Source organism: Nuphar pumila, chromosome 2, assembly GCF_984573655.1.
Source record: "Nuphar pumila chromosome 2, dmNupPumi1.hap1.1, whole genome shotgun sequence".
Taxonomy (NCBI): Eukaryota; Viridiplantae; Streptophyta; class Magnoliopsida; order Nymphaeales; family Nymphaeaceae; genus Nuphar; species Nuphar pumila.
The window spans coordinates 97,105,587-97,177,675 of record NC_143250.1 but is presented as its reverse complement, the minus strand read 5'-3'; the positions used below and the strand labels follow the sequence as shown (position 1 = coordinate 97,177,675).

At 39.5% G+C, this 72,089-nt stretch overlaps 1 protein-coding gene and 2 pseudogenes across 1 annotated transcript; 2 read left to right on the top strand and 1 right to left on the bottom strand.

Moving 5' to 3' along the window:
* Window positions 1-40,304: 40,304 nt before the first annotated feature.
* On the bottom strand, window positions 40,305-47,025 carry LOC149846292 (phosphoribosylformylglycinamidine cyclo-ligase, chloroplastic-like; annotated as a pseudogene).
* Window positions 47,026-53,438: 6,413 nt separating this feature from the next.
* LOC149846291 (glucan endo-1,3-beta-glucosidase 11 pseudogene) lies at window positions 53,439-58,724 on the top strand (annotated as a pseudogene).
* Window positions 58,725-62,015: 3,291 nt separating this feature from the next.
* LOC149846290 (uncharacterized) lies at window positions 62,016-70,678 on the top strand. Its single transcript, XM_089990791.1, has 6 exons — window positions 62,016-62,308; window positions 62,396-62,572; window positions 62,965-63,023; window positions 63,169-65,178; window positions 69,741-69,900; window positions 70,026-70,678. The coding sequence occupies exons 2-6, from the start codon at window positions 62,452-62,454 to the stop codon at window positions 70,676-70,678; spliced, it is 3,003 nt and encodes a 1,000-aa protein (XP_089846917.1). The 5' UTR covers window positions 62,016-62,308; window positions 62,396-62,451.
* The last annotated feature ends 1,411 nt before the right edge of the window (window positions 70,679-72,089 follow it).

The window sequence follows — 72,089 nt, the reverse complement described above, 5'->3', positions numbered from 1 at the left end:
GTAACCTTGATAAACCGAAACCATTCAGTTTTTGGGAGAGGAGGCATCAGGTTTTATTGTAGCAACTACAGTAAAACCCGACCGGGGCGACAAACCTGATCCGAACCCGAACCCGATCTTGGGTTCCGGGTGGTTCGGGTCTACATCTATCCCAGGGGGACCCGATTCGGGCCTGAAAACCCATTAGAGGGTTTTTGGGTGGATCGGGTATGCACCTAAACTGGGCCTAGAAACCCATTAGAAGGTTTTTTGGGTGGATTGGATCTTCATCCGACCTGGCAGGACCCAATCCAGACCTGGACCCGATGGATCGGATCTACACCCTACCCGATGAGACCCGATCCAGACTCGAACCCATTGAAGGGACTAGGTGGATCAGGTCTACTCCCGACCCTGTCGGACCCGTTGGGGATTTCGGGTGGACTGGGTCTGTGCTTGACCCTACGGGACCCTGTTTCCAATTGAATCAGGTCTTGTCTAGTCCCTATGTCACATAGGTGCGGGTGCGGATGCGGCGACACAACACTTTAAAAAAACTTGAGTGTGGGGGTGTGGGGAGGATATATATATAATTTTTAACAGTTTTAAGTTAACACTACGTGTATTTGTGTGCATTTATGTATTTATATATATATAATATAGATAAAAATGGACTTGATTAGGGTTAAATGAATATACTTTTGGATAGAAATGGACCTCAATGTGGTTGACTTCACCTAACACAAAGGAAGTTATGTCCAAGTGTTCCACCCGCCTAGGTGCGGGTGCGACGCAGGTGCGGTGCCCTACTAGAAGAATCCATGTGACATAGTCTGGACCGATTCGAGCCCTTTCTGAAACTTGTTCAGACATTCTGGAAACCGGTTCTTGGGGTTTTAGAACAAGTTCAGGCATTCTGGAGCCAGTTCATGCATTCTGAGACCGGTTATGAGGTTTCTAGAACTGATTCAGGGTATTTTAGGACTGACTCAATGGTTTTCAAGTCATTTACCGGATGCGGCCATGGATGATTCGAACGACACTTTGGTGGAGGTGGGTGGACGACGTTCTCCTCAACCAATCGATGATGTCAATAAGCCTAGGCCATAATGTCGAGAGGTGAGCAGGACCATTGAACCGCAGAAATGGTGAGAGACAATAATACGTAGGTAGTCCTCATCATACTACTACGGGTCTCCTATTTATAAGATTTGGAGGGAGCTCCAAAATGGGAGGTCCATAATAGGCATACATGAACAGGTTATTAGGCCTCATAATTGTCGTGTAACCCCCAAAACCCAAGATCCTCTCCCATGTATGTCCCTTGATGTGCCCATATCAATATGAGTTCACATGCTATCCTATATCATAAGAATGAATCATACGAGTTATGGAGATTAACACTTCTATATGAGATGTCATATTTCTATGTACTATAGTATGATTCATTTTAAATGTTTAGATGTTAAGAATATCTTTATAAACAGGTTGGTCTCTAACACATTCTATTGGTCCTATTAATATTGTTATTCTACTATTCGCTCTTCAAAATGAGAGACACTTTACACAGAATCAACAATACACAAAACCATAGAAAATCAATTTAGTTTCATAAATGTGATCACATATAACTATAATGTATTGTTATACATCAGAAGGAATCGAATAGACCCACACTCATTATGTGTTAGAAATATAATCTCAGTGCTAGCCCTTTAGTAAGAGTATCCACAGTCATTTCCTTTGTACCAATTGTATCAATACACACTAAATTGATTCTCAATCATTTCTTTAACAACAAAATACTTTAACTCCATGTGTCGACATGAGGTGGAGATCTTGTTTTTAATCATGAAGGACAAGACTCATAATGAAGTTTTTTATCCATATGGCCTGAGACGAAGTCTCGTATATAGCAATAAATTTTGCCTTCATGATGTGAGTTGCACTTGTAGACTACCTTCCTCTTCTCCATGAGATGACACCACCAGTCAATGGGAAGACGTATACAGTAGTAAAGTGTTTACTATTGAGACATCCTCATAAGTCTTCATAAGATTATCCAACGACCTCTAGGTGGTCAACAATTTTTGTAGGTCAATATATAGTCCTTCGTTTATTGCAAATAGTGCATGACCTTCTTCGCAGCCTTCCAGTGTGTAATGCCTAGATTAGACTGATATCTACCAAGTATCTCAATAGCAAATGCGATGTTTGGTCGCGTGCAGGTCTGCACATATTGCCAACTCCCAACTGTCGAAGCATACAAGACGATTATCATCCGAGCCTCTTCATTATCATTTTGAGGACAATTCTTCAGGCTGAATTTATCCTCTTTTACTATAAGTGCCGAACCAGGAGAATAATTATCCATCACATATCTTTTAAAAACTTTAAAGATATAGGATTTTTTAGATAAACTAAGTACACCCTTAGTTCTATCACGACAAATCTCAATTTTAAGAATATAAGCGGCTTCACCCATGTCCTTGATATCAAAATGAGATTTTTTTTTGTTTCATGCAGCAGACCCAAATCATTAGTTGTAAGAAGAATATCAACATATAAAACCAAAATTATGAATTTACACTACAAGAAAAATGTGACGTAGTGACAGATATTAGCAACGACTTTTTTTTGTCACAACTTTACGTCGGATTAGCGAGATAATCTAATTCGTCGCTAAGATTTATAATATTGACGGATGTAGCGACCCAACACCTTCCGTCGCTAAATTCGTTGCTACGTAGCAACGGAGTAGCGACGACACTTTTTTGTCGCAACACACGCGATGATTAGCGACGAATTTGGCGACGGAAGGTTTTCTGTCGTTACTTAGCGACGACGTCAGCGAAAAAAATATTCTGTCGCTAACGGCTCCTGTAAATTTACGATGGTTTGGCGACGAAATAATTTCGTCGCCAAAGTCGTCGCTAATTTTTGCGTAAATCCCTAACTAAAGCCCTTTTCCCTCTTTTCCTGTTTTCTCTCTCCCGCCCTCCGGACGCCGCTCGACGCCTTCCTCCGTCGCCCCGCCGCCCAACGCACTCCCCGGCTCGTCGCCCCTCATTCCGCCCGGCCCGACGCCTTCCTCCGCCGCCTGACGCACTCCCCGGCCTGTCGCCCCTTGTTCCGCCCGAACAATCGCCCCGCCGATCGATGCATCCTTGGCTCGCCGCCCATCGCTCCCTGGTTCGCCGCCCATCGCACCTCGCCTGCCGTAGGTAAAGTGTTCTTTTTTTTTTCAGCAGGGGGGTCGCCCCCCGCCTGCCCCTTCTATTTTTTTCTGGCAGGGGAGTCGCCCCCTGTCGCGTTCTATTTTTTTCGGCAGGGGCTCGCCCCCTTGCCGTGTTCATTCTATTTTTTTCAGCAAGGGGTCGCCCCCTGCCGCGTTCTATTTTTTTTGGTAGGGGGTCGCTCTCTGCCACATTTTGTTTTTTCCGGCAGGGGGTCAACCCTCCTGCCTCGTTTGTTTTTTTCTGGCAGGGGGCGACCCCTGCCACGTTTTGTTTTTCCCGGCAGGGGGTGTGGACCCCCTGCCTCATTGTTTTATTCGAGCAGGGGTCGACCCCTCTGCCTCATTGTTTTATTCGGGCAGGGGGTCGCCCTCTGCTTTTCCGGCAGAGGGTCGCCCCCCTACCAGAAAAGGTTGCCCTCCTGCCACTTTTTTTTTCTGGCAGAGGGGCGACCCCCTGCCTCATTTCTTTTCGGCAGGGGGTCGCCCTCTGCCTCATTTTTTTATTTGGGCAGAGGGTCACCCCCGTGCCCCATTTTTTTTTTCGGCAGGGGATCGCCTCCCTGTCTCATTTTTTTATTCGAGCAGAGGGTCGCCACCGTGCCTCTTTTTTTTCGGCAGAGGGGCGACCCCTGCCTCGTTTGTTTTTTTTGGTAGGGGTCGCTCTCATGCCTTATTTTTTTATTCGGTAGGGGGACGCCTTCCTGCCATTTTTTTATTTGGGTAGGGGGTTGCCCCCCAACCCCCTGCTTTTCTGGCAGGAGGGCGACCTTGCCTCGGTATTTCTTTTCGGCAGGTGGTGACTTCATTTTAACACAGTGTCTCTTGCAGATTTCTCAACGGAACCCGCTTGTGCCCCGCCACCCGTGGTAAGTAAGTGACAGAAACATTGCAAATCGGGTAAATACCCGTGGTGAGTAAGTGATGCAAACGCATCACATGTTATTTAATTTATTGGACATAACACTTTACTGTTCACACACTCAGTTAATTGTTGTTTTCTAGGACTGCTTTGTTGGAGTTTGGAGATCATGTTGAACATGATTTTAATGTATGAGAATAGAAGTGTTCTTATTTTTGGAGTACGGATTCCATGCTAGGCATGATAGTAGTTAGCGGGATATTGAAGTGTGTTTGCTGTAGGTACATGTTTGACATTTGTTTGATATGAATGATTTCGATGTATTGCAAATGTTTGATGTGATTGTATCCATGCTTGCATGTAGTTACTTTCAATTTGATTATAACTTCTATGTGAAATTGTATAATGAAAGCATGCTTCAAATGAATGTATCGTGTCATGAATAGTTTGCATATGAAAATATTAAGTTATCAATGCATGCATCATAATTCTTGTGATTGTATAACATCATATATTGCATGATAAATTTGATATTTTCTTCATCATAGCATTTTGATGGTTTTCTTTTAACTGGTTAGGATACTATTTGTAACATCATATGACAAAATGACTGCAAACCGTGAATGAATGTACCATAGGATAGTTGACAATGAGTTATCACATGAATATATGGATGATGTTGAAAGTTTTATTGAATTTGCAACGACAAGTGTCAGTACAGTGGATTTCACAGGTCAGATTAGGTGTCCCTGCAAGATTTATAAGAATAATCGATTTGTAGAACCTCGTGGAGTTAGACATCACCTATACACGAAGGGTTTTGTGAGTGATTATCAGAATTGGATGTTTCATGAAAAAGAATTTAGAAATAATTTTGATGCACGGGTGAATGTGGTGCACGATAATTCATATATGAATTTGATATTTGATGCCGCAGGAACAAAACTGAGTTCTTCTATGAGTCCTAGTGATGTAAGAACTGCAGTAGATGAAGAATCATCAAACGATGCAGCTAGTAGATTTTATGTTTTACTTAGAGATGCTGATGAGCCACTTTGGAATGGTTGCGAGAGTCACACTATCTTGTATGCAGTTCTTTAACTGATGAATTTGAAGTCCGAGTATAATTTGAGTCAATAATGTTTTGACCGTTTATGCATGATTGTGAAGAGTATGTTGCCCAAAGATGAGAAATTGCCACAAAATTTCTATCGTGCAAAAGTTATGGTCAATGCTCTAAGTATGGGGTATAAAAAGATTGATGTTTGTCCAAATCACTGCATGTTGTATTTCAAGGATCAGGAAAATAACATATCATACCTGTCATGTGGGCATCCTTGGTTCAAGCCAAAGACAAGAGGCAATGGTAGCACGAGATCAAAAGAAGTTTCATACAAGTCGCTCTGCTACTTTCCTATCACTCATAGATTGCAATGATTGTATATATCTTTAAGGACAGCTAAACACATGAGATGGCATGCATATAAAGTTCGACACGATGAAGACAAGATCACACATCCTCTTGATGCTGAAGCTTGGAAGCACTTTGATCATACTCATCAAAACTTCGCAATGGAAGTGAAAAATGTTAGACTCGGTCTATGTACAGATGAATTTAATCCATATGGGGGTAGATCAACTCCATACTTATGCTGGCCAGTATTTGTAACTCCATACAACCTTCCATCAAGCTTGTGTATAAAGCGTTCAAATCTTTTCTTGTCTCTGTTGATCCCTGGTCCGACCTCACCTGGCCAAAATTTTGATGTATATTTAAGGTCATTGATTGATGAACTAAAAGTACTGTGGGATGACGGTGTTACCACGTATGATGCCCATAAAAAACAAAATTTTAATATGAAGGTCGTTGTTCTATGGACAATCAGTGACTTTCCTGCATATGCTATGTTATCTGGTTGGAGCACACATGAGAGGTTGGCATGTTCGTACTGTATGAAGGATACCAAAGCTTTTAGATTGATGCATGAAAGGAAGCCTTGCTGGTTTGAGTGCCATCGTCGATTTCTACCCAGCGACCATCCGTTCTGACGATAAAGGAATGCATTTAGAGCAGGCACAACTGAAATGGAAGGTTCATCCACAAGATTGTCTGGCATAGAGAATTTAAGAAGATTGTGATACTTTCCTGGTATATTAACAGATGCCCGCAGTTCGACACCCTTCCTTGGATTTGGGAAGGATCACAAATGGACAAAGAAATCTATCTTTTGGGAACTACCATATTGGCAGACCCTATTGATACGACATAATTTAGATGTGATGCATGTGGAGAAAAATGTGTTTGATAATGTATTTAATACAGTAATGAATGTTAAAGGAAAAATGAAGGATAATCCGAAGGCCCGTATGGATTTAAAAGTAATATGTAAAAGACCAGAATTGGAACTCAAAGAGTATAATGGCAAAGTACTGAAACCAAAGGCAAAGTACGTGCTTGGACCTGTTCAAATAAAGCAGGTATGTCAATGGTTGAGACAGTTGGGATTTCTAGATGGATATGTCTCTAACATTGCTCGGGCTGTGAAGATTGACGATGGACAGTTATATGGGTTGAAGAGCCATGATTGTCATATCTTTATATAACGATTGATACCCCTAGCATTCCATGATATGTTAAACAAACCTATATGGGGGGTATTGTCTGAGTTGAGTGGATTTTTTAGAACATTGTGCGCATCGGAAGTCGTAGTATCTGATATAAAGAATCTCGAGGACTCTGTCATCACTATTGTTTGTCTGCTAGAAAAGAATTTTCCGCCAGCATTTTTTGATGTTATGGAACATTTGATCATACATTTGCCATATAAACTAAGGGTTGGTGGTCCTGTGCAATATCAGTGGATGTACCCATTTGAAAGGTATATGTTTTTTTATATTTGTCTCTTCAATGACAAATATTTCAAATTTGAAATGTATATTTTTGACAGATGCATGCTTGACCTAAAAAAAAAGGTTTGTAATAAAGCAAGAGTAGAAGACTCTATTTGTGAGGCATACACTTTAGAAGAGATCTCAAATTTCTCATCTATGTACTTTGAACCTCACATTCCAACACGTTACATATGCCTGCCTCGTAACAATGATGGAGAACAATTTACTGTAGCTGACAAGCTGTCGATATTTCAACCACTTGGGCTTGGGCATGCATTTGGTAGTTGCCGATCAAGACTCTTGACAGATCGAGAGCAAGACACAACACATATCTATATTCTTTTTAATTGCTCAGTGATCGACCCATACATCGAGTAAGTATATGTAGACGCAACATAATTATAAATCCTTTTATGTTCTATATGTGCATACATGGTTCGGTAATATAAGTATTTGTGGTTTGCAGATGATTTGATCTGGAGTTGCGAAGAGAAGTTTCACATCGCACTGATGCAGAAGTACAAAAAGAACATGAAACTAAGTTTATGGAGTGGTTGAAACAGTTGGTAAGGACGCTAACATAAATTGTGTACTTGTAAACAATACTAAGTTACTTAATTGGTCGTGATCACAATCATTGTTTATGTTTATGTATAGGTCTGCCATGGTGATGTTCAAGATCAAGGAATATGTGATTTAGAAAATGGTCCAACCAAAGTTGTGCAATGTTACAACGAGTACATCGTAAATGGTTATCGATTCCATACAAAAGATTACAGTATAAACAAATCAATGATGAATAGTGGTGTGTGTGTCAAGGGTAGCAGCTACGGTGAAAATGAACATAATTACTATAGTGTTATAGAGAAAATAATGGAGTTAACTTACTTAGGTATAAATAATAGGGTAACTTTATTCAAATGTCATTGGTTTGATCCAACTGCAACAAGACTCGACAAAGCCTTGGGCATTATGGAGGTGAATCATAAATCAAGGTTTGGAACATATGAATCATTCATATTAACCTCGCAAGCTCAACAAGTTTATTATACTTCATATTCGAGTACAAAAAAGTTAGATAGAAATGAATGGTGGGCAGTTTGCAAGGTGAAGTCCAAACTATACCCTGAGTATGATCAGTTACAATAAGACAAGTCAGCTAAAGACAGTGATTACTATCAATCAGATGATATCTATGACTTCTCTTATGGTCACGATGTTGCGCATGATATGCATGTCATATCTCCATTGGTCGATGAAACATTCATAGATGAATGTGATCCAAATGATATACCAAGTGGATGGGAAAACAATGAAGAAGAAGAAGAAGAAGAATATGAAAGTCAAACAAGTGATGAGGAAGAATTCTCAAGCTAGTGAGCAAAATCTTGTAATACAAACCTCTATTTGAACGTATTGCAATACTCAATGTGAATGATTTGAATTATTTGAATATATTGTAATACTTGATGCGAATGAATGAGTTGTATTGCAATACTTGATGTGAATAATTTGAATTATTTGAATGTATTGTAATACTTGATGCAAATGATTTGAATGTATTGTAATACTTGATGTGAATGATTTGAATGATTTGAATGTATTATAATACTTGATGTGAATGATTTAAATATATTGCAATACTTGATGTGAATGTATTGCAATGGTGTGAATGATTTGCAAGTATTCCAATGATTTGAATTATTTGAATATATTGTAATACTTGATGCGGATTATTTGAATGTATTGTATGACATTTTTTATTTGTTAGAATATGGTTCATGGAGCTTACAATGATCGTTCATCCAGTAGTAGCCAGGCCCAGCCTTCATCTTCACGGGCTCCTGTGATAGGTATATCATTTAACTAATTAGATGCTTGATTAGTTAAAATGCGCATTCTGAAAATTTCTAATATATCTTTTTATAGATAATGTTTCGCCTGTACATGATCCACCTACACCAGTTTATCATACAAGTTAGGAGCCAACACATGATGCAGAGTCTTCTCAGTCTGGCACAAGAAGACTCATTCAAATAGTGTATATCGATAATCGATCATAAGTATTTCGTTTTCACTTATTGCATATCTTATAAATATTTTATATTGATATTTACTATGTACCAATTCATGTGAAGCACGAGGTTTGAGCCACAAAAAGTAGTACGCGAGATTAGAAATTCACTTCTTCAACATCTACCAGGATCGGTCGCTCAATGAAAAGAGTATTCAAAAGAGGTGATAGATAGATTGTGATCCTCATTCATGGTATACAGTTGTTTATCATAGTTAATGTGTTTCATATTTAATTTTTTTTTATAGTCATATCTACTAACTTTCTGAAAATATATATAGGCTTCGAATCGCTTCACGACTACGGTGGAGGAACATGATGCAAGGAAGGTGTGACAGAGGGTGACTGTCAATCGATTTGCAGACATGCTGCACAATATGAAGACTGCAACAAAAAAAGCATCTGGCGGAATAGATGATCCACTACAGTGGAAGGGCCATGGCCCTATTACTATCAGGAGAGATTATTGGGAGGGAATGTGCAACAAGTGGGCAGGGGATGCATTTCAAAATCGCTCTGTGAAGGCTGCACAAAATCGAGCGAAAATACCCAAAGCCCATCTACACACAAGTGGATCTAAGACTTTTGGGAGCCACCTGAAGAAAATGGTAACTCATCAATATATATATTATCAATTTTATAAGTATTGTTGCAAACCTGTTAACTAAATCTTTTATCATTTGACTTCGCAGGAATAAGAAAAAAGAGGCATTGTACCATATAAGGATGTGTTTGTTGAAACACATAAACGGAAGACCACATGAGACTTCATATCAGAAAAGGCAAGAACGACAACAATATGTATTTATTCTATTAATAATCATTGTAATATACAAGTTATCATAAACATTGTAATTCTTAATTATTAATGCATATTGTAAACATTATTTTGTAGGAGGCATATGAGCAACAGATGGTAGAGCGATATGGCGATGACTTTACTCAGCATCCATCATTTGATCCTGCAGCATGGGTGACTGCAGCAGGTGAACCCAAAAAGGGTCGTGTGTTCGGGTTTGGGAGTAATATGAACACCTCACCTGTCATTGCTTCCTCCCAGTCACGGCTCATAGACTTCTTCCGTCGACATAAGCTCCAAGCATCCTATTTTTTCAGGTGATGATGTACGCCAGATCGTTAAGGACACAATGTGTGACTACTTCCATGAAACCATCGTCGATGTTCTCCGAGCTGAGTTCAACAGTTTTTTGTTGAACAGGGAAACTTCGATTGCAGGTGCCTCTCAGGTATGAAAGTTTCATGTGATATATTACATGTCGTTAGATTTCATATAACTTTGATTGCCTTAACTTAGGTGCATTGGATATAATTTATTTCAGTATAATATTTTTACTGCCTTTGAACACATATACAACACGAGCATGATAGAATCACATATACAGCTTTTTACTGCCTTAGAGCATATATGAGCATGGTAGAATCGCATATAGAGTTTTTATGACTGCTTTAGAACACATATAAGCATGATATAATCACATATACAGTTTTTTGCCTGCCTTAGAACACATATGAGCATGATAGAATCACATATAAAGTTTTTTCCTGCCTTAGAGTATATATGAGCATGATAGAATCACATATACAGTTTTTTTGACTGCCTTAGAACACATATGAGCATGATATAATCACATATTCAGTTTTTTGACTGCCTTAGAACACATATGAGCATGACAGAATCACATATACAGCTTTTTCCTGCCTTAGAGCACATATGAGCATGGTAGAATTGCATATAGAGTTTTTCTAGCTGCCTTAGAACACATATGAGCATGATATAATCACATATAAAGTTTTTTTACTGCCTTAGAACACATATGAGCATGATAGAATCACATATAAAGTTTTTTGCCTGCCTTAGAGCACATATGAGCATGATAGAATCACATATAAAGTTTTTTTGACTGTCTTAGAACACATATGAGCATGTTATAATCACATATTCAGTTTTTTGACTGCCTTAGAATACATATGAGCATGATAGAATCACATATACAGCTTTTTGCCTGGCTTAGAGCACATAAGAGCATGGTAGAATCACATATAGAGGTTTTTTGACTGCCTTAGAACACATATTAGCATGATATAATCACATATAGAATTTTTTTACTGCCTTAGAACACATATCATTCATGATAGAATCACATATAGTGTATAATTTATTTCAATATATTTTGTTTATCAATGCTGACCTTTCTTTTCTTGTGTAGGTTGCTGGCGATAATCAACGTAGTGGATCTGAAGAGACAGATCAAGGCAATGAACAAGAAGACACACAAAATCTTGGCGATGATTAGATTAATGTGTTGAATTTGTTCTACTTTCTTTTTGTTTCGAAAATGTAAATATTGAATTGTAAATAATTAAAACTTGCGAATTTTAAAGTGGAACGATTAATTGTTTTATATGTATTTTTATGTGTACTTTGTTTTTTATTCACAGGAAATATAAATTGTCCAGGAAATATAAATTGTAGCACAAGAAAATTTTTCTCGATATTTAATTTTCAAATATTTTTAAAAAAAAATTTCTTGTTTGCGATGGATTAGCGACGGATATATCCGTCGCTATTTATTATTGTTGTTAAAGTTAGCGATGGATTAGCGGTGGCAGTAAATCCATTGCCAAACCGAAGTCACCGTTTAGTAACGACGACCTTGCGACGAAAGTTGTCATTCGTTATTTCGTCGCAACTTAGCGTTGGAACTGGCGACAGATACAGTATATCGCTACTTAGCGACGGAACGGGTGACAGATATATGTCGTCGCTTATTAGCGTCAAAAAATTCGTGATGGAAGATATTCGTCACTAATCTGACGCTAATCCGTCGCTAATCTTGTTAGCGACGGATTAGCGGCAGATTAGCAACAGATTTAGGTCATCGCTAATCCACTGATTTGTTGTAGTGTTACACCCACTAGACTTAAGGTATATACACTGATCAATAATATTTTCAGTGAAACAAAAATTCAAAATTACTTCATTAAACTTTTTATACCACTGATGAGAGGCTTGTTTAAATCCATAAATTGATTTTTTCAATTTGCAAACTAAATTGTTTGGGTCATCTATACTGAAACAAAGAGGTTGTTGCATATATACCTCCTCTTCCAGATCCTCATTTATGAAAGTCGTTTTCATATTCATTTGATGTAGCACTAAATCAAAATGAGTTACGAGAGCTATGATTATTCTCATCCTTAGTTGAGACAGAAAAAAATGTTTCATTAAAATTAATGCCCTCCATCTGAGTGAATCCCTTTACAACAAGCCTAGTCTTATACCTCTTCCCTCGCTCTTTAGAGTTTGTTTTGATCTTAAATACCCATTTACAACCAACATGTTTGACTCTATCAGGTCGAGGTACTAAATCACACACTTGGTTCTTTGCCATAGAGTCAATCTTTTCTTTCATGGCATTGATCCAATGTGACAATTTATCACTATCAATAACTTCTGCAAAGGTTAAGGGATTATCATAAATATCTATGAAATTGTTAGACTCTTGTAAATACACCACATAATCAGGGTGGATAGTAGATATCTTGGTCCTCATGGACCTCCATACATATAGGTGCTACAAGTGGTTCAAATTGAACCTCTACATCCTATTGTTGTATAACCTCATCAATAACTTGTTTTACTTGAGATTGATGTTCATTGACCGAATTTTCCCTAATATCATCCAAAGGGACAATGATCGAAAAACTGAGTCTTTTTCCTTCATAGGTATGGACACTGAATCTTGTAATTCTTCAAATGCAAAACTTTGAGATACATCTATCCCAATAGAACTATTTTCAAGAAATCTCGCTTTATTTATTTTCACTATTTGTGATGTATAAGATAAACAATAAAACCTAAAACCCATTGATCTTTTTGAATAACCAATGAAAAATTCAGCAGTCATCATAAGATCAAAGGCTTATATATGGGTTATACAATTTAGCTTCAGTTGGACATCACCATATGCGCATATATGACAAGGTTTTCTATCAGTCCATAACTCATAAGGAGTCTTTTGGACAACCTTCGTAGAAACCTTATTTAATATGTGCATTGTTGTCCTAAGAGCTTCTCCCCACAAGGTCATGAGAAAGTTTGAGTGATTTAACATCGCTCGAACCATTTTCTTAAACATACGGTTTTTCTTTTCAGCTACACCATTTTGGTAGGCACTACCAGGCATGGTGTATTAGGGCACAATGCTTTCCTCCTTTAGAAACCATGTTAATGAGCCTTCCTTTTGTCTTATCTCAGTAAAACGATCATAATATTCACCACCTCTATCAGACCTAATCACTATTATAACTTCACCGGTCTATTTCTCTACTTCTTTCTTAAAATCCTTAAAAACTCGAAAGACTTTAGATTTCTCAAATAACAAGTACAGATACATATATCGTGAGTAATCATATATAAAAGTGATAAAATGTTTTTCAGCCACGTAACATGAGAAAAATAGCTAGCAAACATCTGTATGCACAATCTCTAATTTTTATTATTGTATTTGACATCTTTCTTATATGTATTGGACTGCTTAACCTGTATATAGTCAACAAATGGTTCTGTATCCGTGAAGTCAAGGGATCTAAAAATCCTTTCTTTCACAAGTCTTTGAACTTTTTCTTTCGAGATGTGTCCTAATCTTCAATGCCAAAGAAAATAGGATTGATCATTCTTTAAACCACGTTTATTGTCAATCAACATATTCTCAATGAAGTGAGATTCTTGAATATGGAGTTTGGTTCTCAAACGATACAAACCATCATATACATATGCAAAACTAACATGAATAAATTTTTTAACAATAATAAGGCTGAAGTTTTCAAAATTAAATGCAAAACCAAACTTATCAAGTTTTAAAATGAAAATAAGGTTCTGATTATAAGATGAAATATAAAATATATCAACAAAATCCAAAATGAATCCAGACTCCAACATAACTATGCAAGTCCCAATGTTTTTCGCATGCGAACACATCTTGTTTCCTGAGAAGATGCTTCTTTCATGCTCTGTTGGTTCCCTTTTATTCAGAAATGCCTGCAAAACATTGGCAATATGCATCATGACACATAATCAATCCACCAACTATGCAATAGAACATGGATTAAATTGCACTAATGAGAAATAAATGACTTGTTACCTATCTTCTCGTGTCATTTCTTATGCTTTTGACAATTCACCTTCTTTTGTCCCTTCTTCTTACAAAAGAAACACTTTATAGAAGAACCTCTAGGTTGGGATTTGGCATTCACCTAAGAGTTAGAACTTTCCCTAAAGGTCTTCTTCTTGCTTTTCTTCTTGAAAGAACCCTTCTTTGCCCCAGGCTTATATTTTTCCTAATAAGAAGTCATATGTGCACAGTGCATCTTCTTACCCTTCAATCTTTTTTCTTTTTCAACACACTTGGTCAATAAGTCATTAAAAGACCACTCATCATTACGTGTGTTGTAGGAGAATTTGAAGGGTTCATATTATATAGGCAACGAGGTCAAAATAAGATGGACTAAGAAGAAATTAAAAATTGATAGCTTCATGTCATTCAGTTGAGGTGCAATGTTCTCTATTTCCAAAATGTATTGTCGGATGTTGTTATCTCTAGAATATTTTATAGATACTAATTTGAACATGAGAGTACTGGTCTCAAACTTATTAGAACTGATGAATTGAGTCTCAATGACTCTCAAAAATTCCTTCACTATCCTGCAGTGAGGAATGGCACCTCAAATATTCTTAGCCACTCGAGATTGCAAAAGCAATAGGCTAAGCCTATTTGAGCGCTCTCACTTCTCAAAGGCAGCCTTCTGATCGGTTGTACTTTGCTATGTAAAAATGAAAGGTTCATCAATTATTAAAGCTAAATCTAGGTCCATGTATTCAAAAGTAATAACAATATTTCTTTCTAATCCGAAAAATTAGATCCGTCTAAAATGACTTCAATTGGTGAATCTAATAGATCATGTAACCAGAGGCAATTCAACATTGTATCTTTAAGTACAATCATACTTTATGGGTTGGTATACACACCTACTATTGCACTCCGTGTGAATTTAGAACACAATGACCTATCTTTGGGTAGAATCATTGTTTCATAAAATCACACACATTTGTAATACTGAATATCACTCTCAACACGGTAAAAAAAACCCTTAATCAACACCACTCAGGTCACTTTGGTGATATCAAGAGTGAGTTGATCAAAATCTTTTTTCGTAAGTATATCTAAAGCATGTCACAACACAAAAATAGTGCATACATTCATAATCTTATGCTTAAATAACCATGGATAACTTAAAACAATATGAAACATACCAAATATCATGCTAAAGTCACCAAAAAGTATGTGATTAATAATAAAGACAAGCATTTTTGAGTTATATCCAAGATTGGAGTCTTAAAACAACTTAAACGGGTTCTTAAAGACCCTGAACCGGTCACTAAAGGCCTTGAATCAGTCACAAAAACCCTGAATTGGTCCCAGGAAGCCCAAACCTGTCTAAAAAACCATTGAGACCTCGTAACAGTCCATGTATGCCCTTTATGGACCATATCCGGAAATAGCATGGCCGACTTGGATTAAATATCCGACCATGTCCAATTTATTTGCAGTTGGTCACCACCAACACATCTTCAAAGAGTTCTATGATTGCAGATCTGCTTACCAAAGGTTTGCCACCCAAGGTCTTTCACGAGCATACTGCTCGAATAAGTGTTTTATCATTTTATGATATGCAGGTTTAGTGAGAGTTTGTATTTGAACGTTCTATGATATAATATAATTTCTTTTAACACTTCAGAATAAAGCTAAAGTTTTGGTTTCATTTTGTACTCATATGTTATAATCTCACTAAAGTTTAAGGAATGACCAGTTGGAAATAGGCATGTTTGATTACATTGCATGCAATTTCTATGCTTCACATTCATACTTGATCCATGTCATTTGATTATGTCGATATACGTGATCATTGATGAGTCAAATTATGTTATTTGTAGTGAAAAACACTTTGGTTCTATATTGACATGATATTGGTAGAGATATCAATTGATAAGACAGTGTTTTTGAGCTCATAAGATTATAATGTGTGATTATAAGGTAATATATGTGGCCCAAGTGAGAGATTGTTAGAAAAAATTATGTGGGCCTATATATATATATATATATATATATATATATATATATATATGCAATCACACGTTATAGGATGTCTGTGGTTCAGACTTAGTTTACGTGGTTTGATCATGTTGTATTAATATGTGAAGAGACATGTTCTATCTGTCTTCAACTCTATAATGGGCTGAATTGGAGATAGACTCTCAATTGGATTTAAATTAAGTTATGATCTTCAAACCTTATATAGTGACCATCTCTTTAGACTTCTCATTAACAACAAGAGAAATAAGTCTCTTTCTCATTAGGTTTAGAGAAAGGAATAAAGCCACATATACAGGTTTTGGAAGATCATACTCATCAATGATCTACCGAAGTACCAATGGATTCAGGTACACTTTCACATTAAGATTATGTTTGTGTTTTGGTTTTCAATGATTTTAACGTGAACATGTATATCAGGCTCGATCTTGCCAAATCTGAATTCCAATATGAAATGTAAATTCAATAACTGCATCCCAAAAAGACCCTTGATGGATTATGGATTACCTTCAAGAGTAGCTCACACCCCTCTCCACTAGTCGCCCATCAGGTCACTTCGGTCAGATTCAGGCTGGATCTTGCCAAATCTGAATTCCAATATGAAATGTAAACATAAAATCTGAATACAAATCAGATCGGTTGAATCAAAGACATGTGGTAATATTGGATCTGAAAAAAATAAATAAAAGAACATTTACATGTAAAAAAATACAATTGAGGTCAGATTTTGATTCCGATCCCAACCCCAAAGTAATTCGATTGGACAGATCCCAACTCGATCCAAATGCACATTAGGATTCTACTTAAATGAACCATATCCGGAAATAGCATGTCAGACTTGGATTAAATATCTGACCATATCCAATCTGTTTGCAGTTGGTCACCACCAACACGTCTTCACAGAGTTCAGCATATAGTAAATGCTGTCACAAATCTCGTTTTCGGTACGAGAAAATCTGAGTATATGTCAGAAAAAACTGAATTTTCTTTAAAATTAAAAAAAAAAACTCTTTCTATTAATGTTGTCATCTTTCAACTAAATGAAATGATTAAAAACCCTTAAAATGGTAGTGAATTTCAAAATAAGCGCTATTTTCAACATATCATGGTTTTTTTTTTATACCATATCGATTTCTGTATCACAATTTCCTATAACATGTATATGTTTTTTTTTTTAAGGCAAGCGGGGGTTAGGCAGACCCCACTAGTTACTATTCAACATACCACTGGGGTTTTGAACCTGCAACGTCCCACCGCAGGGAGACGTGCACTGACAGCTCTTACCAACCATGCGGATCCCCGTTGGGTGTAACATGTATATGTTTATTACCCAGAAAAAATCCAAGTCGGTTTTTTCAAAAAATCTTTTTTCCAACCCGTTTTTTGTCAAAAGTCAAACCATCTTTCAAGACTGAGCTCAACTCACACCAAGCACCGGCCAAGTTGGTTCAGACTATGGTTTGAAAACTGCCTGGAGAAAGAACTCTGACTGGATCGCCCATTTGGAAGTCGATTTCCGGTCAGGGAATCCTAGCCCATTAAGCACAACGGCACCATTTTTTCGACAGAGAAAGCTGAGGTTAGGCAGACCGCTACCAGTTATACAACTGTACCATTTGGGGTTCGAACTTGCAACGTCCCAACACAAGGTGACGTGCACTAACTGCTCCTGCCAGACATGAGGAGCCCAGTTGGTAAGCGCAGCCGTGTCTTATCAAGTGCTTTTCGGTCAAAGCTCGATGGGACTTGGTGCAGCCTGGTAGCACTTGACTGAGCCTAGCAGTAGGAAGCCAAGACTTTGACATGACTCCAAGAGTCCCCCACATCATGAACCCAACTCTAGCAGCACCATCACAAGCTGCACAAATAGACCTTGTTGAACTTGAACCCTTTATAGTGGTTGACCAAGTTAACCAGATTTGGGTCATAGATTAGAGATGTCAACGAGGATGTAACCCAATTTCTGACCCAAATCTGAATCCCAATAGTTGGATTCAGTAGCTAAATCTGGATCTGATTAAAAATTGGATTTGGAATCAGTATTAAATTTTTATTGAAATCTGAATCCAATTAAAACCCTAAACGGACTAAGATCCAAATTTGATTAAGTGTAAATATTGGGTTTTGAACTAGTCAGATCTGGATTTGGTTCTATCTTTTTCTATCTGACTCGGAATCTGAAACTGAATCCCATTAAGTCGGATTCGGTAATGCCTATAAACTAGGCATTAGTCAACTTCACCAATGCTATTATGTAAGATTTACTACTGGTTCATTGGGTTTTTTTAGATAATCTAAGGGAAAACCCCATCATTGATTGCATATTGGCTGGCCTCCAGTTGGTAAAACCCTTGAGGTCTCTATTGTCCACCGAGGTGTAGATAGACTTTGCAGCAAGGGACACAACATGGTGGGTTTCGAATTTGTGATGTCTCACAAATTAATGACAATTCACAAATCTGCCCAACCAGATAGCAGAGCCATGTGGGCATCTTTCTAAGGTCACCGTACCGTTCATACACCCAAGTGTCCACTGTGCTATCTCCATAACAAGGGTAAGCTAGCAATAAAATCAACCCACTCGTCTTATTTCCCTCTCCCCAAGGGACATTAAAAAAATTTAAACTTTGAAGTAACCGTTGGCTAAGAGGGAAGGAAAGAAGGAGAGAGAGAGAGAGGCCTCTCTCCCCCAAGAACATTAAAAAAAAATTATACTTTGAAGTAACCGTTGGCTAAGAGGGAAGGAAGAGAGAGAGACCCTCTACCGCAAGGAACATTCAAAACAATTTAAACTTTGAAGTAACCGTTGGCTAAGAGGGAAGGAAGAGAGAGAGACCCTCTACCGCAAGGAACATTCAAAACAATTTAAACTTTGAAGTAACCGTTGGCTGAGAGGTAAGGAAGAGAGAGAGATGGTGGGAGACAGAGGGTTCTCATGGGCAGACGAGGTAGAGAAGGAGGAGGCAATGCAATCCCAGATTAGACAAGAAGAAGGCCTGAAGAAGAAGAAGCCAAATCCATTTGGGTCAGCCAGACCCAGGGAAGTTGTTCTACAGGAGAGAGGCATCGACTGGAGAAGTGTAGACACCAAAATCCATACCACTGAGAGAATCCCAGGGTACCCCTTTTCTCCATCTTCAAGTCTCTTTCTCTCTGCTTCTAAACTAACCCCTGGCTTTTCCTTTACTTGATAATGAGTGCTTATATAGTCATCAGTACTACTTTATGGTGAATCTTTTTTTATGGAATGGTCACGGAAGAAATGCTAGTGGTTGGTTGAAGGGATTGGAATTAACTAAGATAGTTATATCCCTTTCAAAAAAAAAACTAAGATAGTTATATCAGTGAATATTTAGCATTAGATAGCTTGTTTCATCTAATGGCTCAGGTTAGAATCTAGGAGGCCTTCACCCCCAACTTTTGATTCATCATTACTCAAAAATATTCAGCCAAAGTCTAATCCAACGAGTGACTGTGCAGAGTTTTTGTTGCTGTCACTTGGAACTGTCCCGGTCCAAGTTAATCCTGATAATGTTAATTCAACATGTGCTCCACCTGATAGGAGATGCATTTAGGCACAGCAAAGAATTGCTTTTATTAACCCTTTTCTGCATGCTCTACAAGTTAGTAAGTGTAGCATAAGTCGAGCGTCAGGTGCCAAATACTTCAAAATGATGGGCATGTTGGACATTTTGGGTTAAGGGTCCAACCCACAGTCTGACCCGGTTTGACACCCATTAGTGGGTCAGGTAAGTGGCTATGTAATGGAGATAGTGGGTGGGAGTTACGTGAATGTGGAGAGACCACATTCAGGTAACTGCCTAATCTCCCATTACAAATAAGGGGTTAGGAGCTACGAAGATGATGAGTATTCATAGCCATTATCCTGCCCGAATTCTATTCCGCATTCAGACTCAGCGGAAAGGGTCTTGGGCTCATTGTGGGCGTCGGAGAACGCCGAACTTCCTACATGAACAATGGCGAATTCAGGTACGCTCCCTATCTATGTTGTTTTTTACAGGGTATTCGCTAACAGGGCATTCCTTAGTCACTGCAGTACTTCACCCACTTGTTGGCAACTTTCCCATGTCCTCGCAAAAGGAATTCCCATTGCAGGTGGCCCAAGTCGTGGGGACTATAATGAGATGGATATGGATTTTATACTGGAATGGCTTCTACAATGCATAACACTCTATATGCAACAGGATGTATTTTCTTGAGCCTATTTCCTGCAAAAGCATGAATTCGTAATCGTCTTAGATATGGATGGCAATAAATTTCAGACTAGCATTGTTGATAACTTGAATTGCAAGATCATGCAATTTGGGACTTCAGAAACCATCCTTGCAATTTTCAGGAGCCTGTTTTGCAATCTTTGGATTGTATTGGTTAAGGCTTCCCATTTCTGTATATCAACATGAAAAGGACTTCTCATTCTTGATTTGTTTGCGTAGTTAGTGCATGTTAGTTTATGGATAATGCAACTCTAAGTCAAACTCAAGATGTAAGGCATAATATCCTTTAGACAGAAAGGGTTTCCCACCTGGCCTTGGGCTTGTGGATGGGGAGCTTTCCCCCTATCCCAAGTTTGAATCCCCATGTGGACACCACCTTCCACAAGGTGGAGCAGGAGGCTCCCTGGGGGTCGAGGGAGGCGCCCAGGGAGTTTTACACTGCTGGGACGGTGACCTAGGTACAGCAGGCCAAGACCAGTGCAACCAGGTCTTCAATTCCAGACACAGTTTCTCTGTGTAATAAACAAAGAAAGGCACACTATTCTTTCAGTATAAGAACTGATTAGAGTCACTTCACTGGGCGATTCATTATGCTCATTTTTCTTTAGCTCCAGAATTTCTTGGTCAGCTATAGAGCATTTGAAGAAAAGTAAAACAATTACCTAAAAGCTGAACAGTTTTAAAACTATGGACTTACAAGCGAATCTCTTTAAGTTTGTCGGTTCGCATTATTGCGAATCTTTTGTCGCTATGCTGCATTATTGCAGTACAGCTGTAAAGCAGAACATTATTGCTCTGCATTATTGCAGAGCAATAATTGAGCTGCGAGACCTTAGGGGCTATATATACCCCTTAGTCTGTCATTGAAACGCATCGAGAGAGCTCCGATCGAGTGTCTTCTCCTGCTTTCCAGTCCAGTCACTTCAGTCTTTCCTAAACTTGTAAGTGTGCAACTTTATGAAATAAAAGTTCTGTTTGTTTATTCTGTGCCTCTGTGTATTGTTTTTCGCTTTCGTGTTTCCGTTTCCTTTTTCGTATCAGAGCGAGTAGTACGACCTTACTGTATTGAGAGTTAGGAAAATTCTTCATTGGTTTCCAGAAGCTAAGGCGTAGAGAAGGTGTCTCGCAAAGCCTGTTGCTGTTAGTGTCACCAATGTTTGTTTTCTGAGACTATCCTCTTACTGTAAGGTTGTCCGAGTTGCTCTGTTCCCTTAATGAGCGGTAATTCATCTAGTTCCATACCTGTAAGCCTTTCTGATAACCCTGCCGTTAAGAAAGCCGCGTCTGAAACTAGTCCTATAGATCCACCTTCAGTGGTCTATATCCCTCCAGGTAGTCTGAAGGATACTGGTACTGCTCTTGTATCCCTTGCAAAGCAAGAAAATTCAATTGTTCAGTTGCTAACCCAGGTAATTGCCAATCAAATTGCGTTAGCCTCTTCTATTGCTGAGCTAAAGAAACTTAGTACTCAGACTGAGTCTAAGGAAGACGAGATCTTCAAAGAACTTACTGAAAAGTTCAAAGGACTTTCTGTTTCTGAAAAGAAAGGAAAGTTCAAAGTTTTCAAGGATCCGTATACGATTCTCAGTGACGAAATTAAGAAGATAAAGCCGTGATGGATCGTCGGCCTGCTGCTATTTCAAACGCTCCATCAACATCTTCTACAACTACCGAGTTCGAGGATCAGATCAGGGATTATAGATCTGGTCAAAGACGGTTACACAACCTCCAGCGAGGAGTTAACCGGATTTTACATCGCCGACCGCATCTGGAGATTTTGGAGTCCCAACTCCAACCAGACCAGCAGTTGCAGCGATCGTTGCGGGAACGTGCCAACATGGTACCGGCTGAGGTACTATATAACTCCCGTCAAGATACAACCCAACACAGGGTGTATCAACATTTATCCGAAGAAGTCATTCCCTGCATCGACGGCCAGCAAGTGGACCGTCAGTTTATACAGCCAGACAACTATCAAGAATTGAGGAGAAGCAATTTGCGCTTCATCCACATAGGCCTGGCTCAAGTTCGGCTTCAAATCTTACATCGGATGGACGAGGGTACTCAAGCCCTCATAGTTTTCAGAGATACCAGGTGGCAGAATGATCAAGCTGTCTTTGCCACAATGGAAGTAGATCTCTCAAGAGGCCGTCAAATTACTTTTATTGTGCCTGACACAATAATGACCCTACGAGATTTCTACCATCATTTTCAGATCTCTGTTAGAACAAGGGGTTACCAGAACTGGAGAAATGGTGAGGCCAACCTCATCATTACAAGAGGACTAATCGGAAGATTGTCAAATACTCCGAATATGGCGTTTGCGTATCAAATCAGTCATGTGACTGATTATTTGAACAGTCATGGAGTTACAGCTCTTCCTGGCCGAAGGCTTACAAATCAAAGTTCTCAAAGTTTGGATTGGATTATTTCCGATTCAACAGTAGCACCTCCACCATCTACCCCAAATGAAGCAACAACGTCTAATCTTATAGACGGTCGTATGTCTGTCAGGTTTGGAAATTACACTCAAGAACCTGAAGACGAAGAAACTGAGCACGTATTGGCATTCTTCTCAGAAGAAGAAAGTGATGATGACTTTGAAAGTTATCATAACTACTTAGCTGCCCAGTGTAGTGTTCAAACAAGTGAAGGGCCCAAATGGGATTCTTACGGCGATGAAGAAGATTTCATCAATCCATTCGCCGGCGAGAAGACGTTCGCCCTTGAAGAAGAGATGGATTACCCATCTTTCTCACATCTGAGAAAGGCCGTTGCTTCGGCCACTACTGAAGGTTCATCCATCTACGATCCTGCTATGCAGGATTCCGTTATGAACCAACCCGGATATTCCCCAGCTACAGGTCAGACTCCTCCCATAATTCCTCATTTTGATGGAGCCTCTAGTAGCAAAGTAAAATTCAAAAGGGGATCAAACAGTGAGATGTGGGATTTACCCTCCGCTAAGCAGATTGGCATGTTTCATGATGTTTTCTCCAGATGGGAGTCCATTACAAGAAACCTTGTTGCGGACAAGGGTTTCACGGACGCCCGTGATAAAGCTGATTTTATTGAAAATCTACTTGGAGAAATTGAAAAATTAATCTGGGTTCAGTGGAGAATGAAGTACCAAACAGAGTACGAGCATCTCATTACAACTGCGGATGGCAGAGAAGGGACCAATAACATATTGGCCCAAATGAGATTAGTCTTCACGCTTGAAGATCCGGCACAAGGTACAACCGGAATCCAAGATCAGGCGTACAGAGACTTGGAAAAACTCTACTGTAGCAACATCAAGTTCATTGTCCAATACATGAACGACTATCTGCATCTAGCCGCGAAGACAGGAAGAGTATGGATTTCCGATGAAATATCAGAAAAATTCTGGATGAAAATGCCCGGAGATCTAGGGAGCCGAATCAAGAAAGGTTTTGATGAAAGATATCCTACTGTTAAGATAGGATTGGTTCCTAGGATTTTATATGCTTATCAGTATTTGGAGCAAGAATGCAAGGACGCTGCATTCAAAAGATCATTAAAGAATCTATCATTTTGCTCTCAAATACCTATTCCTGGGTATTACAAGGAGTCCAGAGAAAAGAAAAGGTATGGGTACAGAAAGTCTTCCACTTACAAAGGGAAGCCCCATCCTACACACGCCCGCATTGAAAAGAAGAAACATTTGCTACGTACCAGGAGATGCAAATGTTATTTATGTGGCGAAGAAGGGCATTTTGCAAGAGAATGCCCGAATGAAAAGAGAAACATCAGGAGGACTGCAATTTTTGAAGGTCTAGAGCTTCCTGATGATTACGAAATCGTATCGGTCGACGAAGGAGAAGCTGTCAGTGATGCAATATTTTCCGTCTCGGAAAATGAAGATAATGATGAATCATTAGAGCATCAACTTCAGACGCTAAGTCTGAACATGATCCGACGCCTTGGAGAGGATAAGGTGGACAGCTACAGACCGAGCATACTGCTCAAACCAGAGCAAATGCACTGCAACCACGACTGGCAACACAATAAGGTAGTCGAAAATCCTATATGTTGCTGTTGCAGGATAAAAACCATGAAAAGAGCAAGAATAAATTGCTCTAACTGTGGAATTGTAGCCTGTGGACTCTGCGGTCCACATTATTTCAACCGAAATGTACCAGTTGAACCAATTCAACAGACGCCTGAGGAACCTACAAAGTTCCGCAACATTATTAAGGCGCAGGTAGAGTACATTCAGTGGCTAGAAACTGAAAATCAAAGGCTACAGAAAGAAGTTCAATATCTGAAAGATCAGCTACTTATCCAGGACCTTGAAAAAGATTTCAAAGAATTAGGTCTTCAGGATAAAGGAAAGGAATTGGCTGAAGATTCAGATGAAGTTTTTATTCTTTCAACAGAACAAACCTATGCAGCGGAGTGTGGTGGATCCAAGACAGGCGGTAAGACAGTCCGAAACCGCCTCTACAATCTGAATGTAAGTTTTGAAATCTTGGGCACTCCAATTTTTACTGTCAAGGCAATACTTGACACCGGCGCTACTACATGCTGTATAGATGAAAAATCTATACCATCATCAGCTTTGGAGGACAATACTTTCACTGTCCAGTTTACAGGCGTCAACTCAAAGCAAAGCGCCAATAAGAAGCTGAAATATGGGAAGATGATAATCGGAGACAACAGTTTCCGGATCCCATATACCTATGCATTCCCCATGCAACTTGGTGGGGAAATCCAAATGATAATCGGCTGTAACTTCATCAGAGCCATGCAGGGCGGATTGAGAATAGAAGGTGATATAATTACCTTCTACAGAAATGTTACAACAATACAGACGCAACAAACAGCTCAAATCTCTGCGTTTGTTCAAGAGGTAGATGAAGTTGAATACATACAACTGCAGGAGGCAGTTATGTATAATTCTGGACCAACTCCAGAGAATTTTCAGAAAAAGTTCTCTCCTATTATCCAGAAACTAACGGATGCAGGTTTCATAGGCGAAGATCCGTTAAGACACTGGTCCAAAAACCAGATCACCTGCAAGATAATTCTGAAAAACACCGACTTCCTAATAGAAGACCGGCCATTGAAGCAGGTTACCCCGCAAATGAAGGAGTCATTTGCAAAGCATGTAGCAGCTCTGCTACAGCTAGGAGGTTTGAGCAGTATGCTCGGTCTGTAGTTGTCCACCTTATCCTCTCCAAGGCGTCGGATCATGTTCAGACTTAGCGTCTGAAGTTGATGCTCTAATGATTCATCATTATCTTCATTTTCCGAGACGGAAAATATTGCATCATTGACAGCTTCTCCTTCGTCGACCGATACGATTTCGTAATCATCAGGAAGCTCTAGACCTTCAAAAATTGCAGTCCTCCTGATGTTTCTCTTTTCATTCAGGCATTCTCTTGCAAAATGCCCTTCTTCGCCACATAAATAACATTTGCATCTCCTGGTACGTAGCAAATGTTTCTTCTTTTCAATGCGGGCGTGTGTAGGATGGGGCTTCCCTTTGTAAGTGGAAGACTTTCTGTACCCATACCTTTTCTTTTCTCTAGACTCCTTGTAATACCCAGGAATAGGTATTTGAGAGCAAAATGATAGATTCTTTAATGATCTTTTGAATGCAACGTCCTTGCATTCTTGCTCCAAATACTGATAAGCATATAAAATCCTAGGAACCAATCCTATCTTAACAGTAGGATATCTTTCATCAAAACCTTTCTTGATTCGGCTCCCTAGATCTCCGGGCATTTTCATCCAGAATTTTTCCGATATTTCATCGGAAATCCATACTTTTCCTGTCTTCGCGGCTAGATGCAGATAGTCGTTCATGTATTGGACAATGAACTTGATGTTGCTACAGTAGAGTTTTTCCAAGTCTCTGTACGCCTGATCTTGGATTCCGGTTGTACCTTGTGCCGGATCTTCAAGCGTGAAGACTAATCTCATTTGGGCCAATATGTTATTGGTCCCTTCTCTGCCATCCGCAGTTGTAATGAGATGCTCGTACTCTGTTTGGTACTTCATTCTCCACTGAACCCAGATTAATTTTTCAATTTCTCCAAGTAGATTTTCAATAAAATCAGCTTTATCACGGGCGTCCGTGAAACCCTTGTCCGCAACAAGGTTTCTTGTAATGGACTCCCATCTGGAGAAAACATCATGAAACATGCCAATCTGTTGTGGAATCACGAAGATGGCACCTTGGGTCTGCTTAGCGGAGGGTAAATCCCACATCTCAATGTTTGATCCCCTTTTGAATTTTACTTTGCTACTAGAGGCTCCATCAAAATGAGGAATTATGGGAGGAGTCTGACCTGTAGCTGGGGAATATCCGGGTTGGTTCATAACGGAATCCTGCATAGCAGGATCGTAGATGGATGAACCTTCAGTAGTGGCCGAAGCAACGACCTTTCTCAGATGTGAGAAAGATGGGTAATCCATCTCTTCTTCAAGGGCGAACGTCTTCTCGCCGGCGAATGGATTGATGAAATCTTCTTCATCGCCGTAAGAATCCCATTTGGGCCCTTCACTTGTTTGAACACTACACTGGGCAGCTAAGTAGTTATGATAACTTTCAAAGTCATCATCACTTTCTTCTTCTGAGAAGAATGCCAGTACGTGCTCAGTTTCTTCGTCTTCAGGTTCTTGAGTGTAATTTCCAAACCTGACAGACATACGACCGTCTATAAGATTAGACGTCGTTGCTTCATTTGGGGTAGATGGTGGAGGTGCTACTGTTGAATCGGAAATAATCCAATCCAAACTTTGAGAACTTTGATTTGTAAGCCTTCGGCCAGGAAGAGCTGTAACTCCATGACTGTTCAAATAATCAGTCACATGACTGATTTGATACGCAAACGCCATATTCGGAGTATTTGACAATCTTCCGATTAGTCCTCTTGTAATGATGAGGTTGGCCTCACCATTTCTCCAGTTCTGGTAACCCCTTGTTCTAACAGAGATCTGAAAATGATGGTAGAAATCTCGTAGGGTCATTATTGTGTCAGGCACAATAAAAGTAATTTGACGGCCTCTTGAGAGATCTACTTCCATTGTGGCAAAGACAGCTTGATCATTCTGCCACCTGGTATCTCTGAAAACTATGAGGGCTTGAGTACCCTCGTCCATCCGATGTAAGATTTGAAGCCGAACTTGAGCCAGGCCTATGTGGATGAAGCGCAAATTGCTTCTCCTCAATTCTTGATAGTTGTCTGGCTGTATAAACTGACGGTCCACTTGCTGGCCGTCGATGCAGGAAATGGCTTCTTCGGATAAATGTTGATACACCCTGTGTTGGGTTGTATCTTGACGGGAGTTATATAGTACCTCGGCCAGTACCATGTTGGCACGTTCCCGCAACGATCGCTGCAACTGCTGGTCTGGTTGGAGTTGGGACTCCAAAATCTCCAGATGCGGTCGGCGATGTAAAATCGGGTTAACTCCTCGCTGGAGGTTGTGTAACCGTCTTTGACCAGATCTATAATCCCTGATCTGATCCTCGAACTCGGTAGTTGTAGAAGATGTTGATGGAGCGTTTGAAATAGCAGCAGGCCGACGATCCATCACGGCTTTATCTTCTTAATTTCGTCACTGAGAATCGTATACGGATCCTTGAAAACTTTGAACTTTCCTTTCTTTTCAGAAACAGAAAGTCCTTTGAACTTTTCAGTAAGTTCTTTGATGATCTCGTCTTCCTTAGACTCAGTCTGAGTACTAAGTTTCTTTATCTCAGCAACAGAAGAGGCTAACGCAATTTGATTGGCAATCACCTGGGTTAGCAACTGAACAATTGAATTTCCTTGCTTTGCAAGGGATACGAGAGCAGTACCAGTATCCTTCAGACTACCTGGAGGGATATAGACCACTGAAGGTGGATCTATAGGACTAGTTTCAGACGCGGCTTTCTTAACCTCGAACAACCTTACAGTAAGAGGATAGTCTCAGAAAACAAACACTGGTGACACTAACAGCAACAGGCTTTGCGAGACACCTTCTCTACGCCTTAGCTTCTGGAAACCAATGAAGAATTTTCCTAACTCTCAATACAGTAGGGTCGTACTACTCGCTCTGATACCAAAAAGGCCAAAAAGGAAACGGAAACACGGAAGCGAAAAACAAAAAGGAAACGAAAACACGGAAACGAAAAACAATACACAGAGGCAAAGAGAGTAAACAAACAGACTTTTATTTCATAAGGTTGCACACTTACAAGTTTAGAAAGACTGAAAGGACTGGACTGGAAAGCAGGAGAAGACACTCGATCGGAGCTCTCTCGATGCGTTTCAATGACAGACTAAGGGGTATATATAGCCCCTAAGGTCTCGCAGCTCAATTATTGCTCTGCAATAATGCAGAGCAATAATGTTCTGCTTTACAGCTGTACTGCAATAATGCAGCATAGCGACAAAAGATTCGCAATAATGCGAACCGACAAACTTAAAGAGATTCGCTTTAAAGCGAACCGACAAACTTTAAAGTTTATTCGCAATAATGCGAACAAGACGACAAAAATAAAAAGATTCGCACGCAGGCGAAACACGACAAACCGAAAAAGAAAGATTCGCACGCAGGCGAATTATTACAAAAAGCCAAAAACAGTAGGCCCCAGCAGTTTAAATCATGACTTTTTCATTTCTTGATAGAATTTTTCCTAAAGTCATGGTAATTTCTTTTACTTTTGCCAGTGACTGCTGTATTATTGCTCTGATGTCGCCCCAGTAATTATCTTTTGTTGAACTCATGATACAGGTTTGCAGTTTTATCTCCTGTATTTGAATTATTGTTTTTAGGGCTTCCTCAGCATGTTGATGAGCGATATTTTCTAGGTCGCGTAAAATACCGCTGAGTCTGCTACACTCCTCCATTGATCTTCCTTGATCAGTGCGTCCGAACTTAAAAGGAGGGTGGAGTCTTTCAATGGTGGCCTTGTATTCTGCAACAAGGTCACTACCTGAGCGCCCAGCAGATGGGCCTCCTTCTTCATTTGTTGAGATGGGGATGTTTTGGATCTCCATTCCTGCGAAAAATCATAAAATTTGTTAATAATTGCTAATTTTTCATTGGAATAACACCCCTTTTCTTTGATGATTACTGTAATCATCCTTGATAACGTGTCGGCTAACACGTTTTCTTTGCCTTCAATGTGCTCAAAAATTATGTTGATGCCTAATCCTGTGATGAAGTCCACAAATGCAATCCATCGCACCCTTGATGGTTTGTTCACATTTGTTTTGTTGAAAAAACTTATTATTGCCTGGCAATCTGTTCTGATCAGAAGTTCCTTCTGTTCCAAATAGTACAGCTTTAAACTTTCTAAGCTGTTCATCACCGCATGAATTTCTGCATCAATCGATGATTTCGGGGGACTGAACTTGCCGCTTGCATAAGCGCAAGGTTTTTCCATTGTTTTAGGGTCATATTTGCGAGGCTTCCATTTTATGACCCCTCCCCAGCCTTCCATACACCCATCAACTTCTAAAACCAAATAAGCATCTGGTGGTGGTATGGATAAAGGTGGCAGGTTTTGAACCTGCTTCTTGATCCTTCGAACAAGATCCCAGTCTTGTTCATTCATTCTTCTTTCGCCTGTAGGGCTTGTTTTGCCGTACAGGGGATTCAATAACTTACCTAGGTTGGGAATAAAATTCCGTGCATAATTTAATATGCCCAACCATGAACGCATACCAGCTTTGGTGGTAAGTTCCTCATCAGTTTTCTCAAGGATTTTCTTGATGATATTGGGCTGTAGAAAGATATCACCTTCCCCGATTATGGCGCCTAGGAACTCCATTTTCTTTTGTCCAATCGTCATTTTGGTTGGACTTAGAATCAAACCGTGCTGCTGGCATTTCTCCAGAAGGATTCTGAGGTGTTTTGCGTGGGCATCTTCAGACTGTGAAAACACCAAAATATCATCAATATAAACAGCAATAAAATCCTCAGTGCCTTTGAAGCAATTGTCCATCTTCCTCTGGAAGACGGCTGGAGCGTTCTTCAAACCAAATGGCATTACCAGCCATTCGTATAATCCCTGTGGCACCCAAAAAGCAGTTAATGGAATTGATGATGGATCCATCATCACTTGGTGAAAACCACTTTTCAAGTCAAATTTTGAATAAATTTTGCTGCCTGCGACTTTCTTTATGATGGAGTTGATTCCAGGCAGCGAATACTGATCTTTCTCAGTATTGTCATTCAGGCGCTTGTAGTTGAACACCATGCGCTCCTTTCCCTTTTTGACAACGCCTGTCTTCGGGTCTTGAGTAGTTCCCGAATGCACGATGATGGCCGTTGTTCTGTGTTGACTTTGGGAAGGCCTGATGACTCCTAACTGTAGCAGAGCTGCTACATGCTTTGCAAATGACTCCTTCATTTGCGGGGTAACCTGCTTCAATGGCCGGTCTTCTATTAGGAAGTCGGCGTTTTTCAGAATTATCTTGCAGGTGATCTGGTTTTTGGACCAGTGTCTTAACGGATCTTCGCCTATGAAACCTGCATCCGTTAGTTTCTGGATAATAGGAGAGAACTTTTTCTGAAAATTCTCTGGAGTTGGTCCAGAATTATACATAACTGCCTCCTGCAGTTGTATGTATTCAACTTCAGGTTCTTGAGTGTAATTTCCAAACCTGACAGACATACGACCGTCTATAAGATTAGACGTCGTTGCTTCATTTGGGGTAGATGGTGGAGGTGCTACTGTTGAATCGGAAATAATCCAATCCAAACTTTGAGAACTTTGATTTGTAAGCCTTCGGCCAGGAAGAGCTGTAACTCCATGACTGTTCAAATAATCAGTCACATGACTGATTTGATACGCAAACGCCATATTCGTAGTATTTGACAATCTTCTGATTAGTCCTCTTGTAATGATGAGGTTGGCCTCACCATTTCTCCAGTTCTGGTAACCCCTTGTTCTAACAGAGATCTGAAAATGATGGTAGAAATCTCGTAGGGTCATTATTGTGTCAGGCACAATAAAAGTAATTTGACAGCCTCTTGAGAGATCTACTTCCATTGTGGCAAAGACAGCTTGATTATTCTGCCACCTGGTATCTCTGAAAACTATGAGGGCTTGAGTACCCTCGTCCATCCGATGTAAGATTTGAAGCCGAACTTGAGCCAGGCCTATATGGATGAAGCGCAAATTGCTTCTCCTCAATTCTTGATAGTTGTCTGGCTGTATAAACTGACGGTCCACTTGCTGGCCGTCGATGCAGGAAATGGCTTCTTCGGATAAATGTTGATACACCCTGTGTTGGGTTGTATCTTGACGGGAGTTATATAGTACCTCGGCCAGTACCATGTTGGCACGTTCCCGCAACGATCGCTGCAACTGCTGGTCTGGTTGGAGTTGGGACTCCAAAATCTCTAGATGCGGTCGGCGATGTAAAATCCGGTTAACTCCTCGCTGGAGGCTGTGTAACCGTCTTTGACCAGATCTATAATCCCTGATCTGATCCTCGAACTCGGTAGTTGTAGAAGATGTTGATGGAGCGTTTGAAATAGCAGCAGGCCGACGATCCATCACGGCTTTATCTTCTTAATTTCGTCACTGAGAATCGTATACGGATCCTTGAAAACTTTGAACTTTCCTTTCTTTTCAGAAACAGAAAGTCCTTTGAACTTTTCAGTAAGTTCTTTGATGATCTCGTCTTCCTTAGACTCAGTCTGAGTACTAAGTTTCTTTAGCTCAGCAACAGAAGAGGCTAACGCAATTTGATTGGCAATCACCTGGGTTAGCAACTGAACAATTGAATTTCCTTGCTTTGCAAGGGATACGAGAGCAGTACCAGTATCCTTCAGACTACCTGGAGGGATATAGACCACTGAAGGTGGATCTATAGGACTAGTTTCAGACGCGGCTTTCTTAACGGCAGGGTTATCGGAAAGGCTTACAGGTATGGAACTAGATGAATTACCGCTCATTAAGGGAACAGAGCAACTCGGACAACCTTACAGTAAGAGGATAGTCTCAGAAAACAAACACTGGTGACACTAACAGCAACAGGCTTTGCGAGACACCTTCTCTACGCCTTAGCTTCTGGAAACCAATGAAGAATTTTCCTAACTCTCAATACAGTAGGGTCGTACTACTCGCTCTGATACCAAAAAGGCCAAAAAGGAAACGGAAACACGGAAGCGAAAAACAAAAAGGAAACGAAAACACGGAAACGAAAAACAATACACAGAGGCACAGAGAGTAAACAAACAGACTTTTATTTCATAAGGTTGCACACTTACAAGTTTAGAAAGACTGAAAGGACTGGACTGGAAAGCAGGAGAAGACACTCGATCGGAGCTCTCTCGATGCGTTTCAATGACAGACTAAGGGGTATATATAGCCCCTAAGGTCTCGCAGCTCAATTATTGCTCTGCAATAATGCAGAGCAATAATGTTCTGCTTTACAGCTGTACTGCAATAATGCAGCATAGCGACAAAAGATTCGCAATAATGCGAACCGACAAACTTAAAGAGATTCGCTTTAAAGCGAACCGACAAACTTTAAAGTTTATTCGCAATAATGCGAACAAGACGACAAAAATAAAAAGATTCGCACGCAGGCGAAACACGACAAACCGAAAAAGAAAGATTCGCACGCAGGCGAATTATTACAAAAAGCCAAAAACAGTAGGCCCCAGCAGTTTAAATCATGACTTTTTCATTTCTTGATAGAATTTTTCCTAAAGTCATGGTAATTTCTTTTACTTTTGCCAGTGACTGCTGTATTATTGCTCTGATGTCGCCCCAGTAATTATCTTTTGTTGAACTCATGATACAGGTTTGCAGTTTTATCTCCTGTATTTGAATTATTGTTTTTAGGGCTTCCTCAGCATGTTGATGAGCGATATTTTCTAGGTCGCGTAAAATACCGCTGAGTCTGCTACACTCCTCCATTGATCTTCCTTGATCAGTGCGTCCGAACTTAAAAGGAGGGTGGAGTCTTTCAATGGTGGCCTTGTATTCTGCAACAAGGTCACTACCTGAGCGCCCAGCAGATGGGCCTCCTTCTTCATTTGTTGAGATGGGGATGTTTTGGATCTCCTGAAATGAAATGGGGATCTTCGAAACACGAGCTTTGATTAACAAGAGCAAGTGTCAAGAATGACACTAAAGCATAACCCTTAAAAAGGGTATAACTGGAAATAAAATAAAAATAAAAATGTATTCTTTATTGATATGAAAAACCAATTGCTTAAGAAGGGAGTCCATTACAAGAAACCTTGTTGCGGACAAGGGTTTCACGGACGCCCGTGATAAAGCTGATTTTATTGAAAATCTACTTGGAGAAATTGAAAAATTAATCTGGGTTCAGTGGAGAATGAAGTACCAAACAGAGTACGAGCATCTCATTACAACTGCGGATGGCAGAGAAGGGACCAATAACATAATAGCACAAATGAGATTAGTCTTCACGCTTGAAGATCCGGCACAAGGTACAACCGGAATCCAAGATCAGGCGTACAGAGACTTGGAAAAACTCTCCTGTAGCAACATCAAGTTCATTGTCCAATACATGAACGACTATCTGCATCTAGCCGCGAAGACAGGAAGAGTATGGATTTCCGATGAAATATCGGAAAAATTCTGGATGAAAATGCCCGGAGATCTAGGGAGCCGAATCAAGAAAGGTTTTGATGAAAGATATCCTACTGTTAAGATAGGATTGGTTCCTAGGATTTTATATGCTTATCAGTATTTGGAGCAAGAATGCAAGGACGCTGCATTCAAAAGATCATTAAAGAATCTATCATTTTGCTCTCAAATACCTATTTCTGGGTATTACAAGGAGTCCAGAGAAAAGAAAAGGTATGGGTACAGAAAGTCTTCCACTTACAAAGGGAAGCCCCATCCTACACACGCCCGCATTGAAAAGAAGAAACATTTGCTACGTACCAGGAGATGCAAATGTTATTTATGTGGCGAAGAAGGGCATTTTGCAAGAGAATGCCCGAATGAAAAGAGAAACATCAGGAGGACTGCAATTTTTGAAGGTCTAGAGCTTCCTGATGATTACGAAATCGTATCGGTCGACGAAGGAGAAGCTGTCAGTGATGCAATATTTTCCGTCTCGGAAAATGAAGATAATGATGAATCATTAGAGCATCAACTTCAGACGCTAAGTCTGAACATGATCCGACGCCTTGGAGAGGATAAGGTGGACAGCTACAGACCGAGCATACTGCTCAAACCAGAGCAAATGCACTGCAACCACGACTGGCAACACAATAAGGTAGTCGAAAATCCTATATGTTGCTGTTGCAGGATAAAAACCATGAAAAGAGCAAGAATAAATTGCTCTAACTGTGGAATTGTAGCCTGTGGACTCTGCGGTCCACATTATTTCAACCGAAATGTACCAGTTGAACCAATTCAACAGACGCCTGAGGAACCTACAAAGTTCCGCAACATTATTAAGGCGCAGGTAGAGTACATTCAGTGGCTAGAAACTGAAAATCAAAGGCTACAGAAAGAAGTTCAATATCTGAAAGATCAGCTACTTATCCAGGACCTTGAAAAAGATTTCAAAGAATTAGGTCTTCAGGATAAAGGAAAGGAATTGGCTGAAGATTCAGATGAAGTTTTTGTTCTTTCAACAGAACAAACCTATGCAGCGGAGTGTGGTGGATCCAAGACAGGCGGTAAGACAGTCCGAAACCGCCTCTACAATCTGAATGTAAGTTTTGAAATCTTGGGCACTCCAATTTTTACTGTCAAGGCAATACTTGACACCGGCGCTACTACATGCTGTATAGATGAAAAATCTATACCATCATCAGCTTTGGAGGACAATACTTTCACTGTCCAGTTTACAGGCGTCAACTCAAAGCAAAGCGCCAATAAGAAGCTGAAATATGGGAAGATGATAATCGGAGACAACAGTTTCCGGATCCCATATACCTATGCATTCCCCATGCAACTTGGTGGGGAAATCCAAATGATAATCGGCTGTAACTTCATCAGAGCCATGCAGGGCGGATTGAGAATAGAAGGTGATATAATTACCTTCTACTGAAATGTTACAACAATACAGACGCAACAAACAGCTCAAATCTCTGCGTTTGTTCAAGAGGTAGATGAAGTTGAATACATACAACTGCAGGAGGCAGTTATGTATAATTCTGGACCAACTCCAGAGAATTTTCAGAAAAAGTTCTCTCCTATTATCCAGAAACTAACGGATGCAGGTTTCATAGGCGAAGATCCGTTAAGACACTGGTCCAAAAACCAGATCACCTGCAAGATAATTCTGAAAAACGCCGACTTCCTAATAGAAGACCGGCCATTGAAGCAGGTTACCCCGCAAATGAAGGAGTCATTTGCAAAGCATGTAGCAGCTCTGCTACAGCTAGGAGTCATCAGGCCTTCCCAAAGTCAACACAGAACAACGGCCATCATCGTGCATTCGGGAACTACTCAAGACCCGAAGACAGGCGTTGTCAAAAAGGGAAAGGAGCGCATGGTGTTCAACTACAAGCGCCTGAATGACAATACTGAGAAAGATCAGTATTCGCTGCCTGGAATCAACTCCATCATAAAGAAAGTCGCAGGCAGCAAAATTTATTCAAAATTTGACTTGAAAAGTGGTTTTCACCAAGTGATGATGGATCCATCATCAATTCCATTAACTGCTTTTTGGGTGCCACAGGGATTATACGAATGGCTGGTAATGCCATTTGGTTTGAAGAACGCTCCAGCCGTCTTCCAGAGGAAGATGGACAATTGCTTCAAAGGCACTGAGGATTTTATTGCTGTTTATATTGATGATATTTTGGTGTTTTCACAGTCTGAAGATGCCCACGCAAAACACCTCAGAATCCTTCTGGAGAAATGCCAGCAGCACGGTTTGATTCTAAGTCCAACCAAAATGACGATTGGACAAAAGAAAATGGAGTTCCTAGGCGCCATAATCGGGGAAGGTGATATCTTTCTACAGCCCAATATCATCAAGAAAATCCTTGAGAAAACTGATGAGGAACTTACCACCAAAGCTGGTATGCGTTCATGGTTGGGCATATTAAATTATGCACGGAATTTTATTCCCAACCTAGGTAAGTTATTGGCTCCCCTGTACGGCAAAACAAGCCCTACAGGCGAAAGAAGAATGAATGAACAAGACTGGGATCTTGTTCGAAGGATCAAGAAGCAGGTTCAAAACCTGCCACCTTTATCCATACCACCACCAGATGCTTATTTGGTTTTAGAAGTTGATGGGTGTATGGAAGGCTGGGGAGGGGTCATAAAATGGAAGCCTCGCAAATATGACCCTAAAACAATGGAAAAACCTTGCGCTTATGCAAGCGGCAAGTTCAGTCCCCCGAAATCATCGATTGATACAGAAATTCATGCGGTGATGAACAGCTTAGAAAGTTTAAAGCTGTACTATTTGGAACAGAAGGAACTTCTGATCAGAACAGATTGCCAGGCAATAATAAGTTTCTTCAACAAAACAAATGTGAACAAACCATCAAGGGTGCGATGGATTGCATTTGTGGACTTCATCACAGGATTAGGCATCAACATAATTTTTGAGCACATTGAAGGCAAAGCATGAGCTTTTAATTAAACCAAACATTTGCAGAGAGAGAGAGAGAGAGAGAGATCATAGCAAGTATTGTAGTTGATGATTATATTTGGACAGGAAGAGATAAAACTTTCATTGATTTTGACTACCAAAAGGAAAAATCTCAAGTTTTAATTTCAAGATTGACATGGTAATTTGCTGCATGTTGCTTCTCTGCAAAAATAACAATTAGTAATGGCATTGGCAGGAAAGAGAATAGGCTAAAGCAAAGCAAAGCCGCATACTCAATTGCCAAGAAAGATATTCCTGTTCAAAGGCGCAGAGTACCCAAAGGGCACCAACCAGCAATCTATGAAAGTGGTTTCAGTTGCAATCAGAGTGCATTGACAACTCCAGCAGATAATGTATATCTGCCTACACGTTACTGCATTACACACACACCACGAACAATCCAATGTCTGCAAGTTGATGCAAGGAAGATGGAACAGATTCAAAGGCCTTACTGCAGAACAGTGGATTTAGGGTGGCAGAGTTCTCAGTTTACAATTCATGAAAGACAGCATCCTCAGAAGTTTGATAGAATGTTGGAAATGTTGGAAAACAATTCGTGTCACGAACATGGGGAGATAAATTATATTGAAGAACACGAGTATCAACTAAGAAATTATGTTCAACAAACTAGGGGCCACCCGAGGGAAATGAACAAAAAGACTGTTCCCAATCACATAAATAGAGAAAGGGTCTATTTCATGAGTAATCATAAGAGGAGGGAGGTGGGACCAGCCTCTGAAATGCACCAGGATAGCCAGAGGAGGAGAAGAAGGTGATACTTTCCTCAGATAAAATGAAATAGCAACCCATCCAAATTAAGATTTTTCATGGAGTGCCAGACTGAAATCTAAGTAACCCAGTAGAGAAGGCATACTTTGCTAACATGTTTTTGAATCTCAGTTGCAGTAAAAGTTGTTTCTTTGAGTTGAACTCAATTGAACCCTGACCTGTCGATGTGCTTTTGTCATTGACCCACTGCATAGATTTAAAAAATTCCTTGCTGTAATTATTGTTGATCTTCATTCTAGATGTGAAAAGCAAGCTCACATTCACATGCGACTTGAGAGCAAAGAATGCATTGCCTCGATAGCTTTACATATGTTTTTCTCTGACCGTTGCTGTTTTGGAGTATTTATTAGTAGAATTATTGTTCACCTTTGTGGTAAACATGATATTTTCCACAATTGTGCTTATGTGTTTAATAGCAAAAAAGTGCCTTACGAAACCAATCATACATGAGTGCAGACGTGAGCGGTTGTGCAAATAAGCACAAGAGGATGCACAAAAACAGTTCACAAAGCTTTTGAAGCACGGATTCTCATCCAATTAACCATGTGATGCACACAAAAACCATTGAAATTTGAACTAGTCTATATGTTTGGTTGAGGGCAAAAGGAAATCTAATTATTGAAGTGTGCAATGTAGGAGAATTACAGGTTCCCCTTTTGTTTCCATTGCAAAACGGTGTACTTTCCATGACCAACCGCTTGAAAAATGCACCGGAGAAAAGGTAGAACACTAATGGCACGTTTGGAAGCAAGAAAAATTCTCATAAGAAAAAAATAGTTTGCCTATGAGAAGTTTTGATATGATAACTTTTCCAAAAAACATTTTCGCTTGTTCGTGTAGCGTGAAAATAGTAGAGTAAATTTTTTTTCCATGACCGTTGTCGACACCAACACTTCCCTTGACGTCTCCACCGATGGCAACCTCCGCCTCCTGAGCAGCTCCAGCACTGTTGCTTCCTCTCTTCCTCAACCCAGCACCAGTCAAGACCCACCCGCCCACCTGCCACCCCATGCTTTCTACCACCGCCGGCAGGCAGTCACCAGTGGCCAGCCAGAGAGAGAGCCGAAAGTAATTCAACATTACCACTCATGAAGATCAACAAAATGTTGAACCCATGAACTGAACAAGAACAAAAGCCAAAACAAATAAAGAAAGCACAAGAGAGAGAGAGAGAGAGAGAGAGAGAGAGAGAGAGAGAGATGGGATGGGATGGGAAGGCTAAGCTGAGGATGGTTTATCAATGATATTCACCGCACTTCCCGTCCATTTTCTCCACCCAACTCACTGCCGGACCACCAACAACTAGGCTACGGTTGGATTCCAACGTTCCTTAGGTTTGATACACGGTTTCATCTTAGGCAGAGCCCTAATGCAAAAAAAAATTGATAGGAAAAATTCCTCCACCTGGGGGGTGGGGTGGAGGAATTTTTTCTATCAAAAATCACACTTTTTAGAAAAACTTTTCAAATTCTCTGTTTGGAACAGTTGAAAAAGATGTACTATTTTCTTTCCTACTTTCACTTTTCCTACTATTTTCTCACTTCCAAAAGTACCCTAATCCAACGGGCCACATTTGGAAGTGAAAAAACTTCTTGAAAAATTCTCACTCAGTAATTCTTATGAAAAGCATGGGACGTGCAGCTAGAAAGAGTCCACATTGTCAGTTCATCTGTAAGACATACTTTTGAACAGTTTGTTCCAGAAACGAACCAAAACATCCTATGACCTATGATGCATGCGCTTCATATGATGATCATAACCATCCACGTTTTAACCAGTTGTCCATATGATCCTAGCCGTCCAGAAGCAATGGGTTGGACGGCCAATGTGCAGCATCACATGTCACAAGATATGATGGCTTCTCCACAAGCAATGCGGTTCACACAAGTTCCAGCATTATGCAGAGAAAAACTACTACCCGCCTCAATATACAGTGAACCGTCTAAACAATCTACAAGCAATCATTTTTCTTCCATAAAGTACGAACGACTATATTAGATCCCTTATTATCCAATACACTCGACCCATTCTCCATGTAAACTTCTTGAGACTTGTTTTTGTTTAAACAGAAAAACAAGTAATTTTAAAAATAAAATCACATTTTTTTCTTTCTTTTCTTCTTTATTTCCACAGAGAAAGCTGGGGTTAGGCAGACCCCAATCAGTTATACAACCATACCATTTGGGGTTGGAACTTGCAACGTCCCAACACAAAGTGACGTGCACTAACTGCTCCTGCCAGACAAGCGGAGCCCCCGTTGGTTAAAGTAAAATCACTTTTGGCGAAGTGCAAGCAGGCCACTGCTCTACATCAAGCAACTGTTTGCATATGTGCACGTCGGAGCACACGCACACACAAATGCGCGAACACACACACACACACAGACAGGTGTAAGGTGCAATTCTCATATGAAGCAACGTTCCTTTCATGTAAATAAATGTAAAACTCTGTTCTGCTCATATTATAGAATGACACAACAGCCGCAACCTTTACCACAAACTCTTAGTTTATGTCGTCAACTGATCATGATTTCATTTATAGGTCACCCTTTCACCTTTTGTAACCTTACCAATAAGGCGGGGCACACACGGACCATGTTCATCATCAAGAATTCTGCTGGATGCCTCTGGGCTGACAACAAGTACCATTCCAATACCCATATTGAAGGTTCTACGCATTTCCTCCTCTTCAATTCTTCCTTTCTGAAAAAATCAAATTTCAAGGCTCAAGCAATGTTGAAGACCAAAGCATAATATGAAACAACACAAACAAAGAGGAAGCACTGACACTTAATGAGGTAAAACTTATGGAATTTTTCGAGTCAGAGAAAACTTGAACCTATAGCTCAGACGCTTCTCGCATGGCGGAGACTGATATTGAAATTCAACGACAAAAAATGGCAATAGAGAAACAAAACTTTAACGGAATAATGCCAACAGTTTACATTTCAGAACTGCAAACTATATGTAAAACACCTGCAGCTTTTTCTACTGAAATGATGGAGCCAACACATCAGAAAAAGTAAAAAGAGAAAAAGGGGAGAGCCTTCAATCTAGTAGACTTGGCAATGTCTTATACAAATTCCATCAAGATACAGGCTAAACATCAGATTTTAATGTGGAGCAAACCTACTCAACCTATGTGAGAAATAGGTCAGTACTTAAATAATAGACATCAGATTTTAATGTGGAGCAGTGGCCTGAGAAAATGATCTGGAACCAGGGTAACTCTCCTAACGCCATCTTGATCACATGGCTGGTTGGCCAATCTCCATAGAAAAGCCTCTTGAGACAAAACCTACAGAGGCAGGGACATCAATTTCCATGTATGTGTTTTCCATGTGGCACTAGCTTGAAGACCAATCTCTGCTGGCTGGGATGGTTGACATAGTCGCAAAAATGATTGGAGGGAAACGAAGACATCCATGAACAGGAATCCACTACATCATTTAGTTAATCACATGAAAACCAAGAAGTGAGGAATATTTGTGCATTTAATATAGTATATTAAATATACTAAACATTGGAAAACCTGTTTGACCTTGTGCCTAGTTTAATTTATCTTCCACTAACGGCATACTTCATTCATGGACTGGAAAGCCCATTCACTGAATGGAGAATGTTATTTTGTGAATTACAAGAAATGCAAAACCACATTTCACAAAAATAACATGTAGACATTTAGTGAAATTCTTGGACACCATGTGCCAAAACAAAAATGAAACAATTCTTGTTTCTCCCAACCAAAGAGCCCCAGACCATTTTAAAACATTCTAAGTTGAAAAATATGGGAATCCTCAATTATTTATAGAGTATTAAGTCGGAATAACTCCATTAATGCATTTTGGATGGTGACTCATCATTACTTAATCCTTCTTGTCTAACTTAAAAAAAAAAGATTATAATAAATCCACTAACCCCTTCAGGCTTGAGTGCATTCTAGTTCAAATATCACTATTCCTAATTAAACTCAGAAGGTCCAACTTTATGGAAGTAGAATTCATGGGGGGCCAAGTTTATATACGCATAAAAAAGATAAATGTATAGAAAAGACAGGACACTACAGTGAGCTGATTTCCTACTTCAATGTCTACAAAAGATATCCATAACCTTGGTATCTATAACAATAAAAAATGGATCCGATTTCAGCAAATTACCTCTTGAATCCATTTGAAAATAGCTGGTACCTCCCAAGAATCAGTGTAAATAATTGCCCCTAGGCCTTCTGAAAAGATTCGAGGTATATTATCCGTAAATCCTCCTCCAGTGATGTGTGCTAATTCTTTTTACTCCTCCTTTACTGACAATATCGAGTACCTAAGACAAAAAAAAGGTGATACATTTCTAACTGCTATAATTTCAATCACTACTGCTGTCATAAATGATAACATGATCCCAAGAGTACCTGCTTGACATAGATGACAGTCGGAGCTATTAAAGCCTCTCCCAAAGTAACTGACTTCCCATTATTATTTGGTAGCGGGTCCTTCAACGAAGCACCACTTTGAGCCAGAACCCTGGAAAACTCATGGCAAAACTACTGATTAAATAGTATAACTGAAAAGCCATACATCCAGAACAAAAGGTGACCACAACTATTACACCTGCATGTTTTCTCAAATGCAGATTCAACCAAAATATGACAATTAAATTTTCAATAAATTTTGATTTACCTTCTGACAAGAGAAAACCCATTAGAATGGACCCCGCTAGAAGGAAGGCCAATGAGAACATCTCCCTCAACAATATCTTTTCCATCAATGACTGAATCCTTTTTAACAATGCCAACAGCAAAGCCAACCAAATCGTACTCTCCATTTGCATAAAAACCAAACATTTCTGCTGTCTGCATGTGAAATTAATAATCATAAGAATCACAAAACACATGCAAGCTGGAATCTTAGACTAACAATCAAATGGTTGTTCACATAATTCGCTTCTTCAAAAGGAACCACTTATCAAAGGGGGGAAATGAAAAAAAAAACTAACAGCTTAGATGGAAAAGAATATGAAAGTGATCAAAAGGATTGCATTTTACATATGGCCACAAATACCCAAAAAGAAGCAAGACTTGAGTGAGAAGCATTTGAAAATTATTAAAAGAAAAAATGAGCATTTTGTAGTTGCATGAATACCTCCCCACCAAGGAGAGCACAGTCGCTTTGTTGACAACCATTAACGATTCCTTTGATCACCTAAATAAAGAACTAATAATTGTTAACAACTACGCATTAACTAGGATATACCATATGCAGCAAGAAAAATGATAGCATACCCTTTCAGCAACATCAACATCGAGATGACTTGTACCATAGTAATCAAGGAAGAACAACGGCTTCTCCCGGAAGTAACAATGTCATTGACACTCATAGCCACCTGATGAATTACACTATCAAGTCAACGAGGATGAATCAAAATCAAGAATGCAAAGTCTGAAACAGAGCAGTACCAGGTCAATGCCTATAATCTCATGGATGCCGGTTTCAAATGTCAGCTTCAACTGGGTTCCAACACCATCAGCACCAGCTACAATGTAGGAATCACCTGCTCAATGAGAAGACCAACATTCTTAGAAAAATTATAAAAAGTAAAATCTCCTCATATACTCACCCAGAAATGTAAGCGCAGCTGGCTAGGAGGATCAGCTTAAGGCGTACAAGTTGAATAATTCAAGAATGGCCCATTTAAGAAAAGCTTTAATCTTCAATATAACCATGCAACGGTAATGCTCTCAGACTAATTTCCCCACTAAATTTCACCTTAACAATCGACACAAGAAACAGAGAAAACCCACCCGACCACCACCGGAAACCACACACAAAAACAAAAAAGAACACTTTGCAATATCGCCCAACAATCCCAATTCCCGTTTTCCTCATTTCTCAATAATCCCACTTAACAAAAGCTTTCACCTTCGAAAAGATCATAAAGTCACTATCCAAGAGAGAGAAAGAGGGGTACCCCAGGGGAAGAGACCGCCGAAGCCATCTATGCCGGGGGCCATCTTGGCGATCCTACATCACCGCCAAGGAGGAGGTGTAAACATCCCCAAATTTTTTAAAATTTTAAAATTTTAAAAATTTCTTCTTTTTCCTTAGCACCCACCACCTTTTGAGCCATTTAGAAGGAAAAATTATTCTTCTTTGATGAAGATCCGAAATTCAATTTTGTTTTTTTTATACTTGATCCAACCTCGGATCCAGATCTAACATCCAAATTCAATTCTGAGTCTGGATCCTCTGTTTTGAATCTAAATTTAAAAATTCAAAACCAATTTTTCGTATGGCTCAGGCATTTTCATTCAGATCCAATATTCATTTGGATCCATTCCTCTCATTTTCTCTCGGTTTGAGATCCAAACTCGATATTTCGATCGAAACCCATTTTTAAAATTCAAATTTTAAATCAATTCTTCTATTTCAAAAACTCTCCTTTGCAAAATCCTCAAATTCTAAATTCAATATTTTGTAAAATCTTTCAAAATTTCATCTGGATCTCATTTCCTAAAGCATTTGCATTTTAGATTTTATTTCTAAAAATAAAGAAAAAGAGAGAAAAAAAAGCAAAATTTCAAAAAAAAAAAACTTTAGGTCAAATAAAAGAAGGTTTTTGAAAATTCTCACAAATAAAGCCCTCTTTTAAAATTTTCAAAATTTAGTAGGGGCATTTCTGAAATTTTTGAAAACCTCCCTCTCCTTTATAAGCTCAAGTAAAGGAGAGGAGAGGGGGGGGGAGGCGCGATCGATCATTTTTCAAAAAGAGGGGAAAATCAGATTCTCCCTCTTTCCCTCTTCTTCCCTTCCCCTTTCCCTCCTTTTCCTCTAATGTTTCTCCTTTCTTCCTTTTCCCCTCTTTCCCTCTCTTTCTCCCTCCTTCCTCTTCTCCTTCACCTTCCTCGGATTCCCTTCCTCACCGGTGGAGATTCAAAATTTAAAATATTCCTAAATTCAAAATATTTTCAAAACATTTTAAGATGTTTTCCAAGTTGAATTTAATTATTTTGAATTTCGAAATTTATTTTCAATTTCAAAATCTTGAATTTCAATTCAATTTCAATCTCAAATTCTAATTTCAATTTCAAAATCCAATTTCAAAGTTTACTTTTAAATTCCAAAATTTCAATTTCTAAATTCCAATTTTAATTTTAATTTCAATTTCAATTTCTAATTTCAATTCTAAGTTTCAATTTCCAAATTCACTCCCAATTTCAAAGTTAGATTTCAATTTCAAAATCTAAACACAATTTTCAAATTTCAAATTTCAAATTTCAAATTCCAAATTCAAATTTCAATTTCAATATCAATTCTAATTTCAAATCCAAAATCAATTCTTATTTCAATTTCCATTTCAAATTTTATTTGAAATAAATTGTATTTGAAATAAATTTCTAAAGTTACTTCAAAACACTTTTCAAAGTGTATTTTCAAATTCAATTTCGAAATTTATTTGAAATTATAATTTTGAAGCATTTTCTAAATATTTTTAAAATAAAAATAATTTTAAAGCATGCATCACATTTCAAACCATCATTTTCAAAGTTCATAACACAAGCATGATTCAATGTGCATTTAGGATTCTAAAATAATTTCTTAGTCAAATTTAGGCAAAGCAAAAGGCATTGATTTGATCCTTGGTTCGATTACCCTTGGTAAAGGGGACAGGAACGGTTGAACTTCGTACCGATGATCGAGTCCCTATTCCCCATTTTTTTAAAAAATGAAGGCGAGTTAATTTTCATTTTCATAAAGAGAAATGTTTGAAATGCGAAAGGATCCCGCTCAAGGAAAAATTTTGCACGATAACAGGAGGGGGATGACCGTGAAACCCTAGCCCTTCTCCAACGAATAAGCCCCGACAGGGAAAACCTGCTCCTCGCCGTCAGCCTCCCTCCTCTTCCCGACGATGGCTTGCCCCCTTGGGCTCCGCTGAAGAGGTCGGTCGACGCTCCGATGGCTCTGCTGCTCATGGCCGAAAAATGAGTGAGTGGGGACGACGACGATGACGATGACCTTCAGGTCTAATGTTAAGACTTGATTCAAAAATAGGTATGATAATATTCTACCTGAACCCTAACCCAACCCCAGCTCGTTGCACCTCTCGTGCTAAGTGCTAACAAATTATGGAGAGAATAGTTAGCTCTATGTTCGTCACTCGGGGCTTTGTTGGTCTAGTAGTAGTATTTAGTAGGCGTGTCAATGGGTTGGGTTTACCCAGACCCAACCCGGGTCAAACCCTATAGGGTCATAAGACCTAGTTAAGACATGGGTCCGGACTAGAAGTTTCAATTAATACATGGATCCGGGTATAGTTTGTGAAAATTTATACCAGACCCGGGTCGACCTGAGTTCTTATTAAGACCCATAATTTTTTAATGTAAAAATGCTAAAAAAATATTATTTTACTGGGTATGTTTCAGGTTTGGTTCACGTAGTTTTTATCGAATCTGGTATGGTTTCTCTTATAATGGACCTGATTAGACTCGGGTTCAGGTCTATCTCCTGAATTGTGGTCCAACAAGGTATTTAGGAGAATCGCAGAATACTGATCCATGATATGAGAATATATTCATTAAAAAGTTAATATCGTGATCATTTCAAATACTGTGATATATTAATCAAACTGGTCACCAAAAAAACTCAAAAGTCTCGTGGTTCTTAAAAAATAACATGATATTCCTTACCATGTGACTAAACATGAGAATGGATATATCAACATATGAGAAGAAAAGAGACATTGATTTAAACGACTTGGTTCAGATACATGTGCAATTAAATCCAATTCAATCGGATATAGTTAGTGATATTGGATTCAGGACCAGGTTTCAAGTCAGATTACCTAATCTGAGCCTGTTTCGGTCCTTATATATATAATGTACAGCGACGGCTTGACTGGATTTTGACGTTTGATATTGAAAACCCCAGCTAGGGTAAACCCGTGTATGCAGTCAATCAGGGTGTACCCGTAACCACCCAAATAACAAAGTGTTACGTTCCTTGAGGCCAAGCATCTTCAACATCTAACTAGCTCACAAACAGGGGGCGGAGCAGTTAGTGCCGGTCAACATGTATGGGAAGTTTGAATTCCACTGGCATATAGGTGGTTGGATTACTGTTGTGGATATTACAAGACCATTAACTAGGTCGAGGGAACTGAGATCTTGCAAAGGATGAAGCGTCGCCGACATCCACTCGTCTCCCTGCCTCCTCGTCATTGTTGTCTCCTTTCTCCTCTCACTTCTAGCCTAAGAAGTCCTATCACTCCCTCCTGAAGCATTTTTCATGGTGACGTTCCCTTCTCTCACTTCCAGCCTATGACACCCTATCACTCCTTGAGCATTTTCGTGGTGACGTTCCCTCCTCCTCTCGCTTCCCGCCTAAGCCATTCTATCACTCCATCCCGGAGCATCTTTGTGGTGACACTCTTCGTAGGGTGGAGGGTACTTCCGTCATCATTCTGAACTGATCTTAATAGGCGGACAATGTTGCACCTTTCTGGTTGCTTATGTTCCATCGAGAAGCTCTCGATCTCCCTGTTGTCAGATTTCTTCCTTGAGCTGGTCGGACTCCTGCATCGGTATTGTGTGAGCCTACATATGATAAGTCACACGTTATATACTGTCTATCATTTAGGTTATTTTTATGTGATCTAATTCGGTTGAGCCATGTGATATCTTATATAGTATTGTGTTATTATGTGAAGAGACTCTTATGTTCTTTTTTGTTAATTTTTAATTTTATGATGGACTGAATTGAAAATAAACTCATAAGTGGTTATAATTAGGTTATGGTTCCAAAACTTTATATAGTGGCCTTCTCTTCAGGCTCCTCATCGTCATCATCAAGCGAAATCAGTCTCTCTCTCATAAAGTTTAGAGAAAGGCAAAGGCTACGTATACAGGTTTTGGAAGATCATACATGTCAAAGATATGCTGGAGCACCTGGATTCATGTACTCTTTCTCATTAAGATTTGGTTTCAGTCTTGCTTTCAATGATTTAGCGTCCTTTTAGTTTTTTGGTAGATTTAACATTCAATAATTGGTATCAAAGCAACTTGTTCCCGATGAATCGGTGAGATGTTCAATTTCAATATATATATATATATTATTGATGGAGACAATATATCATGATCGGTTTTGGGGCACAAGCGAAGGAGAGCCAATCCATTTTTTTTCTTTTCTTACGCCATTCAATTTTGCCCGAATGCAAGGAGGGCTGATCGGTCCTTCCCTTAGGCTTTTGTAGACGTGCGGGAGGGCCGATTAGCCCTCCCTCTTTTGTTTGCCAGATCATTGTCGACAGGCGAGGGGGGGGGGGGCTCTTCCCCTTTTCAGAAGACCGAAAGGGAAGGGCTGAAAGACCCTTCCCTTTTCAACGAGTAGGATGGGAAGGACCGACAAGCCCTTCCCCTTTGGGTCGACCAGACGGGAAAGGGTCGATCAACCCTTACTCCATCAAAAGAACGGGAGAAAGACACCATCCAGACCCACCGTTCAGATGACAGAAAGGGCTTTATCCTTTTCTTGGTCTACCAGACGGGATCGAGACCGTTCTCGAGGTATTCTTGGATTATCGCAAAAGAGTTATATCAAAAGGATTCTAGATAGATATGACATGAAGGATTGTAAAACATGTGATACTTCTATTGCTAAATGAGACAAGTTTAGTCTCGCTCAATGCCCCAAACACCAATATGAAATTAAGGATATGAAAAAGATTCTCTATACATCTGTTGTGAAGAGCCTTATGTTTGTTCAAGTGTGTATGTGTCCGAATTTAGCGTACATTATTGGGATGTTAAGTAGATATCTTAGTAACAAAGATATGAATCATTGGAAAGAAGTTAAACGAGTTATGCAGTATTTACGAAGAACAAAAGGTTACATGTTCACGTACAGGAACTCAAATTAGTTAGAGATCATTGGGTATTCTGATTCTGACTTTGTTGGATGCCATGACAGTCGCGGATCCACGTCAGATTATATTTTTCTATTGATCGTGGGAAGCTATTTCTTGGAGGAGTGCCAAGCAGACACTCCATGCTTTTTTCACTATGACAACAAAGTTTGTAGCCTTTTATGAGGCATCCTATTATGGAATATGATTGCATAATTTTGTCATAGGGCTGCGAATTTTGGATAGTGTTGAGAGACAATTAAAGTTATTTTATGATAATAATTTGACAATGCTATATTCCAACAACAACAGGAGCTCATCGAAGCCAAAACATATTGACATCAAGTTACTTGTTAAAGAAAGAGTGCAAAATGATAAGATATCTATAGAACATATTGACACAAACTCCATGATTGTGGATCCGCTTACCAAAGGTTTGCCACCAAAGGTCTTTCACATGCATACTGCTCGAATGAGTGTTTTATCATTTAATGATATGCTGATTTAGTGGAAGTTTGCATTTAGATGTTCTATGATATAATAAAGTTTCATTTTATCACATCAAAATAAAGTTAAAGTTTTGGTTTCATTTTATACTCATATGTTGTGATATCACTAAAGTTTAAGGACTAGTTGGAAATAGGCATGTTTGATCACATTACATGTAATTTTTATGCTTCACATTCATACTTGATCTATGTCATTTGGTTATGTCAATATACGTGATCATTGATGGGTCCAATTAAGTTATTTATAATGAAAACTCCTTTGAATCTATGTTGACGTGATCAATGAACCGGATTGGTAGAGATATCAATTGATAAGATAGTGTTTTTTAGCTCATAAGGTTATAATGTGTGATTATAAGGTTACATATGTGGCCCAAGTGGGAGATTATTGAGAAAAATTGCATAAGCCTACATATGATAAGTCACACATTATATGTTTTCTATCGTTTATGCCCTTTTTATGTAATCTAATTCGGTTGGGCCATGTGATATCTTATATGGTATGGTGTTATTACGTGAAGAGACCTCTTATGCCCTTTTCTATCAATTTTCAATTCTATGATGGGCTGAATTAAAAATAAACCCTAGGTAGTTACAATTAGGTTATGGTCCCCAAACCTTATATAGTGGTATTCTCTTCAGGCTCCCCATCATCATCAAGAGAAATCAGTCTTTCTCTCATAAGGTTTAGAGAAAGGCAAGGGCCACATATATAGGTTCTAGAAGATCATACATGTCAAAGCGTCATTTGATGAAAAAAAAATAATCGTTGATCCTCACCAGATCAACGACAAAAATGGGTCCACTAATAGTGGATATTATTATGGCCATTTCTCTTTCTCTCACACAATATACATATATATATATATATATATATATATATATATATATATATATATATATATATATATTCTTTCAAGAACTTGAAAGCCCGACCCTTTAGAGCTGGGCCACAGGCCACCTACCCACCCGACCCATTAGAGCCGGGCCACAGGCCACCTACCTGCCCAACCCATTGTCTAGACCTACAAAAGAGTACACCCACCTTCGTCCTTGCATAGACATGCATTTGAGCATTGAACTCATGACATCCCTTCAACTTGTGAGATCACCAATCAGTCTAGGGTTGGGGAATCAAGAAGAGCAACTCGCTGTTTGGCTCTGCTCTGTTCTTGAGAAGCTCTGCAAGCACAACTACGAGTCAGCTTGTTTAGGTAAATGCTAAAAAATGACAAGCTCGACTAGGCCTATATGGGCTTGTTTTACATATAATTTATCTATATATTATAATATTATATACATATTATATAAGTTTTATATAAGTATTATGCATATATATATATATATATATATATATATATATATTAACAAACTTTAAAAAACACTTAAAAGTCATTTTTTTCATAAAAGAGTAAGCACATAACAAGCTCGACTCGTGACAAGCTCATGAGCTGAGCCTGAGCAAGAGTGTACCCTTAAAGAGGCGAGCCCAAACAACCAAGCTTGACTTGTTCGGGTCGTTTAGGGCTTGTTTGGCGTTTCGTTCTCAATGTGGGACCACCAAACAATAGATGCGGTGGATGCACAAAACGTGCATTTGCCACATCTTTGGAACAATGTTTCATCGTTCTATCACCCCTCCTGTTATGCCGAGAACAGAATGGGGAGGACATACATTAAAAAAAATCAGTGTAGGGGTCTCCTAACCTTCTCATTCTTCTCTCTCTCTCTTCCTCTGTGCAGTGGGTGCCAACAAGGTCGGAGGTGAGCTCTCTCTATAACTCTCCCTTTTCTTCTTTCCTTCTCTTCATTCCTCTCTCCTTTTCTCTTTTCTTCCTTTTTCTCTTCTTTGTTCCTTTTGTTTTCCTTCTTCTTCTTTTTTACGTTTTTTTTATTAGGGCTTTGATTTTTCTTTGGTCTTTTTTTTCTTTGATTAGAGATATGTTTTTTCTTTAATTAGGGTTCTTGATTTTCTTTTATTAGGGGTTTTCTTTTGATTTTTATTGATTAGGTTTTTTTCTTTGATTGTCATTGATTAGAGTGTTTTTATTTTATTTTATTTTTGTTGGGGCTTTAATTTTTTCTTTGATTAGGACTTTGATTTTTTTCTATGATCTTCTTAGTGTTTTTTTTAATAATTATAATTTTTTCTTTGATTTTTCTTTGATATTCTTTGAATAGGGCTTTGATTTTTCTTTGATCTTCTTAGTTTTTTTAAATATTTAGGGTATTTCACTTTGATTTTTATTGATTAGGGGGTTTTCTTTGATTGTCATTGATTTTGGTTTTTTTTCTTTGATTAGGGATTCGATTATTTCTTTGGTTTATTATTTATTTATTTATATTTTAGGATTTTATGATTTATTTATGGTTTTTGAATTTTTGTATATAAAAAAATATAAAATTTTATTTTTTTTCTCAAATTACCAAAATTTAAACATTTTTTTGTACTTGGATCTAGTTTTTGATCCATATTTGAGGCTAGAATCCATAACTTTTTGATAAATGTTCGTAATTAGATCCAATACGACTTTGATTAAAGCATTTATATATTAATAAAATATCAATTCTTATTTTTCTCAAATTTTAAATATTTTTTAGTTTTTAGATCTAATCTGAAATCCATATCCGAAGTTAAAATCCATAATAAACATGTTAAAATACACGCATGTTTGGGCGAAGTCGTACAATCCAAAATGAAGTTATCTGACGCATTATCCATATGTGTTCAAGTTGTTTGCGTAACATAAAAACCAAATATTAGTCGCAAGAAACACAACTTCATGTCCAATTGCAGCTAATGTTGGATGTATTTCAGTTGTTACAGAACATGGGTTCTGTCTATTATGTTCGATTGTTCTGTCCAATATTGGATAAGCCACCAAACATACCCTTACCAACCCTGACAATCACACCCATCGACCCCTCATCGGCAACCCCTGCAAAGCTGCATGTTTCCTTACATGCATGTCAGAAGCCGAAGCATTGTCTTCGTCTTGGTATGTTTCCCGACGTCGGGGTAATCACTAATCAGGCTGCAAACAACAACCAATTTGCGAGCCAAATGAGCAGAGTTCAAGCTGAGTTTTTTACAACAACAACTACGCCTTCATCCCAAAACAATTGGGGTCGGCGATATGAACCAAAAAAGAAAATCATTCTAGGTCATCCACATGAATCCTTCTCCTCCAATCATTTTTATCCAATGCAATGTCCTCGGTGAGGTTCAAAGTATTCATATCCTTTCCTATCACCTTCATCCATGTCTTCCTAGGCCTACCCTGACCTCTTTTAACTAATATATTTTCCCATTTCTCCATCCTTCTAACTGGAGCATCATTAGGCCTTCGCCGAATATGTCCAAACCACCGTAAACGATGCTCTCTCATCTTATTTTCAATGGGTGCAACACCTACCTTCTTAAGTATCTCCTCGTTCCGAATCTTATTTTCAAGCTGAGTTTTTTAAATAAATAAATTATTAACATATTCTTATTACATATAATGCTAATAATTGAACCAAAAGCCTCTCCGCTACATGCATGTAACTAGCTTAGGACAAAATTAAGTTGTTTCAGCTTGATTTGAGGGCTAGCCAAACTTGAACAACTAATTTTTTAAACGAGCCCAGCCGAGCCAGCCTAAGCTGGGCTCGTGTGCACCCCTACGCGTAACTCAATCAACTTGGGTACTTTAACATAATAAGTGCACTTTTTTTCTCTTAATGAGCTTATGCAAGCTAAGTCGAGCCTAACAGAGCACCCATTGTTTACGCTTTTACCCAATATGCTAAACGAGTTTTCGTGGATTGTCATATTAAGTCTACTTTATGATCCCGAATGGACTCTCATGCAATCTCATGAGAATTTGAAAGTATTAATATTTTTTATCTTTTTATTGGAAAAAATAAGTTCATTAAAAATAAAAAAAATATATCTAAAACAAATAAGAGTGCATAAAAAGATTTCACCCATTTTTAATAAAAATAGCTGATAAAAATGTAAACACACTATTTACGATTTTAGCAAAAAAAATGCGATATTTTGGCATTTAAAACAGCTACCTAGGATCCATTCAAAGAATAGTAATGAACTCTAGTGAGTAAAAATAACTTGGGAGTTGCCCACAAAGGCTCCACTCATCTGGTAGGGGTGACTTGTGAATGTCACCAAGTTGTGAGGATGTCACAAGTTCAAAACCCGCGGGTGGCATCCCTTGCCGCAATGTCCAAGTTGAGTGTACTTTCCAATGGGCAGGGAGAACCTCAAGGGTCTTACCAACAGAAGGCCAGCCAATGTGAGAGGGTCAGTGATGAGGGGCTTTTCTCTTAGATTATCCAAAAAATATAATAATAACTTGGGAGTTTCCTGATTCTAGTCATCATTTATGAAAGACCCAGAAAAATCAAACAAGTTTATTGCTAATAGTCTTAACTTTCTCTATCATTGAGAACTGGCAAAAATTGATACTGCCACAAAGAGCTCATTCAGAGTTGAGACCACAAGGTTGGTTTGGGTTGGGGAAAGCTGACAGAATTGTATAGAGGAATCTTTCACTACCTAAAAGAGGCCCATAGTGTTTCGTGTTGTGGGGCCGATTAGTTTTGCTGCATGTGTAAATAAGTCCAATCAATGTGGACCTTCTTAGCTGGATCCAGGACCCCTTATTTCCTTGTACTAAAAAGTAAAAGAGGACGCCAGTTGATTTGGTACCACTGGATCTGGATAGTGAACTCAGGACAAATTCGTGTCACAAATATAGCTGAGATTTTGGAAATCTAGCAAAATTTTCAAAAGTTTTTTACATGTTTGGACAATCCCGATATTATCATGAATTGTTCAAAAATTGTGCATTTCTTGACATTATTGAAATTATATATATATATATTTTCAAAACTTTACATGTTTTTTATCATTTTTCTTAAACTGGCAAGATTTCAGTAAAAACAAATGATGGAAATGATAGCTGTAAAGAGACCTATCTTTCAGTAATTTCTAAATATTCTAGGTACTGTCATGCAAATGATCAGCATTTACTTCAAGGAAGTTGGGAGTACCGTAGTACAAGCTTCTGAGACTGAATGGCTTTCTTGGCATCATTTTAATTGAATCGGCCAAACTTCCAACCAGCAATTCCTACTTGCAACTTTAATTTTTTTGGGCATCATACTGTTGAAATGCCCTCTCACATCCAATAATCTCTCTCTCTCTCTCTCTACACCTCAAGTTAATTTTTGCTGACAGTGATTGGTTCCATATGAACATTTTAATTGCTGTCACCTGTCTGTTCTTGTGCACCTTCTTTCATTTTTATGTTCAACATTGTCCTCAGTGTGGCTGTTACTAGAACACCCTTCCTCCTGGTTTCATTTATTGATACTTTAGTGCCCATCCATTTCAAGCTTGAAGGATGAACAATGCATACATTTTTGAAGGATCACCAATGTGCCATCTACCCATGGATGTACATTGGTTGATCTTGGATATGCTTAGATCTAGTTGATAATTATGTAATATTTTATGAATAATTAAAAAAAAAAACATTGCACTTAATCACGAGCTCATTGGTGTCAAATTCTCATCCCCTTCTTTGTCTGCTAGAATGTACACCCAGCTTTGTCCACGGGAAATGAACGCCCTTGGGTTTTGAACTCATGACATCTCTTCAGCTTGATGAAGTTTGCAAGTGGCCCTTAAAGATGAGGGGAGCCCTTGCAGGCAGATAATTAGGCAGCCAAGAAACCCTTTTTTCACTTTCTTCTTCTTTTCTGAATTAAAGTGGTTTTTTAATTGTCTAGGTCAGGATATAGTCAGGATTGCATTAATCAAGACAGTTGAGAATTAATTCCTTGTATGGTTGAGCAGGTCCCGTAATAACCACATGATCCATTTCAACCTGCCACATCTCTAGCTCTAGCCATAGCGACAAAAGTTTTTATGGGCAATTTAGAAATTGAAAAAATTTCATAAATCTTGCATTTTTTTGGCAAAATCTTGGCAATAAAAAAATAATTAAAAAATATAAAAATTATTTTTTATAAGAAAATATTAATATAATTTATTTAAAAATAAAAATATTCAATTTTTTCATGATAAACAGCCGTTTAAAACATAAATATCATGTTTAAATCGCAGTATTTATGTTTTTTCATAAATCTCGTGATATTTTGAAAATCTCATGAGAAATTGCCGTTTTAAACTTTCAAGCAATTTTTTGTGATATTATCGCGAGATTTTTCATAAATCTCGCGATATTTGTCACACTGACTCTAGCCACAATAGGTTCAGTTTGCACCACTAATTATTTCTACCAATGTACATCTCATCTTAGTGTCATTTGCATAATTGCATTATACTGGACTAATGGACAGCATATGTGCCCCAACAAGCCACATCAATCTACTGCTAATGTCGATTGGTCCAATAGGCAGTGGACCAAAAGATGCATCCTATTATTGCAATTTATGGAGCTTGAGTAATCTTTCATTTTATGATGTAAAACTTTGTGGGCTTACCTGATATAAGGAATTCAAAAGACATGAAGGATTTGAGAAGAATTATCTTTGTTTGGAAGAAATTTCATAATTGAAAGTTTCAAAAGCAACCATAATCCTTCTCAAACTGGATTTGGCAATTATAAATCTCCATGTGAAGGAATTGATTGTTGTGGATTTCTTTTTATTTTTCATGATTCTATTAATTTATTTATTTTTTCTAAACAAACTAAAATGTAAGAATTGAAAACCTTGATTCTTTGTAACTATTGTGATTCGTTCCTGTTCCTGTTCCTTCCCAAATTCCTGCTTTCCAAACAGGCCCTAATCTCTTTAATGAAAAAGCAAAAGAGTCTTTGGCTGTATTTCATTTTTTAAGAAATAAAAATGGCAAGCATATATGTAGGAGCACATGCATGTGAGTGCAACAAACAGTTGGCTTATTTCTTCTTTTAAAAAGGTCCTCTTATTAGGGTGTCATGTCAACGATGTGACAACTAATGACTGACTGTATTGTATGTAAAGGTTTCAACACATTGAGCAGTATTGAAAACACCATAAGCCAAGTTCTCACCACCACCTGTGCAGCAGTCAATGTAAAGCTAGCAGTCTTTTTCTTCACGTTTTCCCTGAAGCCACACTTTTTAAGACATCTCGCAACCGATCGGGTTTGGTTCGGATTCAGGTGGAACCAAAGTTGGACTAGATTTTCCAGTATGGTATTGGGTCTGGACTTGAGTTTAATCAGGTCTACTATAGAAAAAAAAAACATACCTGAACCCGATAAGAACTCCGAGAACCAAACCCGATAAAACCATATTTTTATCATTTTTTCATTGAAAAAGTGTGAGCCTTAATCGGAACTCGAGTCAAGTCCAGGTTTGGTATAAAATTTCACAAACTATACCTAGGTTTAGGGGTGTCAATGGGTTGGGTTTACCTGAACCCGACTTGGACCAAACTCTATAGTGTTCGAGTATGGTGACAAATAAGAAGACCCAATTAAGACTCGATTTCGGACCCGAGGGTCCAATTAATACATAGACCAGGGTATAGTTTGTGAAATTTTATACTAGACCCGAGCCCGACCCGAGTTTCGATTAAGACCCATAATTTTTTAATATAAAAATGCTAAAAAAATATTATTTTACTAGGTTTGGTTCATGTAGTTCTTATCGGGTTCGGGTATAGTTTCTCTTATAGTAGACCCAATTAGACTTGGGTCTGGAGCCGATACTACACCCAAGAAATTGGTCCAAGTCTAGTTTCACCTGGGTCTGAACCAAACTTGACTCATTGACATTCCTACCCGGGTTTATGTATTAATTGGACCTTCGCATCCAGAGTTGGATCTTGTAATTTATTATCAATCCTGGACCCTATAGGGTTTGGTTTTGGTCGGGTATGGGTAAATCAAGCCTGTTGACACCCCTAATCTCAAATGGTATCTCTTGTTGGTTTGAGTGTTACATTGATCAATTTAGGGATGACAGTGGACTGGTGAAACAGGGCTGCATCCAGCCCCGCCTCACCCTATTTGGATTGGAGATGGAGGATATTAAACGGGTCCTCAATCCTTCTATAGGCATGGCAATGGACCGAGGAGAAACGGGGATGGAGGTTAAAATTCAATCCCGTGCGACAATGGAGGGTAGGATTTTGAGATGGGGGCGGGGGTGGGGGTGGAGACCTTGTCCCCTGCCCCGCCCCGCTACACTGCCATCCCTAGATCAATTTGCTTGATCCACAATTGATGAACCCACATGGCTAAGTGAGTTGGTTTAGGGTATGTTTGATGGCTTGTCCAAGGTTGGACGAAATAAACAAAAAGAACAGAACAGAGCATTGGTTCTGTTCGTTCTGTAACAACTGTTCTAAGTCCAACGTTTGTTTGAACTGTACTCAAATGCTATGTTTCAATTGTCCGTTGTTTGATGATGATGTACCCCCAGGTCGGATTGCTCGGTTTGGTTCTTTGCGTGCAGGTGTCGTTTTTCTGGCGAGCGCATCACCGACGGTGGGCATCAACTACGGGCAGGTGGCAAACAACCTCCCGTCGCCAGACCGAGTGGCGGGGCTGCTCCAATCCATCAACATTACGAAGGTGAAGCTCTACGACTCCGACCTGAGAGTCCTCCGTGCCTTCCATGGCACCTGCGTCGAGTTCGTTGTCGCAATCCCGAACGAGTGCGTCGGAAAGATGGCAGATCCGGCGACGACCCTCGCCTGGGTCAAGGAGAACATCCAGCAGTACGTTCCGACGAGCCGGATCAGTTACATAACCATCGGGAATGAGGTGCTCATCGGAAATGACTCGTCGTTGGCCGGGTGCCTCGTTCCGCTGATGCAGAACGTTTATGCCGCTCTGCAAACCCTAGGGATGCAGGATAAGGTGGAGGTGACAACGACGCACTCACTCGCCATCCTGGAATCGTCCTACCCGTCGTCGAGCGGCCGATTCTGGCGAGATCTCGCCGGACCGGTTCGGTCTCTGCTAGGGTTCCACGGGCGGACCGGATCGCCGTTCCTGATCAACGCCTACCCGTTCTTCGCCTACATGTCGGACCCAAAACACATCTCCCTCGACTACGTCCTTTTTTTAGAGAACGCTGGAATCTTGGACCCCGACACCAGGCTTCACTACGATAACATGTTGTTCACCCAAATCGACGCCGTGTACGCCACACTAGAGGCGGAGGGGAAGCGGAATTTGAGGGTAAAGGTGTCGGAGACGGGGTGGCCGTCGAAGGGGGACTTGCAGGAGACCGGCGCTTCGCTGGAGAATGCCCGAACGTACAACGGGAACCTGATGAGGATCGTGGCGGAGCAAAGGGGGACGCCGAAGCGGCCGGACGTGGGGCTGGAGGTGTACGTGTTTGCCCTGTTCAACGAGAACTTGAAGCCCGGGCCGACATCGGAGAAAAACTACGGGCTCTTCAAGTTTGACGGGACGCCAGTGTATGCTATCGAGTTTGACTCCGCCAGGCTCGGCTCGCCGTCGGGCGATGAAAGCTGAGGCGTAGATGGCGAAGGAGAACTCGGGATTCGATAGGAACCAAGAGCTTGCGGGCCCACCCATTGAGAAATTTTCGTACAAATAAAATTTTCGTATATATATATATATATATATATATATATATATTAGCACATTTATGATACAAATAAAAAAGCTTTACCAAATTGGTTTTGTTTGGATACATACTACCAACTGCTACTTCCGAGAAGGTGTGGTGTCCCGGGCCAATAGGGAGTAGGTTGTCAGATTAAGAGTATTTCGGTCATTTACAGTGGCCGTACTGCCATGAGCCGATCTTCCCCTTTACTGTACTGTGGCAGGCCCTCCGCTGCGCAGAGTTAAAGACAAAAAAGTCCTTAAAAATGACCCATCTTCATGATGCCGCTGTTGGGGACCGACTTAGGCTTAGCTCGATAAAACTCAGCTCGGGCTCGGTTCATTCCGTAAATGAGCCGAGCTTAAATTAAGCTTCGAGGATCAGCCGAGCTCGGTCTTCACACTTCTACGAGATCCCTCAATGTCTTCCCTCCCCCGTCTCTCTCTCTTTTTGCTTGTTGAGGCTTGACTTAGCTCGGTGTTCAGGCTTGCTCGAGCTAAGCTCGAGCCAAATTTGGACATCATTTTACTTGGGTGAGCTGAGCTTAAACATGCCAAACTCAGCTCGTGTGCATCCTTACTCGTGACTCGATTCTATTCAACTCGTCACAAATTCATTCATGATTGATTCGTATAATTGATGAGCAGCTCGTTTAGCTTAAATGAGTCAAGCTTTGCTCAACTCAATAGTTTACAGATAATATATATATATATATATATATATATATATATATATATATATATATATATATATATATATATATATATATATGGATGATATATATTTTATATAATATAAAAAAGAATATATAAAAAAAGGATGGATGAAAAACATATACATAAAATATGAATTATTAAGTTTAATTTATAAAAATATATATTTTTAAGTATAATATATTAAAACATACTCGTGTTCAGCTCATTTCATTCAGGGACGAGATGAGCTCGGCTAAACACCAACACAAGCCGGGCTACGAGCTCAATCTACTATTAAACGAGCCCAGCGAACATGCCTTGGGTTCGTTCGGCTCGTTTACCAGTCCTACACCCTGCACACGCTAGCCAGTCACCGCGAGAACCTCGTTTTCGTAATTTAATTAAACTACAAGGCCTTCTTTTGTCAATTGAGAAATTTCACCACCGATTGAGGGGGGTTAAGCTCGTGATCGACCTCTTGATTCAGGGGCATATACGTAATTAATTATTTGTCCTTTTTCCGTTCGTAATTTGAAAAGGTTCCCCCTCCCCCGGAGAGAGAGAGAGAGACGTTAGCACGCACCCGTGCATTTTTCTTGTGCATCGATATGTAAAATTACTGAAACAACCCTCTGACCATAGTCAAGTACAAAAGAGTGCCTTTCGCTAGTGGAGTTAAAAAGACCTCTACCGAAAAGACGAAAATACCCTCATCTGCACCGTGTCACTACTCGGCGATTTTGAATCTTCCAGTTCAAACAAAAGAGACGTTGGTTCTCATTATTTCCAGAAATACGAAAATCACCCTGAATGTAGATGGGAGGGCCAACCCTAATATGACCGGTATCTAGTGCTGGTAAACCAGCAGAACAAACCAAAAAGGACATGTTCGGGCTCAGCTTGTTTACTAGTGGAGCATCTTCGTGACTCGACTCATGTTCGTATACATAGAATATACATATTTTTTTTATATATTATATTTAAAATATATATTATACTTAATAGTTCAGATTTATGTATATATTCATGCATCTTTATCTTTGTATATATATATATATATATTTTGTATTTTTAAATATATTATACTATATAAATAAAATCTATACCAACTATCTTCAGCTGAGCTCAACACCGTAAGGGCTCAACTCATTTAAGCTAAACGAGCTGCTCATGACCCATCTCGCCAACCAGCTATAGAAAATCGATCATGAACATGTTTGTCATGAGCCAAACAGAGCTGAGACACGAACTGCTCGGATTGTTTACCAGCCCTATCGGGTGTCGTATAGGATTCTTTATATGAATTCAATTGTAGATCAGTTGACAACTCTTGATAGGGCCTTGGTGGACCAACACTAGAATATGTTAAGAGGATTTAAAACTAGAATAGAAAGGCTAGGTTGAAGAATTGAAGAAAAGTGTTATGAAAGGTTGGAGTTTCTGATTGTAAAGCTGGTGCTTGATTTCCTTCAACCTCATAAATCAGGCGATCTGAGATAGTAGCATCTTAGCCTGTCTTTCTTTCTTCATCGGGCCAAAGATGACACATGCCCTGGTCACTCACCAACCCCAATGGTAACCATTTTCGTCTTTGACCTGAATGAGTCGGTGCATTGCAGTCATTTCAGATCACGAGAAAAAGAAAATAATTATTTTAATTTTTCGATCTGATTCTGCCGAGATACGGTGCTCCACTGCACTGCATTCATTGCCAAAAACTACCCTTTTTATCAAATGACCACTCTCTCTCTCTTGAAGGAGGTTAACTCTGTGAGTCAATTTAATTTCTCTTCGTTTATTTTCTTGGTATTTTAGGATCTTGAGGAATCTCATTCTGAAGCTGGAATCGTGATTTTCTGTGTTTTTTTTTTCTAGTTCTTGAGATTGAGGAAGTGAGGAATTTTTGCTGGGAATTGAGGGACGAAAATACCCTAGATTCGTTGATGTTGGTGGTGTTGTTTTCTGGGAAGATTTGCGTTGTGGAGCTGGGGAAATCGTTGAAGGTTGTAACGTGAATGGTTTTTTTTTTTTTTTTTTTTGGGGGGGGGGGGGGGGGGGGTGCGGGGGGGGCTAGGGTTCGAAATCTGGGTTTGTTTGGAGTTTTTTTATTTGTATTTAGGGATGAAAGACGAAATCTGGTGGAATGCTGGTGATGCTTAGAATTCCTGGTTGTGGGGAAATGTAGTTGGTCTGATTTTTTGTTGTTTAAGAGATTAGAATGATGTATCTTTTCCTGATTTAGTTCTCGTTCTCGATTTCGTTTAGGACCGAGATTTTATGACTTTTCAGACAATGGAAGGTTTCTACCGATTGACATCTTCAGCTCAGGAGATTCTGGTTTTCATTTCGGAAGATTCTTATGTGGGTCTCTGAATTCATAGGGGAGCTTGTGGTTAATGGGGGGGAATTAGTTAGAGGGGGAGGCGTTGTATTGATTTGTTAGACAGGAAACGCTGAGATAATCTAAACTCATTTTGCCACATTTGGATGGTAGGCAGCAAGTTTTGTAGGGGAAGAATCTTGCAGTCTTTATTGTTGATCGGTGAATTTCCGCGTTTAGTTGCTGGTTCCTTTCGAATTGAGAACTTTAGATGAACGTGTTTGCGGGAAGGTGAATGTGGGGGGAGGGGGCGCGGGGAGATTCTCTGTATTCAATTATCGTTGATATGTCAGTGTTTTAGACACCTGAAATCTTAGTTTCTTCACGGAATGAGGAGCCCGAGCTTAGTCTGCGGAGATTGGTCAATGCCGCCGCCATTGAGAGAGTGCGAATAAGTCTAAAGTTTGCAACTGTGAGTTTGATAGGATAGTTTTTCATGCGTTTCATAGAATCGTTTCACTGCCACTGATGCTACTGTGACTTTCGCATGTTTTTGTAGTTCATTTGGTTTTAGTTTGGAGGTAGGGAAAAGAGTTGCCAGTGATTAGAGGAAAAATGGGAGGCGAGAAGCGAGGTTCAAAAGGAGGGGGTCACCCTGGTGGTTTCTTTCAGCTGTTTGATCGAAATAGTAGGTCGAAGTGGAAGAAGTTGTTCTCGAACAAGTCACCTGTAGCAGGTAAGGATCCGGTTTTCATCTTGTTGCAAATTGGTATCTCCACTGATGGATCATTAATACGGTTTTTCTGTCTTTATTTTCGCTTTGTTTTTCGAAACGGTTGCCAGAAGCCTCACTAATCACTCAACCCATGCTTGCTTTGATCCAAACTTTGTTGCTTGGAACCAAAATTGGTAAATTATTATGGTTCAATTAATAATCTATCTTTTATTTGACATGCCAGTTCAGATGGATCCATAATTACCCATCTGCGTGAAATTCTTGGAGTTTATAGCTTTCCTGCTTTTCCACTTCCTGATAAACCAGGATGCCTGCATTCATTATCGTATATTCATTGATTGTTTCATGCCTTTTTTTCAACATTTTCTTATTGTTCACTCTTTCTATTGCAGTAGAATCAGAACAGGCTGAGCTTGATGGGGAGAAATTACATACCACCAACTTTCACATGGTCGGTAACTGTTTCTTTCTTCCATTATTGGTGTATTTTCTGTCTGTAATCTCATGTTTTTTGTCTATGTGCATTGGGGTTTTCATTCTGTTATCTTTTTTGTTCTGCCATATTATAAGGTAACCACTTTTCTTCTTGATCTTAGATGGATGATGATAAGAGAAGTGAATCTAGTTGCATTTCATCATTATCAATGGATGATGAGGGGGTGGGAGTAAAGGCTCCTAATGTGGTTGCCAGACTTATGGGTTTAGATTCGTTGCCTTCTTTTGATGTGCCTGAGTGCAATTCAACCCCATTTCATGAGTCTGGGCTTACTCATGGTCCTAAGAAGAGCCTAGAATTCGGATCTCAATACCAGAACTTGCCCTCTGTCAGACAGTCATCTGATATGACTTTGGCTAGCAAAATCTTGGAGCCAAGGCCACAAAAAATGCAGAAAATGTCCTTACTTGACAGAAGGCCAATTGAGAGGTTTCAAACCGAGACATTACCAGCAAAACCTGTTAAATCTTATTCAAATATCCAACATAGACTATTATCACCTATAAAGGGTTCTGGATTTGTTTCAGCCAAGAGTGCAGCCCATGTGATGGAGACAGCTGTGAAGATTCTTGAGCCAGGATTGCAGCCAGCTGCTAGGAACAAATCCACAATTATTGGGGCTTCATCGATTCCCTTGAAAGATAGAAGTCAATCAGAAGATATAGCATTTAGCTATAGAATTTCTAAGCCCCTGGAGATACCAAAGAAATTTAGTGAGCCTAATGCAGTCACGTTTCTGAAAGGGCAAGCCATGAACAAGAGCTGGAACGGCTCTGAAGATAGTTGCAGTTCCAGGGCAGCCTCTGAAGGAAGGTTGTCAAAAAAATTACCTTCCTTCTCATTGTCTCAGAATACTGCAGAAAGTAACCAGAGGCTACCTTTCTCTTCCGCTAAACAAGAAAAACAAGTAGCAATACCATGTGATTTCCCAGATTCTGAGGATACCAAGCCTTCATTTACTACTAATCAAGGAAAGTCCATCTCGCTTGCCGTTCAAGCAAAGGTTAATGTGCAGAGGAGGGAAAATTTGTCTTGTTCATCTTCGGTACGACCAAACAGCACTCGCAGTAGTAGTTTGTTGGTACAAGATGAACAGGATGAACCAGCAATCAGTCGACAGCGCAAAAGCCAGTTAAATCTCCAAAAGAATAAGCAGAAACAAGCTACTTCTAGTGCTACGAATGTGCTTAGGCAGAATAACCAGAAGCAGAACAGGTTGCCCTCAAAACCTTCAGCTTTAAGCCAACACACAAGAAAAGATGTGGTTGGGGGTACTTCTTCTGGACAGAAGCTTGCAAATCACGAGGGTATGAGAAAGGGGCTTGCAAATCAAGAGGGCATGATTTCTGGCAGGAATGCTTGCAGCCAACCGAAGAAAGGGGCTTGCTCTAGAAATTCAGAGAAGGGCATGGATAAAAGTGATCTTGAAAAGAAATGTCTCTCAAGAACTGAAAACTTTCCTCGAAAGAAAAGATTAATAGAAGGGGTTTTTTCCTCTCATAGAAATGGGTTTGTAGATACCATTTTTATTGATGGATATAGAACTCCTCAAGAAACCAATGCAATCACTAATAGCTGCTTAAATGAAGTAGAGGATAATAAACAAAGGCTTTGGAATGGTGAACAGGCTGTTTCAAGCAGCAGCAAGAGTATGGATGTTGTTTCCTTTACATTCACTTCACCATTGATGCCCCTGTCTGGAACCCGTTCAACTGACCTGGCATCAGATAAGCAAAACATGAAGAAGGGATGCTTTATTGATTCTTGTGGTGAAAAGATCTTGTCAAGCACAAAAAGTTCAAGGATGTCTACCCCAGGTTCCACGAAGTTGGAGGGAGATACTTTGAGTGCTCTTTTGGAGAAGAAGTTGAGAGAATTGACATCTGGGATTCAAATGGCGAGTTCTCTTAAAGCCACCAATTCAGAGAATTCAAATACCGTGTCCATACTCCAAGATTTTCTAGCTACTCTTAATTCTGGTGTTCCCATATTGAAGGAACATGATGATGAGTGTTTATCCATGCCTCAGAAAAGTGATGTAAATTACAGATTTGTTCCTGACAGCTCCTCTTCAAGCACTTCGATGGTCAATACAGATCTCAAGTTTCAGGTAGATGCTCTCTCCCATGTTTATATTCATTTTTTTTCCCATCCAAAGGACATGTACTTCACATAATTAAGCATTGGATTGGCTAACTATTTGTTAAGTGGATTTTTTAGATATTCTGCTGAACCTTTTATCATGAGGCCTGTTCTTCAGTCATGGATGGTTCCCATTTAGTTCTAGCTGGATCCTAACTTACTTTGATTGAATGGAGCTTGGGATTGAACCCTCCTACTATTATCATCCTCTTCCTCATCATCATTAAGAGCACTCTTTTTTTCTTGACTTTTATTTGGTTGGGAAATAGGCTAGTGGGAAGCTGTAAAGTAGGGGTGGCAATTTCTGACACGACCTGCCAACCCGACCCGCCAACCCGCCTCTTAGGCGGGTTCGGGTTGGGCTTAAGCCAACCCGTTTAATAAACGGGTCGACCCGCATAACCCGTTTATTAAACAGGTCGGGTTCGGGTTGGGGGTATGCCAACCCGGCTGACCCGTTTAATAAACGGGTTAGGCGGGTGGGTCAACCCGTCAACCCGACCCGCCAACCTGACTACCTGCCAACCCGATCCGTCAACCCGCCAACCCGACCTGCCAACCTGACCCGCGAACCTGAAAACCCGTTTACCCGACCCAACCCATTTATTAAATGGGTTGGCAGGTCGTGTCGGGTTACCCGTTTATTAAACGGGTCGGGTTCGTGTTTGCCACAGCTGACCCGTTTAATAAACGGGTCGGGTTCGGGTTGAGGTATGCTGACACGCCAACCCGACCCGATTGCCACCCCTACTGTAAAGTACATCTTTCAGGCTTCAGTTAAAGTACTGTACATACGACAACATCTATAAACTCAAAAAGAAGACCCTGATCTTGCCAAGGTTAGGATATGGATGTGCTATATATGAGGTTTTCAAAGATGCTAAAGCATAAGAAATTGCTTCATATGTAAGTCACTACATAAAAACAATTAACTGAAAATGTATAGTGTACAAAGAATTAGTTCAGAAAAATATCAATAATGATTTAAGATGGATTCAGCATGATCTGATATTGGTTGTCTGAGGCAACTTTGATCATGTGTACGCCTATGTCGTAAAGTGTCTTCAGCTTGACCATCTTTGTAATTGTGTCATCAGGAAGATGTGAAGGCAAATAAGTGTGCTTTTATGACATAGGGAGCTTGTTTTGTATTTCTAAGACCATTGCTACACAGTTCTCTGCTTTGAATCACAAACCTCAGCCCCATAGCATAGGATCTGGATGGGTTGTCTCTTGCATATTGCTTCTCAAGATCTGGTGGGCTGACAGATGCTTCTCAGGATCTGGTCGTAAAGTGTCTTCAGCTTGACCATCTTTGTAATTGTGTCATCAGGAAGATGTGAAGGCAAATAAGTGTGCTTTTATGACATAGGGAGCTTGTTTTGTATTTCTAAGACCATTGCTGCACGGTTCTCTGTTTGAATCACAAACCTCAGCCCCATAGCATAGGGTCTGGATGGGTTGTCTCTTGCATATTGCTTCTCAGTTCTCAAGATCTGGTGGGCTGACAGATGCTTCTCAGGATCTGGTCGTAAAATGTCTTCAGCTTGACCATCTTTGTAATTGTGTCATCAGGAAGATGTGAAGGCAAATAAGTGTGCTTTTATGACATAGGGAGCTTGTTTTGTATTTCTAAGACCATTGCTACACGGTTCTTTGCTTTGAATCACAAACCTCAGCCCCATAGCATAGGATCTGGATGGGTTGTCTCTTGCATATTGCTTCTCAAGATCTGGTGGGCTGACAGATGCTTGACACAGAAGGCCAGATGCACAGCAATGTGTGTGCTTGGGTTCTTGTTGGCTATTGTTTTTGTGAAAATGTTAGAACACCAAAATTTAAGCTCTGATTGATGGATTTGATATTCATCCTAAGAGCTATCTAAACTGCACATGTTAACATGCATATGTGATTTCCTATACTAAAAAAAATATCATAATATTTGCAAAGATGTAGTATCCTACTTCATTGTTATGATTCTATTGAACCAATTCCTAAAGTAGGTCATTTCTCAACTTCCCAACTCTCTCTCTCTCTCTCTCTCTCTCTCTGTTACTGACCATGTGTGGCTGGTTACCATGGTTAGCAGAGGAAAAAGGCTCTCAGCCAGCTTGATACCACAGTAATCTTATCACATGCTTGGAGCATGTTTCTTCTCATAAGAGTTGGTGTAACAAAGAACCACCTTGAACCAATAGTTCAGGAAATCCCAGTATTGTTATTAATATGAAATAAGATTGGGGTACTATCATATGTTCAAGCCACTTGGACCCACTAGCTGTCCAGATCTGACTTTGATCTAGTTGGTAGTTAACTGTTTAAGTTCTTCAAGCTCTCTTTTTTTTGCTTTGTCAGTGTGCATTCAATTTATAATTATGTTGATACCTTTTCATGGCATCTTTTGTTGATTGTGGTTTGAATGATTCTCTATTGGGCTAGGACTCACCTTGGCACATAAAGAAGTCCCTTTTGGACTCTTATTTGGAATCTTATATGAGATGAGAAATATGAACCATATGAGGTTCTTTGATAGACAAGGTTTCTAGCTTGAGAATTTATAATTATGTTGATACATTGTCATAGCATCTTTTGTTGATTGTGGTTTGAATGAGTCTCTATTGGACTAGGACTCACCTTGGCACATAAAGAAGTCTCTTTTGAACTCTTATTTAGAATCTCATATGAGATGAGAAATATGAACCATATGAGGTTCCTTGATGGATAAGGTTTCTACCTTGAGAATTATAAATAGAAAGTGCGCTCTCTTTTGGAAAGATGAAGAGGTACTTCTTGGCTTGAGAGAGAGAGAAAAAAGGGTATATCTCTTTTGGTGTTGAAAGATGGTGGTTTTGTTCTTTTGGGCGGTTCTCCGATGCTTGGGGTTTTTCTTGGATTTTGAGAGAAGTGTGAGAGAATGTGACAACTTCTTTTTGGTGAGTGAGATGAAGTTTTTAGTTGCACGCATCGATCATCTTGATGGGTCGAACGACATGTGCAGTTGTTTCCGTTTGTGGTTTTATTTATTCTCTCTTGTATCGATGATTGATTATATTAATAAAGGCTCTCGGTACTTTCTTCGTAGACGTAGGCGGTTTTGCCGAATCACGTAAAACCCTCGTCTTGTTGTTATTTGCTTATTTGCTCGTTTTATTGTGATTGTTTGTGTTCCTTAATCGCATCAATATCAGATCTGACATCTGGGCACTGGCTCCAAAATCACATATTTACGTTTTCAAGTTTTTCCAATCAAGTCCTAAACATCTGGCACCTGTGATGACTTGGAGAATTGATTGGAAGTGGGCTTCCATCAAATTTTTGTTATCCTAAAAAAATGAAAGTGTTTCTTGACTGAAACTTGAAAAAATGTGTGATTCTGCAAAGAATGATAATTATAAGATCCCATGAACATCAAAGAATTAATTTGAATTGCTAGCATTCTTTACTTTTCTATAATCGTCATCTCAGTGGTGTCAGCATGTCCTTCACTCATCTTTTGTGAATATCCTTGAATGGTGCAGAATGACACCTGTTTTGTGTCTCTTTTTTGGTTGAGTTGTAGAATACAAATGGAATTTCTTGTGCAGCTCAGCGTGGTTTATTTTATATTGTCTTATCATTGTGTTCACATAAAACAACAGTAAAAAGAAAAGAAAAGAAAAAGCATCCATGTATATCCATAGAAGTAATATCTGAAGATTTTTTTGTTTAATTTAAGCAATGAGATCACATTTTGGTAATTGCTGCTGCATAAGGTCTATTATTTCATTTTTACTGGTCACATTCATGTGTACAAGGATACAACTGGTACATAGATCATACAGAGAATGTAGTGCCATTTTTAGTGGACGTTCTTTTGAACATGTGCCTCTTTGACAATTACTCTATATTTCTTATGTGCACAGTTCACCTGTTATTGTTATTCTGTGACTTCACATTCATGTGTACAAGGATACAACTGGTACATAGATCATACAGAGAATGTAGTGCCATTTTTAGTGGACGTTCTTTTGAACATGTGCCTCTTTGACAATTACTCTATATTTCTTATGTGCACATATTCACCTGTTATTGTTCATGTTCTTTTTCTATGTTCATTCTGCAGCACATGATGTAATTGTTGATGAAGCAGATTTTAAGATGATCAGTTACATGTTTGACAGTACCTGAGTATTCAAAGAGATTGCTAACATGCAGTTGATTCTCTGCATCTATTCCCGTGAAAATGTTCTCTGACCTACATGTCACCATTTGCATCTGTGAACTTCAGCTAGGCCTCTAGTATCTGTTGTCAATGCATGCATTTGTTGAACGTCAATTGGCATGATCTAGCTCGTGGGTCATGCCGCTCTCATCGGTTGCCTTTGGATGAGTATCTTTTCTGTATATAATGTCAGCACATACTCTTCACAGTAGCATCTTTACTTCAAGATCTAGAACTAGTGATGTGGTTCTTAACCCGTCTGTTTAGTACAAGTACAGTTATCAAGCGTGGTATTTACTGGTTTCTGATAACGCTGTTACCCATTCTAGGTAAAGGAAACAGCCAGGCAACAAAATTTTGGAACTCAAAGTGGCCATTGGGACTTGATAAAAATGGATGCTGTAGAGGATAACGAGCGCCTCAGCCCTGTTTCAATACTTGATGCTGCCTTCTCAAATGACAGTTGCAACTCTGTGGATAGTTCAGAAGGTATTTATGGTAATGAGAAGGATAATTAGTCTTTTGCTTGCGTGGCTATCCGTTTTACTTCATTTGTCACTATTTCTTGGGAATGCAATTTTCTCTTATGTTTCTTGTTCCGCTATCACCTTTAGGTGGACAGATTGATCAGTCATACCAAGCTTCTACCAGGGGCCCATCAGTGGGTTCTGACAAGGAACTCTTGGATTCTGCTACCTCTGTATGTACAGCGACAATGGGGCCTGGTTCTTCTGTGGTTGGGCAACTAGAAGGGCTTGTCGGCACCAATGAACAAGAACTGGAATATGTAAGGGAAATCATAGCAAACACCAAGTTGACATTTGAGGATATAGCAGTTGGTCCACCCTGTGGGATTGTTGATCCTCTTCTGTTCAACAGATTAGAGGGTAACAGTACCATCTCTGGAAATACTGAAGATCAAAAGCAAATCAAAAGTGAGGGGCGACTGCGGTTCGACTGTGTGAGTGAGTGTGTAGATTTGAAATATGGCCGTTACAGCCGAGGGGATTGTAGGACCTGGACTAAAGGGGTTGCTGTGGTCGGAAAAGTCAGGGTAGCAGAGGAAGTTTTTAGGGAAATGCTGGGTTGGAGAAGCATGGGGGAGTTAATGGTGGATGAGATATTGGACAAGGACATGAGCACTGGAGCAGGGCGATGGTTAGATTTTGAAAACGATGAATTTGAAACTCGGTTGGAGGTTGAGGAGGAAATATTGGATTTTTTGATTGAAGAGGCAGTGGTTTACACTTTTGGCTTGGAAGCGTAGATGGATGTCTGCCTGGTTTCTTATTTAATCTCTCTCTCTCTCTCTCATATACCTTCTGAACCTTTTCCTTTTACACATGGGGTTTGTAATTTAGGTCTATAGTTTTTCGTTTTTCTGGCCCCTCCAAGGGAAAGGAGATTGTATGAGAGATCTGGATGTATTAAATTGTAGAATTATATTCTCTACACTATGCTTATTCGTTTACAGGCAGTTTTGCAGTGAATTCAAGGCCCAAGAGAAGAGTGGATGTACTCAATTCTAAATTTCTAGCTACTGTGGGTGAAGTGGATTGAACCCACATGCCCAAAACTGTTTGTTAACTCTGACCCTAGGGGCACTCTCTCCATCGTGCATAGCCCACGAGAGAGAGAGAGAGAGAGAGAGGATTAAGCTGGTCAGACCTGGTCCTGACCCAGTGAGTTTGACTGGGTAACAGAGAGACCTTTCTTTTTTATCCTTCTTTTGATCTCTTGGATCAGTATCCGTGCTGGCCCATGGAGCTTTCTTGTTTTCCCAGCTGCACTAATTAGCTATGGTGCCGGCTCAAGCCTGGTTCTTTTATTGCGCCAAAAACTTAACCAAGTATGACAACAGATGCCTGATTCAACATCATTGTAAGGGGGTGGGCAATGGGCAGGCTGGACCGGCCCAGCATGTTTCTTGGACAGGCTGACTGACTCACTGATGGGCTGCGCTGCTGGCGGCTTGCTCCAATTAAAAGACAGACAACAGGTTGGGCCGGGCCAGCCTGGCCAGGCCATTGGGCCTGTCAAACAGCCTGGCCCTAGCTTGGCCCAATTTTTTTGCAAGGTAACTTGGCCTAATTCTAGCCTTCTAGAATCTAAATTCCACCCTTGACATGCACATGTAGTTGCAGAATTTCTTGCAAAATCTCCTTAATTCCTGTGTTGGGTTCAACCTGACACGCGAGTTAAAAAACCTTTTGAAAATGGACAAGAGGACACGGTTTTTAAAAATTTTAATCGATGAAGAATTACTTTTTTATATTTTAATATATAAAAATGTACTTCCATTGAAATATAGTAAAAACTATTGAGAACTATATAGTAAAAAATATTAAATTAATGTTCGCACATGTCATAGTGCATCTGATACGTATTGCCTGTGACACATCTAAATGGCATGTCACTATGACAGTAAATTTTCAAAATTGGTGTCAGTGATGCGTGTTGTGCAACACAACAACCTTGACAGGATAATGCCACAAAGCGCACCTCAAGTTCTCTTTCACAGCTTTCCTTTTAGATACTGTTGTTACCTTTAGATACTGTTAGAGGCTATGAATTATATCAAAGGTGCTGCCAGATAAATGAGACCAGTCAATTAATTGGGCCAACCCTGCTGTCCGAGTGGGGCCTGGTTTTTGTACCTGGCAGCCTGAACCTACCAA

Coding starts and splice junctions, on each gene's coding strand:
- LOC149846290 (XM_089990791.1), top strand. CDS start 62,452: ATGGGAGGCGAGAAGCGAGGTTCAAAAGGAGGGGGTCACCCTGGTGGT. Junction 62,573..62,964: donor GAACAAGTCACCTGTAGCAG/GTAAGGATCCGG, acceptor TTTCTATTGCAG/TAGAATCAGAACAGGCTGAG. Junction 69,901..70,025: donor CTCTGTGGATAGTTCAGAAG/GTATTTATGGTA, acceptor TATCACCTTTAG/GTGGACAGATTGATCAGTCA.